The 57864-nt window shown below is 37.2% G+C and overlaps 5 protein-coding genes, 2 long non-coding RNA genes and 1 other non-coding gene across 15 annotated transcripts in view; 4 read left to right on the plus strand and 4 right to left on the minus strand.

Moving 5' to 3' along the window:
* Positions 1-1164: 1164 nt before the first annotated feature.
* On the plus strand, positions 1165-3940 carry LOC106442922. The gene is made up of 2 exons (XM_013884543.1): positions 1165-3316; positions 3369-3940. The coding sequence occupies exons 1-2, from the start codon at positions 1165-1167 to the stop codon at positions 3938-3940; spliced, it is 2724 nt and encodes a 907-aa protein (XP_013739997.1).
* Positions 3941-6465: 2525 nt separating this feature from the next.
* LOC106441227 (probable serine/threonine-protein kinase PBL7) lies at positions 6466-9028 on the plus strand. Its single transcript, XM_013883053.3, has 6 exons — positions 6466-7318; positions 7391-7648; positions 7741-7913; positions 7997-8076; positions 8158-8305; positions 8398-9028. Exons 1-6 carry the CDS (start codon positions 6730-6732, stop codon positions 8755-8757), a joined length of 1608 nt encoding a protein of 535 aa, XP_013738507.1. The 5' UTR covers positions 6466-6729; the 3' UTR covers positions 8758-9028.
* Positions 9029-12145: 3117 nt separating this feature from the next.
* On the minus strand, positions 12146-15007 carry LOC106436454. 8 transcript variants are annotated; one of them, XR_002662874.2, is made up of 7 exons: positions 14702-15002; positions 14514-14607; positions 13992-14399; positions 13273-13901; positions 13121-13171; positions 12464-13050; positions 12146-12361 (listed from the first exon to the last, which is right to left on the minus strand). It is a non-coding gene; the product is annotated as an uncharacterized LOC106436454 (long non-coding RNA). The 8 variants fall into 8 exon arrangements; XR_007322500.1 differs by having other exon boundaries at positions 13273-13432; positions 13527-14399; XR_002662870.2 differs by having other exon boundaries at positions 13273-13437; positions 13527-14399; positions 14702-15000.
* A 3943-nt stretch (positions 15008-18950) lies between these two features.
* LOC125586547 lies at positions 18951-19057 on the minus strand. Its single transcript, XR_007323084.1, has one exon. It is a non-coding gene; the product is annotated as a small nucleolar RNA R71 (small nucleolar RNA).
* An 8138-nt stretch (positions 19058-27195) lies between these two features.
* Positions 27196-29696, minus strand: LOC106436455 (protein C2-DOMAIN ABA-RELATED 1). The gene is made up of 3 exons (XM_013877422.3): positions 29453-29696; positions 27790-27885; positions 27196-27694 (listed from the first exon to the last, which is right to left on the minus strand). The coding sequence occupies exons 1-3, from the start codon at positions 29561-29563 to the stop codon at positions 27395-27397; spliced, it is 507 nt and encodes a 168-aa protein (XP_013732876.1). The 5' UTR covers positions 29564-29696; the 3' UTR covers positions 27196-27394.
* Positions 29697-35476: 5780 nt separating this feature from the next.
* Positions 35477-36875, minus strand: LOC106436450 (protein C2-DOMAIN ABA-RELATED 1). Its single transcript, XM_013877418.3, has 3 exons — positions 36629-36875; positions 36180-36275; positions 35477-36086 (listed from the first exon to the last, which is right to left on the minus strand). Exons 1-3 carry the CDS (start codon positions 36737-36739, stop codon positions 35787-35789), a joined length of 507 nt encoding a protein of 168 aa, XP_013732872.1. The 5' UTR covers positions 36740-36875; the 3' UTR covers positions 35477-35786.
* A 5117-nt stretch (positions 36876-41992) lies between these two features.
* LOC125586089 lies at positions 41993-48320 on the plus strand. Its single transcript, XM_048755893.1, has 10 exons — positions 41993-42280; positions 42430-42537; positions 42603-42736; positions 42827-45115; positions 45212-45803; positions 45894-46241; positions 46294-46441; positions 46574-46656; positions 46871-47092; positions 47415-48320. The coding sequence occupies exons 1-10, from the start codon at positions 41993-41995 to the stop codon at positions 48318-48320; spliced, it is 5118 nt and encodes a 1705-aa protein (XP_048611850.1).
* Positions 48321-55194: 6874 nt separating this feature from the next.
* Positions 55195-57864, plus strand: part of LOC111212155 — a 5556-nt gene continuing 2886 nt past the window's right edge. Inside the window, exon 1 of the long non-coding RNA XR_007322501.1 lies at positions 55195-57864. This exon is cut by the window's right edge and continues 561 nt beyond it. This is a non-coding gene — a long non-coding RNA (uncharacterized LOC111212155).

Genomic DNA, 57864 nt, shown 5'->3' on the forward strand with positions numbered 1-57864 from the left:
TCCCCTGACATCATGTTCCTTATGGAGACCAAGAATCAAGACGAAGCGGTCCTCAACTCATATAGAGGAACTGAATATTCCCTACACTTCACAGTTCCCCCCGAAGGCCTTAGTGGTGGACTCGCTCTGTCATGGAAACCAAGTGTTCAACTAGATGTGTTGTATTCAACTCCAAATATTATTGATACTTGTATCACCAGCCATAATAAGACTTTCTTTGTTTCCTACGTTTATGGTGCACCTCGTAAAGAGGATCGAGCAAACTTATGGAACAAGTTAGCAGAGATAGGGGATCAAAGACAAGATGCTTGGCTGATCACAGGAGATTTCAATGATCTCCTAAACAACTCTGAGAAACTTGGAGGCCCTCTCCGATGGGAAGGTTCCTTCCTCGCCTTTCGGAGCTTTGTTGCCCAGTATGGGATATGGGATCTTCAACATTCCGGCAACTCTCTCTCGTGGAGAGGTACCCGTTACAGTCACTTCATTCAGTCAAGACTCGATCGAGCAATGGCTAACTTGGAATGGAGTGAAATGTTCCCTATGGGCAGATGTGAATACCATCGTTTTGAAGGCTCCGACCATAGGCCGGTTGTTACCTTGTTCGACAGTAACCTGCTGAAGAAGAAAGGTGGTGTGTTTCGCTTTGATAGAAGACTCCGAGACAAGCCTGAAATCAGAGCCCTGGTGGAGGAGACATGGAAGGAGAGACCATCGGGCTCTGTGATGACCAAAATCAGCAGAGTTCGATCAAATATTGTGGCGTGGACCAAGCTCCAAAACCAGAACAATAAGCCCTCATCCTCTCCACTCAAACACAGCTGGAACTGGCGCTTTCTGATCCCTTTCCAAATCAGGAGCTCATCTTATCTCTACAAGAAACTCTCCACAAAGCCTATCTAGAGGAAGTTTTGGCGACAGCGAAGCCGCATCCAATGGCTCAATAGCGGTGATAGAAACTCAAGCTTCTTCCATGCAGTCACTCGTAGCCAGCGAGTACAAAACAAGTTTTCGGTTATAGAAGATGAGGATGGTACTGCCTTCTTTGAGGAGACTCAGATTGTCCATACCATCTCCAAATACTATCAAGACATCTTCTCCTCTAAGTCCACCGGTGACCTGAATGTGGTTCAGGAGGCTCTCGCACCTAAGGTGACCACGGAAATGAACCGGACCCTCACAGCCCTCCCAACTGATGCTGAAATTAAAGCTGCGGTCTTCTCAATCAGTGTGGATAAAGCTCCGGGTCCGGATGGTTTTTCCGCGGGCTTCTACCAATCTTTTTGGGATATTATTGGCCCCGACGTGACCCATGATATACGGTCCTTCTTTTCCTCGGGCGAGCTTCACCGTCAACAAAACGAGACACACGTCCGTCTGATCCCGAAGATCCCAGGGCCAAAACGTGTAGCAGACTATAGGCCAATTGCCTTGTGCACTACCCACTACAAGATTATCGCTAAGATCCTCACCAAACGGATCCAGCCTCTCCTCTCTCAGCTCATCTCGGTTCACCAGTCGGCCTTTGTTCCCGGAAGAGCTATCTCTGATAATGTCCTTATCACTCATGAGATCCTCCATTTCCTAAGAACATCGGCAGCTCGACAACGATGCACGATGGCAGTCAAGACCGACATGAGCAAGGCTTATGACCGGATCGAGTGGGACTTTATCCGAGAGGTTCTGGAGAGGTTTGGATTCGATAGTGTGTGGGTCTCTTGGATAATGGAGTGTGTCTCCTCGGTCTCTTATACCTTCCTCATCAACGGTGCACCACAGGGAGGGGTTCTACCATCACGAGGCCTCCGACAAGGAGATCCACTGTCGCCGTATCTCTTTATTCTCTGCACAGAAGTCTTATCCGGACTTTGCAACCAAGCGCGGGATCGAGGAACTTTAGCGGGCATCAAAGTTGCTCGTGGCTGCCCGGCAATTAATCATCTGTTGTTTGCCGACGACACGATGTTTTTCTGCAGATCGGATAGAGCTAGCTGCAAGGAGTTGACATCTATCCTCCACCGCTACGAGATGGCCTCCGACCAATGCATCAACCGTGCCAAGTCTGCTATCACCTTCTCATCAAAAACACTCCCGGCGACCAAAGAAAACGTGAAGACAGCGTTAGGCATTGCAAAAGAAGGTGGTATTGGGAAGTATCTTGGATTACCGGAGCATTTTGGTAGGAAGAAACGAGATATTTTCTCATCGATAGTGGACAGGATCCGGCAAAAATCCCATAGCTGGAGCTCTAAGCTACTGTCGGGTGCCGGGAAAATGGTCTTACTAAAGACGGTACTAGCTGTGATGCCCTCGTATGCTATGTCTTGCTTCAAGCTCCCGGTGTCCTTATGCAAACAAATTCAATCCGTCTTAACGCGGTTCTGGTGGGATCAAACGCCTGAGGTAAAACGCATGTGTTGGGTCCCTTGGGAGAAACTGACTCTCCCAAAGTCTGCGGGCGGACTTGGTTTCCGTGACATAGAACGTTTCAATGACGCTCTGTTGGCTAAGCTGACTTGGAGACTTCTGAAACATCCTGACTCCCTGCTGGGCCAGACTCTCTTGGGCAAGTATTGCCACCATAACAACCTCCTCTCTTGCTCCTCGACTGGTGCAATGTCACATGGTTGGAGGGGGCTCTTAGCGGGTAGAGAAGTCCTGAAGATGGGTCTAGGATGGGTAGTGGGGACGGGTAAGGACATCAATATCTGGAACGAAAACTGGCTGTCAACTGGCGAAACCCTGAGACCTTTCGGCCCTCCAAACCTCAATGAGCAAAATCTCACTGTCCAAGATCTCCTCCACCCGACAAAGGGAGACTGGAATGTGACTGCTATACGAGCCCATCTACCTCAGTATGAGGATACGATCAGACTTCTACAACCTAGCACCTTTAACATGAATGATGTCTTGGTTTGGTTGCCGGTGAAGTCTGGTGAGTATACCACGAAATCTGGTTATGCTCTGACAAAATTGCAAAACACTTGTCATGGAACAGAGCTTGTGCAGTCCAACTATAATTGGAGATCATGCGTTTGGAATATTGAGACCACCCCCAAGCTCTGTCTCTTTATGTGGAGGCTTTCGAACAAGGCGCTCTCGATTGGGGACGCTTTGGCACGACAGGGCATTAATATCAACACGGAATGTAAACGGTGCGGTAAACGAGAGACCGAGCTTCATGCCTTCTTCCAATGCCCTTTCGCTGCAAAGGTTTGGGATCTTATACCGGCTCTCCACAAACCGTCTACTGCAACTGCAACGATCCATCAGCTTCTCGAGGGCAGCAAAAAGATAATCAATCTTCCCCCTTCAGGTATTTATCAGCCTCTACATCCATGGATCTTATGGAACCTATGGACTAGCAGGAACCAACTTCTCTTTGAAGATAAAAAATACTCTGAAGGGGAGGTTATCAATAAAGCGATCAGGGACGCAAGAGAATGGAGCCAAGCACAAAACCTTTCCTCGCCAAAAGCCCCACGCTGTCCTCCCCCCCCAACAAACTAATATGACCAGCCCCTCGACTCTGATCTTCACCGATGGAGCTTGGGATGCAAAATCGAAGTATGGTGGCATGGGATGGATCTTTAAAGACTTGGGGGGATCGACCTTAGCGCAAGGTTCTGATGCAAGAAGCTTTGTCAGCTCGGCATTAATGGCTGAAGCTCTAGCTTTGAAGGCAGCAATCTCGTCGGCAATTCACTTGGGCTTCCTCAACTTGAGGTGCCTCTCAGACTCTCGTAATCTCATTTCCTTGCTCACCACGGATTCATCCGTAATCGAGCTCCAAGGGATCCTCCACGACATTCGCGTGTTGAGTAGTTCCCTTCTATCTATCTCTTTTGTTTTTACGCCTCGCTTGGCTAATGTATGTGCGGATGGCTTAGCCAAAACAGCTCTACGTTTGCTTGTAAGCTCTCCTCCTGTTATGGAGTAACTATCTCTTTAAATTAAGTAACGCAAGTTCGTTTGATCAAAAAAAAAAATATTAATATATACTATGTTATTTCGTTTGTTACTATTCTATTTTGATAATGCTTCATATTATGTACTATGTGAAAATTTGATATTTGGTGTAGGGTTTATATTTCTTTTTAGGGTTTAGTGATTAGGGTCTTGGGTTTTTTTTAGGGTTTAGTGATTAGTGTTTGGATTTAGTTTATTGAAGGTTTGGGTTAACTTTAGGGTAATCATTACTTTCTTTCCTATTTGGTTTGTTACTACTCTATTTTGATAATGATTCATATTATGTATTATGTGCAGATTTGATATTTGTGTTAAGGTTTATATTTCTTTTTGGGGTTTAGTGATTAGTGTTTTGGGTTTATATTTCCTTTTAAAGTTTAGTGACTAGTATTACTATTTCATTTGTTACTATGTACTCTGCTATTTCATTTGTTACTACTCTATTTTGACAATATTTCATATTGTGCACTATGTACAGATTTAATATTTAGATTAAAGTTTATATTTCTTTTTAGGATTTAGTGATTAGTGTTTTGGATTTAGTTTATGAAAGATTTGGGTAGACGTTTTGGTAAATATTACCTCCACTATTATTAAATTATTTTATAATTTCATTAATATGAACTATACTATTTAGAATGTTCTATTCTATTTACTGTTTATCTTTTTCTATAACATTATCTCTTTTTCCAATCATCGCAATCATAACATAACTTCTTTTGGATTTGACGAGCTCTGTTTCATCCTTATTACTTCTACTGTAGCCACCATGTTTGTAATCACCACCACCGCCAGCGGCGCGATAGCCACTATTGTCGCAATAACCATCAACGTCGTTTCATTCTAAGATAAATTGGGATGATTGGAGGAAGAAATAATTTTACTGGCAACCTGTTCAAAAAAGAACGAAACCGGGAAAATAGTGCCTAAATGCTATGAAATCTAATAACGTCAAAATCAACGCCATATTCTTAATTTGTTACCGAAATATGGCTGGTTGGAAAATAAACCCTTATTGTAATGATTATTTGTTTCAAATATAAATCAAGTACAAGTAGCAAAGCAAATCACTTGAATAATATAAACTAAATAGCAAGTATCTGGAAATTAAGTATTTGCCTCATGTTATCCCTGGATGATATATATTTTACATTTTTATATATAAAAATTGTGTTAAAAAGAGATTTTAATAATTTACTAAAAATATAACTAGATTTTAAATTTTGACCTAAGAATTCAAACTGTGCACTATTTTACTTTACTTTTAAGTAATATGACCCCAGGGAGGAATAATTAAAGGTTGAATGGTTAAAATGAGAGAAGTTGTATTGCATGAACCCCTGACAATTATCTAGAGTAGGTAAGATTAACATGATTTGCACACATTATTGACAGTGCATCATTCTGAAACCATACAGCCACTACAGTCTGATCCCTAGCCCCGAGAAAATTTAGCAATGACACATTTCATTTAGGTGGCATAACACCCCCAACACTTATGATTTTCTCATCATTCACTAAAAAGAATAAGTTTAACCCATGCCCATACCTCTTGCAATTAACAATCACACAATAAATTACTACTGAATGACAAGCCAAAAAGAATAGAAGAGCATCTCATGTACTTTGTCAAGGAGGCCCTGTATCTCCACTTCTCTTTATTATTCTAACAAAAGCACTGATATCATAAATTAGAAGGGCATATGTATATGTAGAAGGAAGACTCTCAGGGATAAATATATCTCAAGTGGGCCCAAATTCTGTTGCAAAGTGTGCCCAAACAAAGTTTTGTATGGAAAGCTCTCCAATTATGTTGCAAAGCTTGGCTAAACACGAAGTTCTTTAATCATGGCGATCAAATCCTTGTAATATGTCCCAAAAGTCTGGCATATCGAATTCTGAAGCATATTCTCTATCACCCATCGTATGTTTCTACTTCTGAATGTAAGGTAGACTCTCGTCGTAGGTAATTTTGTGTCTCCATAAGTTGAAGCATTCCTAAGCTGTCCATCCACAGCCGCTAAACTATGTTGTGGATGTCCAAAATCCATTTATCATACATATATTACCCAAACTTAAGATTTGGGGTTCATGCATAGTATGCTCTTGTGGAATATGTGACACCATTTTGTTTGCATCGAACCATTACTCTCTGAATAACTACTGAGAATAATTAGTTTTTATTAAAATTGAGAATATCACGAAATTTATATAATGAAGTTTCACTATATGTTTATTTATATTGATAGCAACACTTGTTGTTTTTTTTTGACATAATGTTTTTTAAATGTCACTCCCCTTCTTCATTATCCACAGAACCATAACCTTGTGGGCTCAGCTTTTGTCCCCCTTTGAGTATTAGTAAACAACTTTACCCATATGACCTAATCTTTAAAATATTACATTGTTATTCTATACATTTAATACTCACTCATTGATTTGTTTTGTAACGCTCCCAATTATTTTAAACTCAATTATTTAAAAATCCTCTAATCATGCCTAATAATTTCCCCCTCCCCTGTTTTTTCTTGCTCTAGATCACAACTACAACTTAACGGTATAGGGAAAAGAAAATGATTCCACCTTCCACCACTAATCATATATTAATTTAATCTTGCTCCGACTTATAAACCTAAACATTGCTAAGAAAAACAAAATTGGAGAGAAAAATATATATTCTCTTTCTCTTCCATCAAGCAAAGCTTCCCAGAATCAAACTCTTTTCTGGGTAAATTGTGCTCTTTTCTTAAGGAAAAAAGAATGGGAACGTCTGTTCATCCACGAAACCCAGAAACAAATCTTCAGGGCAGTTCCTTAAATGCTCCCATTCTCACTTCTTCATCTTCTCAAGATCTCGCCAATGAGAAAGGACTGAAGACCCGTTTGAAAAAGATGATCTTTGATCTGGGTCTCGCTTGTTTCCTTCCTCCTCCAGCCGGACCAAGCTCAATAGAAAACTCCGGCAACAACAGTGGAAGCGGCGGAGATAACAACAAGGCGTGGCTTTTGGCGGAGACAGCTCCGGAGAATATAAACCATGACCCTCACTCTGTTCATTCTTCGTTTAGATTCAGCCTCTGCTCACAAACTGAGCTTGAGAAGATGAAAGGAGGAGAAGCGCCTTCGCTGTCTGCTTCGTCTTCTTGTCGGAATTTATCAGTCTCCGGTGGCTCCGCGACGGTTCTGATGGTGAATCTGGAGAATGGAGTAAAGGAAACTGGGAAATCTACAGACGAATTGACGTGGACAAGAGCTCGATCGCTGGAGAAGAGTATCTCTCCGGTAGCTAACACTTTGGTTCGGTTCAGCTACGGCGAAATCGTCGCCGCCACTCGTAATTTCTCCAAAGGTACGTTCTTGAGTTTTAGTTCCATGGAATTTTTTTGGAGAAAGGTGTTTGACTTTTTGAATTTTTTTTTAGGGAGAGTGTTGGGAAGAGGAGCTTGTAGCTATGTGTTCAGGGGTAAAATCGGAATTTGGAAAACGGCTTTAGCGATCAAAAGGCTTGATAAAGAAGACAAAGAGTCTCCAAAATCTTTTTGTAGAGAGTTGATGATTGCAAGCTCTCTTCATAGCTCAAACATTGTGCCTCTTCTTGGTTTCTGTATAGATCCTGAAGAGGGTTTATTCTTGGTTTACAAGTACGTCTCAGGTGGTAGCCTTGAACACTATTTACACTGTAAGAGAAAAGTTTTACCATCTCCTTTGCTGCTTTATAGATCAAAGCTAATCTTAAAGACTGACGCTAGTTTTTCGTTTTTTTTTAAATAGATAAGAAGAAGAAGAAAGGCATGAAAGCCGCTTTGCCTTGGTCAGCAAGGTACAAGGTAGCACTAGGGATCGCTGATGCGATTGCTTATTTGCATAATGGAACAGAGCAGTGTGTTGTTCATAGAGATATCAAACCCTCCAATATACTCCTTTCCTCAAAGAAGATACCAAAGGTAAAGACAGTCTTTCTTTAGGGAATGAATGATCTATTAGATTATTGAAATAATAATTGTTTCGTGCGGATTTTTCGTTACAGTTGTGTGACTTCGGGTTAGCTACTTGGACCGCTGCACCTTCTGTTCCTTTCCTTTGCAAGACCGTGAAAGGCACATTCGGGTATAGATCGAAACCTACGATGCACGAGTTTTGTTCTTTCTCATTTATAGCCACTTCTTAATGATCTAATCCGCTATGCAGATATCTAGCTCCAGAGTATTTCCAACATGGTAAGATATCTGACAAGACCGATGTTTACGCCTTTGGTGTTGTGTTGCTTGAGCTGTTAACCGGTAGAAAACCAATCGAACCAAGAAGATCATCTGGTGAAGGAAATTTAGTTGTTTGGGTATGTCACACCATTTCTTTATCACACTAATAATATTGTCCTGAAACTTTGATTGGAAAAAGACTTTGATTATTTTATTTTTTTGTATATAGGCGAAACCGTTGTTGGATAGAGGGATTGAAGCTGTAGAAGAGCTACTTGATCCGAGATTGAGATGTACAAGAAAAAACTCGGTTTACATGGAGCGGATGATCCGTGCTGCAGCGGCATGTGTGATCAATGAAGAGTCTCGAAGGCCTGGTATGGAAGAGATAGTCACAATCTTGAGAGGTGGAGAAGGAGGACTAGAGACGAGAACATACTCAAGCAGGAAAACTAATACGAGTCTTTCGAGTATGATTGACACTTACACACAGTTGCAACAGACCAAATCCGAGATGAAATGTCATCTTGATCTGGCGATGCTTGGAGTAACTGATTTGGAAGACGATGGTCATTTATATGAACGGTAAAAAAATTTGAAAGGAATTAATAAAAAGTGTGTAAATAGGTAATTAATGGACTGTTTGGAAGTTTGGAACTAATCAGTGAATTTGCCATGCATTTCGTTTTTTTTTTTTTGGTTTCCACTGGAGAAAACCGGTTTAGTCTTTTTATTTTCCGGTTTGGTTGGTGAGAGAATGTCATATTCTTTTTGTTTTGGGAAATGTATTGAAAAAGAGTGTTGAAATTGTTGTTTATTTGATATCTAAAGGAAAAATGTGTTGTGATGGTTGACTTTTTTTTTACTCGTGTACGTTTGTATCTTAGCTATATTGTTAAGCTATCTTCCAACAATAAAGTTTTTAGTAAATACTAGATTCTTTTTCCTATGTATTTTAAATTACTATAATTATATAATATTTCAATTATTTTTAATTTATTTTATATTTAATTTATTTTTTTTCTTTTTTCATGTCTCATTTTCTCAATATTAACTTAATAAGTTATTATTTCCTTAAGTTTCTGGATGTTCCTTTTTTTATATTTTCGTAAAAAATTTCAATAATTTTATTGATGTTTATTTTTAATATTTTTACATAATTTAGAACTAATAAAGTAGAAAATGTCTACAACATTAAAGCAGATAAAGATAGTTTAGATTTTTTTTATTGTTGTGTGGTTAAATTTAAGTTTGGTATTTTATATTCTTGTATAATTTTAATAATGCTTCAAAATGGTTTGATTTGTATTAGTTTGTTCTTCTAAAGCTGCAAATAACATCAATAGTGGTGTTATAGCAAATTTTTGTTTCAAATATTGAAACGAGTAATAATTTTCACATATTTTCATGGTAAATTGCATTTTAAATTTAATCATATTTTTCATATGTAAATTATTGCATTAAATTGGGGTGATTGTGTTTGTTTGACCAGTTAAAATTAATATTTTCATTGTTTCGTGCATAGTTTATTTATATAAAATGGGGAATTTATTTTTTTAAATGTCTCTACTGTTACAGAGTTTGTTTATTGTAAAATATGTTATATTATGTGAAACGAAGAAATAATAATACTTATCACTACAAAATGAGTTTATTTTCTATTATATTTTGTAAATTTAATAATATTACTTGTATATATAACTTCCAACATAGTTTAAAATGATCAAAATTTCATCATAAGTAAATGCATCGGAACAATTCAAAGTATTACTATAGGTTTATGAATTTTCTTTGAAGTCGATTCTTGAATAGTAGTTTTAGACTGAGACTATTTTAACTCGTTTTAATATTAAGTTTAATAAAAGATAATAATTTATAACATACAACGAACAAAAACATAATTTATATAATAATGTTCAATATTTTTAAACATAGATAAATTATGTATATGTTCAAGAAACTAAAAACCCTATGCCACTTCTTAAATTTTACATATGTTTTGAAATACAACAGCCGATCTGTTTTTTTTTTCTATTCAATTTTTTTTTATGAAACACTTTCCTTCTTCAATTAGTATAATCCAAATATAGTAATAAATAGCATTATGGAGGATAGCGTCCATATCATTCTTCCGACTGGTTTTATGTTTGGTTGCCTTGCTTACAACTTTTTGCTTTTGTTTAGTCTGCTCTCACAAACCTTTACCGTTATCACATTCAGTGTGTATAATTGAATGTATGAATGAAGTTTAAGAATCAAATCATTAAACATAACTAGATCGTTTTCCGCGCTACGCGCAGATAATTTGTTTTTTAAATATTACAATGAGTTTCGTAGTGTGAATATTAAATATTGCAGAATTATCATATGTATATAAACTATGTATTATGTAAGATATAATATATGAAAGAAGACATGGTCTGTGTTTTTTGTTTGAATGTTGCATATAGATTTTAACATTTTTCTAGTAAATTATTTTAATTAGTTTGCAAAAATTCAAAACTTGAGTTTAGAATAAAAACAGTCTGGATTATGTTGGAAGTTGCTCTTAGATGTTTTTCCTCGATTGTTATCTTCTGAACTAAGGTGTAGCTTAACTCATGTATTGAACCTCATTCTCTTTTTTTTCTTTGAAGTCGTTGACGATTTTTATTGTCTTGTTAAAGTAAAAATGTGTGTGCCTATCATGAGAAAAGAATTATCTTTCTTGTTAATAAGGTTTTTAATCAGTATGTTTAGACATTCAAGTGTGTATTTGTTTTTACCTTTATATATTGTGGGATAGTGTTTGCCACCACAACAACTTTATATTTTCGATTATTTATGCTTTACAGCTCCCTCGATAGAAATGCTTGGTTGTTCCGTAATGTATACATTTTTAATATTTAAGAGTTATATATATATATATATATATATATATATATATATAATTAGATAATTATTTTAAAGTAGATGGCATGCCTCTCCATTCATTTTTTCACAAAAATAAAGGTATTTAATTTAAACTAATTAAATATTTTATATTTAAATATATAATGTATGTTGACTATATAAATTAAATTAAATTATATGATGAAGTTATAAATATTGAAATTCAAGATTGATTGTTAATATAAGAAGTAAATTTGGAATAGTAAGTACTAAGCTATATATATATATATATATATATAAAGTTAACTAAACGTAGTTATGATTCAACTATTCTTTTATATTTGGAATATTTTGAAGCTTATCCATCTTTTTCTTTTTAATTTCTACACAACTATTTCTTTGGACAATTTACACATTTTCTCTCTATATGATATATTATAATTAAAACCAAAATATTATTATTATTTTGACTAAAGGCTTTCAAATTAAAACATAAACAAATGATTATATGAAAAGACGATAGTAAAGTTTGCATACATATATACTATAATTGTTAACTGGAAAAATATGATATACACCAAAAGTTTATTTCTCGAGCATAAACCCAAATCTTTTTAAAATTCAAAATATGTATTTTTCTTGTTTTCTTTCTTTCTTTATTTGCATCATGAAACAAATGAGTAAGTGTTTATTTTTTTATCAATGCAATTATTCTTTTGAGAAGTTTATAATTAAAAACTTATCATTTTTTGTTCTGATTTTAAAAATGTTAGATGTAATGATTATTCTTCAGTACTGCTTTAAGATGTATAATCTTAAAGCTTGTTGATAAATCAAAATGGAACTGTTACAAATGTTGAAAGCAAACTCCATTTTCACATTTTTAATGATGTTCTAATATCTTTGCAAGCGAAGCCATGATTTATCATCGATAATTTTTGTTGCGAGATTGAAAACGCCGGTAAAAGAAGCTTTGAAAACGCCAATAAAAGAGGCTTTGTATTCGTTGTGATTGTGACTAATCTTCTCATGTCTACTGATTCTTGTAATATTTGAATGGTTTTTGGTAGAAGATAGAGGAAAATTATTTATAAGCAACCAAAACCTGATGTAGAGTATCTCTTAATATATTAAAAGTTAACTCCATTACAACTAAGAATAATAGTGTGTCGTATGGTTTTCTAAAATCAGAGGATTCTTTTTCTTAATTTGGTTCTTTTTCTGTTGCATTATCTTCCAACCTCCCCACCCTTACAATGTCTACCACCAGAACTATTCCCTCTGTTGAGAAACCGGGTACAATACAACAGCCTCAGGAAGCTCTACATAATGTGTTTATATCAAAAAAAAAAGAGTCTCAAATAGGAATCAAAGAAATTAATTTGCATAGTCAGTCTTGGAAAACATAGACTCATTTTACTTACATAAGCCGAAGCCTGGCTAAGTTTTCAAAGATCATATTGATGTTCAAGAATTCCAGCTCTGGCCTACTCTATTCTTCTACAAATTCAAGAAAAGCACAAAAAAAAATAGCAGTAAAAAGAGAAACAAAACACATGGAAACGCAAGAATTTTAAGATCATAAATTGGGTCTTAGAACATAGTAAAAGGCCTTTGATTATATGTGGCAGTGGCGCCATTGTGCTTCATATTTAAAAATATTTAGAAGAAGTAATCTTCAATCTTTTCAAGTTGATTCAGGTCAAACAGTAACTAAAGCATCCATCATAGCAGCCATCTTAAGGGAAGTATTGATTTTGCAACCAATAAGCATGCAAAAATCATGATAGCAGATAGCTTGAAACACCATGATTCTTTTTGACAATAGCTTGTTTCAAGTATCTCTCAGTTGGTGTGAAAAGGGTTTCGTCTATTATTCAGCAGAGGAATCTACACCTAACATAAGTGTTAGGATTTCGCTACTAAGGCAAATTACGGACAACGAACCTCAGCTCTTGGAGACAATTTCTTCAAGATCAAGTAGAGCATTCTCCCAAACCATTGTCTTAGACTGGAACATATAAACGTTCATCAGGTTTTCAGATGAATGAAACTGGAATGCATGTAACCATAAAAACAACCTTGGTGAATGACTCCCCTTGGTTAAGTAAATAGAAAAGTTTCTTGATGACCTACCAAATTTCATTTGGAAACATCTAGTAAGCTGCCACAGAAAGAAAGAGAGAATAAAAACAACAACAAAGAATACACAATAGTAAGCTTTAGTGTTTACCTGGAGCACCTTGTAGTGTCAAGTATGATTCGCTGCAGTTTCCAGGATGGCCTTCAGTCGCCATGTTCATCTCCCCATTTTTTGGCTGTGAAGATATGATGTCGTTGGAATCTGTAGTTGTTTATCGACAGTAGAATAAGGCCACTGATCACCGTGGCGACTGTTCTATAAGACCGTTGGAAAATACGGATTTAGGTATTTAAATGCATGCCGGTAAAAACAGTTAGTTAGCAAAGAAAGGAATTTAAAAATACCATGTAAATGTGAGGTTGATTAAACCCACCCATTGAAAAAAAAAACAATGTGAGACACATAATCTTCAGAACACCAGTTTAAAAAAAAATAAAAGAGTTTAGAAGAGGCAAGACGTTAGAACACTCACTGAGTTCTATCCAACAAATGAACTCTGAAGGCCATCAAAAGCTGCAGTGAAAATAAATAAAAACAAAGCAATGTATGTACACCATTGAAAATAAACAGCCAAAGTTTCACGGCACATAAACTCGAGGGGATGAATCAGTTTTCTCCGCTTGTTACTCTGTTGAGTCCTCGATAGAATCCAAAATGACAACTTTCATCTTCTTCTTCTTGGTTGGGTCAAAGGGTGCGAGCTAACAGTGAGAAAACAACTAAAACCACAAAATCAGACAAAGCATAAAAAAGACCATAGTCTAACTTGAGCTATGTCGAAATAATTAAGAAATGAAAGAACCTCTTACATAGCAATAACAGAACAAAACTTAAGAACTGGAAGGAAAGTGAAACAGAAACCCCGGCGTCCAATCTATGGGATGAACGATTGATGCACTATTTGCGTCCAATCCACATCCTTTGGAAGATACAGACAAAAACATTTGCAGAGAGCAGGGGCGATTCAGCAGTTGCAGCAAATGTGGTTTCATCTGTGGGACTGTCAGAGGTGGTAGAAAGAGACAACTTCTGTAACAGTTATAGACCAAAAAAAAACGCATCCTGCGTTCGTCCACGACCAGGTGATATACGTAGTTAGGCATGTTGATTTGAGTGGCATATCTACAGCTCAAGTTCAACCTTGGCGGATCCTTTGTCTCAGCCTTAGTTACCTCCTCCTCATTCACCAGCTTAGCAATCTCTGGATTACAATCCAACTTGCAACAATAAGCAAAATAAATATGATCAAGAGTGTCACTGAAGATTCCTTTGGCATCTTTCCATATACAGAGCAAAAAGAGAGAACGAAAACATAGCTCCGAATCACTCACCAGTTCATCTAGTCGTTGAAATTCTGAAGGCTGTAATTAGCTCCTGGTTTGAGTTGAGGCTCGTATCGTGGAGCACGATTAGATGAGATGAAGCCTTGCATCACGGAAGAAAAAAACGAAACTGGTTAAGGAGATTACAGTGGAGACAGATGGAAGGAAACATGAAAAAGTAGCGAGAGGACACATACCGATGAGGGCAACTTGAGACTTCCCGGAAGCATGAGCGGATATCATAGCTGTCGATCAATGTTGTCTTATGGAGGATGTAGACTATGGTTCGAAGTGAACTGATACAAAAGGATTTATATATGTGAAGAAACAAAGGGAGGTGGAAGGATGCATCTAACTCAGATGGGATTGAAGAATGTTATAGAATGAATGGGAGTGGATGATGATTAATATACGAGAAACAGCGATTTGCAGTCAAATTGATTCCGATGAATTGGAAGAGTCGAAGACGACCTTGCTCTTTAACGTTGGGCCAAGTGAAATAGATGAGCAGCCCACAGAAGTTGACCCATTATTAATCTGTTATCGATAGGGTGTGACATGGCAGATTAAAGCTTTTTGATTGGTGATTTTTTTTAATCGATGTGGACACTCTAGGTGATGACCTTTTTTTTTTTTTTTTTTTTTTTGTTCACTGGGTTGCTCTCTGGAACCCCGGAGGAGTCGAACCCGGATGCCTTGGGATCCAGTTCATTCTAGTGTTACCACTAGGCTATTCTGTCCCGGCACTCTAGCTGATGACTATTATCAACTTTTAGTATTGTAAAATTTGGTCATTTTCTTTTGGTTTCTCAAATGTTCATAGCTTTTTCTTCTTTCTTTTTATCTAATTTGGCTGGCATTTTCAGCAAGAAATAGACCTTACAGGCAGTCGTGGATGTAGCAGACAATTTTGGAGGGGGCAAATCACACATTTATAAAAAATAAAGTTAAAATGTAACTTTTAGTAAGAGAAAACAACTAAAACTTAGGTACATTACAAAAAATTTGAAATTATCTGCCGACAAAAAAAAAAATTTGAAATTATCATGGGGGCAAGTGCCACATCTTGCTATACGTAGATTCGGCACTACTTACAGACTTTTCTTTCTGTTAATTTCTTTGAAACTCATCGTTTTAGAAGCACAAAAATGATAACCTAAAACAATTGCATATCTTAGGACATCTTCAACTCCACTCTATTCTCCACTTTAAAATAGAATTTAGAGTAAAAATGTTTCAATAGTACTCTATTTTTCATTCTATAATAGAATAAAAAAATAAGTTTACTCTATATATAAAGTAAGTTGTTGTTTTTTTTGTTTATCACTATATTTTTATTCTAAAATATAGTACCTTTACAGTATATCACAACTCTATTATAAAATTACTCTATTTTATAATTAAAAATAGGATGAACTATTGGAAATGGTTCACCATATAACAAAACATAGGGATAGGGTGAACCATCAATGAAGTCTCAATAATGAAGTCTTCTAACAGCATCATTAATCGTAAAAATACTAAAGAAGTAAATTAAAAACATATTTTATTTTTCTTATTATATCACGTAGAAACTAATAACGAATAACCATCAAGTTGACGTAGTCAGTATTTTTACATTTTTACACGTGAGCTACGTTGCATGGAAGCTTCGTCGGACGTCTGTTTTCCGCGTCAGAACCGGAATCGAAACCTTGTGGAAGCTTACGGAATCTCGATTCCAAAACGTTTCCAAAATATTCTCTTTAAAAACATGTTGGAAGCTTATGATTCCATTTTGGAATCACGCTTCCGTTCTTTAAAAAAAATACAATATCATATATCAATAAAAAAATATAATCATAGTTTTTAATTTATATAAAATCCAAATTTTAATAGTAATGAATATAGAGAATATAAATATATAAATATATAAATACTAAAATTAATACTATAAATTATCTTTATGTATTGAGGTTTTTATTAAACATATATCATATATTAAAATATATTGTGTCAATTATTTATGAAGTATTAAAAACAATTAATATAATAATTTCTTTTAAACTTAATTTATGTGTATCTTCATAGTTTTAATATGAAATCATTTCAAAATTATTATAAATGAATAAATATTTTATTTTAAATTTATATTACATAATTCTTAGTCTTAATTTTGTTAAAAATTCTTATATTTTAATATGTACATATATGTATATATATATATACATATGGATATACGCTTCCAACACGTACCTACTTTCTAATTTTTTTTTTAAATCTCGCTTCTGCGCTTCCATACGCTTCCGCTTCCACGCTTCCATACGCTTCCGCTTCCACGTATGATATCTTGCATATTTCCATTATCTTATCCATTCATCCATGTGCATTTTGATCATATAGACTAGGATTTAGACATGTTTAGGTTATATTTTGCATACATGAGTCTCTATCAGGTGTTGGAGTGCCACATGGAGTTCTTGGGGCTATTTGGATGCATTTGGAGCTCAAAGGAGGTGAAATATATGATCATTGGACGAGCAGAGCAGGGGAGCGAGGTTCCGCAGCGACGTCATGAGGTCGCTCCAAAGCACCTCTCAGAGCGACCTAGCTGGAGCGACCCCGTGAAGTCGCTCGCCATATTCACCCAGTGAAGCGACTTGCCCAGAACGACGCGCCGAGGTCGCTCGCATCTCACACCCCTCTCGGAGCGACCTCCCAAAGCGACACCCCGAGGTCGCTCGCGTCTCTATGGCGAAACGACACGAAGCGAAGCCCGGAGCGACCTCTCAGAGCGACCCACTGAGGTCGCTTCCGAAGGCCAGAGCGACCTCTCGGAGCGACATGCCGAGGTCGCTCCGCGTCTGTTGTTGGGTCGATTTTCTATTTTACTTAAGGGCCTTTTGGTCATTTCATGATGCACGTTTTTATTTTCTAAACCTATGTTTTAATACTCTGTAAGCCACCAGGAGGCAGATTATCTTTTGATCTATTGAGAAATACACAAAAACTCTCTGGAGAAGTTCATCTCTTGGATTTTGATTGTTATGTTCTTGTGTTATTGTTGATTTCTTATCTATTTCTCTACATGATTAATCTGAAATCCAATATGGGTTTAAGAGGAATCATGGAGATTAGTGAGTAATCACCTTTTGAATTCATGGGTTAGGGAGATTAAGGGTGATTAGGTTAGTTCTAGGATGTTTTAGTGTAGGTCATTCTTGTTCCTTGCTAGTAGAGTATTCCTAATGCATCTTCTAAGTTGGCCACTCAAAAGTTGATCAATAGGCATTTCCCACCCGAAAGGTGTTTGATGAAATGCCTGAGACAACTCTCCTAGGCTTTTAGTATACTTTGCCAAAGACATTTGTTGTTAAAGGTGCTAAGATAGCTAATAGACTTGTTAGTAATGATTACTTTCATATTATTCAACCAAAGACATTTGATGTTTGAGATATGTTAGCAAATGAGCATTTATCTAGACATAGAGCTTGCTTAGAATTGTGTCTAGGCTTAAGGTTGATAGTTTGATTGATCATTTGCCATCCTTAGTTCGATACTTGATCACCCAAGGTCTAATCCCTATGCCCATGAGTTCTCTTTTCCCTTAGTCAAGAAAGTATCATTTTGTTATTGCTTTCTAGTATTAGTAGTAGTTTAAAACCCATCTAAATCATTGGTTGCACTTAGATTAAGTGAGTACTTGCATTCTCAGTGCTTTGATATCCCTCAGAACTGGTTCGACAATCTTTTATACTACAACATTTGTCTTAGGAGCCTTGAAAACTCCTAATATCAAATTGGCGCCGTTGCCAAATTCTGAGTAGATTTAAACATTGAGATTTAGTCACTTGCTTTAGGCTAAGTCATTTTAATTTTGTTTTGTTACTGATTCTTCTTCTTCACCTACCTTTCACTTTCAGGTGTATGAACTTGAGGAGCAGAGGTCCATCAAACCTAGTTCCAATAGTAGCAGACATCAGAGCTTTCGAGAGGGAGTGTGCTAGAGCTAGAAGAGAAGAAGAACAACAAGCCCACTTGCAGAGATTGGATATTGATATGGCAGATCCACCGCAAGGGGCAGAACACCAACCGCGGGTAGCTCGACCCATTGGTACTTATGACCGGCCCAACATTCTTGGTCATAGACTAGGAATCCGAGCACCGGCTGTGGCAGCCAACAACTTTGAGGTCAAGTCAGGACTCCTCAACGTGATCGAGAACAACAAATATCATGGCTTGGCTTTAGAGGACCCATTCGATCACTTGGACAGGTTCGACAGCTACTGTGGGTTGTCAAAAACCAATGGTGTGTCAGAGGATGCCTTAAAGCTGAAGTTATTCCCTTTCTCTTTGGGGGATAAGGCACGTCAGTGGGAGAAGTCTCTACCCAGCGACTCTATCACTACTTGGGATGAGTGCAAGAGAGCATTATTGGAGAAATTCTTCTCATCCTCAAGAACTGCTAAGCTGAGAAATGAGATCTCCAGTTTCCAACAGAAGAACTTGGAAGGCTTCAGTGAAGCCTGGGAGAGATTCAAGGGCTACCAAGCTCAATGCCCACACCATGGTTTCTCTAAGGAGAGCTTACTGAGCACATTCTACCGTGGTGCTCTTCCTAAGTACAGGGCCAGACTGGATACAGCTAGCAATGGGTTCTTCTTGGGGAGAACTGAGGAAGATGCAGACGAGCTTGTTGACAACATGGTAAAGAGTGATGCAGTCTACAGTGGAGACCACGACAGAAACAGTCGAACAGATGATAAGCAGACGAGGAAGGAGTTGAAAGCTCTACAGGATAAGATAGACATCCTCCTTGCTGATAAAGCCACACAAGAGCAGCTGCACTTTGTTGGTAACCCAAGCCAAGAGACACCACCTGTTGTCCATGAGGTTGAGGGTTTGGAAGGTCAGGAAGAGTTGTGTTTCATCAACAACAATGGTAGCTGGTACAAAAAAGAGCCTAACTTTCAGTACAACAACTACCAGCAGAAATCCTATCCCAACAACCAACAAAGTGGTTATCCGCCTCGAAACAACCAGCAAGGCAGCTATCAACCTCAGCAAAACCCCTCATCTGGTTCCTCTGCTCCTCAAGAGAGCAGCACTGACACCCTCCTGAAACAAATCTTGGAGTCTCAGACTAGAAGTGAGAAGCATGTTGGTTATGAGTTGAAGAACCTTCATTCCAAGATTGATGGGAGCTACAATGAGCTCAACAACAAGTTCTCACATCTTGCTTCTACAGTCAAGAATTTAGAGAATCAGTTTGCTTCCATGAACACTCACCAGACTCGCCAGCAAGGATCTCTACCTGGAAAATCTGACCAAAACCCCAAGGAGGCCAAAGCTATCACCCTTAGGAGTGGTAAGCAGTTACCTCCTACAACCCTCACCAGGGATGCTGAGAAACTAGGTGAGGAGGTGGCCATCAACTTAGATGATGAAGTGGTGATTGTTGATGAGAAAATCAATGATGAAATCTTGGAGAAGATTGTGGAAGCCAAGGGTAAAGGAAAGGTTGGGGAAGAGAAGAAAACAGTGAAGGATGGTGAAGTTCTTGCTCCAGCAAGTGAAAATTCTTTTGTTCCTCCTCCCTATGAACCCAAACTACCATTCCCTGGTAGATTCAAGAGGCACCTGCTAGAGAAGTACAAGGCTTTGTTTGACAAGCAAATGAGTGAAGCTCAGGTTGCAATGCCCATCATTGATGCTTTCATGTTGATTCCTCAATACAACAAGTTCCTGAAAGATGTTGTAGCTGCAAAGAAAAAGGAAATGGAAAGCATGATGATTCTTACCCATGAGTGTAGTGCCATCATCCAAAGGCTCGATGTTCCAGAGAAGTTAGAGGATCCAGGATGCTTCACACTACCTTGTGCTCTTGGACCTATGATATTTGAGAAATGTCTCTGCGATTTGGGAGCTAGTGTCAGCGTGATGCCTTTGTCTGTTGCAAAGAAACTTGGATTCACTCAGTACAAGAAGTGTAAACTCTCTCTGGTGTTAGCTGATCGTTCAGTGAAGTACCTTGTGGGCATCTTAAAGGACCTACCTGTGAAGATTAGAAAATATGAGGTACCTACAGATTTTGTGGTGCTTGAGATGGGTGAGGAGGCTCAAGACCCATTGATTCTTGGAAGGCCATTCTTAGCTATAGCAGGAGCAATTGTTAAGGTGAAAGAGGGCACGATTGATCTCCATTTGGGTAAAGGGCATGTTCTCCACTTTGACATCAAGGAGAAAATGAAGAAACCAACTGTGTTCGGGCAAGCCTTCTACATTGAAGAGACGGGCACTCTTACTGATGAGTACCTTGAAGAGTTACCACCTGAGGACGACGAGGAGGGAGCATCTCCCTCTACTCATTCTCCATAGAAGGTAACCCACTACTTTCCCTTGTATATACCATTTCGTTTTTGCATATTAGTTTTCTCTTTTTGGGTATCTCTCTCTCCTTGACAACACAGAGACTGTATCATTTAAGTTTGGGGGAGGTACTAAGTATTTGATCACGTTTGCTTTGATGATTTTGAGTCTCATGCATTGCATTATACATATATATTTGCATTAAAAAAAAAAATTCATTTACTTTGCATCATTGGCATTTCTAGGAGAGTCTAGAGCATATAGGTTGCATTTACTTGCATTGGGAGCAATGATTTGAAATGCCTTGTAAAGAACATTACTTTGCACCTGAATAGCTTATGCACCTCTCAAAAACACTTGTATGCTTCGAGCCTTGAAGACTCTTCCTGAAACTTGTTGATTGCTGAAACTCAGTCTTTGAAGCCAACTACAACCTTATTTGAACTGAACGAATTTAATGCTTCTTGCTCATGGTCCCTTGTGTACTGAGTCATGGCTATACACACTTGAGTTGTCACATCCTTTATGCCAATCTTATTTTGACAAACTCTAGTGGTAGACCACTCCCAAAACCTTTTCCTTCTTTTAAGCTTTCATTGTTTGATGAGTGAGGCCTTCTTCGGAAAGTCTTACATGTGCATAATGTTGAGAGTATCGGGAACGACAATGCTTTATCTTCATTCTTGCTAGATTGGACACTCTATTGTCTAGCTATAGGTGGGGGGTGAGAGTTGTGATTATGATTTGGGAGCAATGAAAAAGGAAAAGAAATGACTCTTTGTGTTTAAGTGAATTGTCTTATTGGAATAAGTAGAAAAACCTCTAGCTCAAGTTATGAAAAGTCTTGGCCCCCATCTAAAAAAAAAAAAAAAAAAAAAGAAATAAAATATAAAAAGAAAAGAAGAAGAAAGAAAAAGGGGGCTAGCAAAGTTGTTAGGAGCTAAGTAATGTTTTGAGGTTGTGGAAAATCCCTTGTAGATTTCAAAGAAAAGGAGTTAAAGTTCTTAGGATCTTTTGGTGAGAGATGTGAGTTGAGTTTGACATTTGGGAATGATTGTGTAATTGTATGATTGGGAAAAGGGTAGAACAATGGAGATTGAGCATTGTATGCATGAGTTGATCCCTTTCTTAGATATATTATGTGCAATGTCAAGGCTACTTGTTTCGAGAGTAAACCACCTTAAAGATTTTATGTTTCGAACCTCTTGAATCACTGAATAAAAGCCTTCCCTCACCCAACCAAATGACTTGGACCAACTTACCATTTGCAAGAATTCACCTGATGTTTTGTGCTTAATGAATGTGAGAGTTGGTTGATTTGAATGTGCGGATGCTTGATGATGAGTGTAAGGGCAAAAAGAGTTGAGATAGGCCTAGAGAAGCTAGAGTGTAATAAGAGAGTGTGCTCATGCTGGATTAGATGTTGAATCGAGTACTAGTTGTGTTTCTTTTGGCTATGAGCTCCCACCTTCAAACCTCTCTCCCTATGAGTTCTAGAAAATTCACTTGTGGACAAGTAAAAGAACAAATTTGGGGGAGTTGATATCTTGCATATTTCCATTATCTTATCCATTCATCCATGTGCATTTTGATCATATAGACTAGGATTTAGCCATGTTTAGGTTACATTTTGTATACATGAGTCTCTATCAGGTGTTGGAGTGCCACATGGAGTTCTTGGGGCTATTTGGATGCATTTGGAGCTCAAAGGAGGTGAAATATGTGATCATTGGACGAGCAGAGCAGGGGAGCGAGGTTCCGCAGCGACGTCATGAGGTCGCTCCAAAGCACCTCTCAGAGCGACCTAGCTGGAGCGACCCCGTGAAGTCGCTCGCCATATTCACCCAGTGAAGCGACTTGCCCAGAGCGACGCGCCGAGGTCGCTCGCATCTCACACCCCTCTCGGAGCGACCTCCCAAAGCGACACCCCGAGGTCGCTCGCGTCTCTATGGCGAGACGACACGAAGCGATGCCCGGAGCGACCTCTCAGAGCGACCCACTGAGGTCGCTCCCGAAGGCCAGAGCGACCTCTCGGAGCGACATGCCGAGGTCGCTCCGCGTCTGTTGTTGGGTCGATTTTCTATTTTACTTAAGGGCCTTTTGGTCATTTCATGATGCACGTTTTTATTTTCTAAACCTATGTTTTAATACTCTGTAAGCCACCAGGAGGCAGATTATCTTTTGATCTATTGAGAAATACACAAAAACTCTCTGGAGAAGTTCATCTCTTGGATTTTGATTGTTATGTTCTTGTGTTATTGTTGATTTCTTATCTATTTCTCTACATGATTAATCTGAAATCCAATATGGGTTTAAGAGGAATCATGGAGATTAGTGAGTAATCACCTTTTGAATTCATGGGTTAGGGAGATTAAGGGTGATTAGGTTAGTTCTAGGATGTTTTAGTGTAGGTCATTCTTGTTCCTTTTCCTAATGCATCTTCTGAGTTGGCCACTCAAAAGTTGATCAATAGGCATTTCCCACCCGAAAGGTGTTTGATGAAATGCCTGAGACAACTCTCCTAGGCTTTTAGTATACTTTGCCAAAGACATTTGTTGTTAAAGGTGCTAAGATAGCTAAAAGACTTGTTAGTAATGATTACTTTCATATTATTCAACCAAAGACATTTGATGTTTGAGATATGTTAGCAAATGAACATTTATCTAGACATAGAGCTTGATTAGAATTGTGTCTAGGCTGAAGGTTGATAGTTTGATTGATCATTTGCCATCCTTAGTTTGATCACCCAAGGTCTAATCCCTATGCCCATGAGTTCTCTTTTCCCTTAGACAAGAAAGTATCATTTTGTTATTGCTTTCTAGTATTAGTAGTAGTTTAAAACTCATCTAAATCATTGGTTGCACTTAGATTAAGTGAGTACTTGCATTCTCAGTGCTTTGATATCCCTCAGAACTGGTTCGACAATCTTTTATACTACAACATTTGTCTTAAGAGCCTTGAAAACTCCTAATATCAACGTACCCGCTTTTGTTTCCATGTAACATAGCACGTGAGCAGTATATCATAAGACAAATAGAATAACGAATTAAAAAAATATGTGGCTGCTTAATTAACCAAGTAGAAACTAAGTGCTGAAAAGCCAATTAATATTCTCCGAAAATTTAGTCAAAAATGTTTTTTGTAAATCAAATAAAAAAAACTGAATATGTGGGAGGATTTACATATAATTTAAACATATATTGTTTCTAAATTTTCGGATATGTGAATTTTCGGATACAGCTGTGTAGGCCAAGCCCCCCAAAACACATTATATGTATCATTTCAAAGTCTGCGTCAAATTAAATACACTTCTCAAAATAGAGACGATCTAAAATGTATTACTCTCTTGGTTGTGGTTTACGCAGGTTGCATCACTACCAAAGAGCTGGTAACTGTTATGCTTTCTCTAGAACAAAACCCAAGACATGATCAACGAGGTTGACGCAGATGGAAATAGTACCATCGATTTTCTTGAGTTCCTGAACCTAATGGCTAAGAAGATGAAGGACACTGTGGTACGACCAGGGAAGACCAACTGACGAATGAGAAGCTGATGGAGAGCTCAGGAAGTGAGATGGAGACTGAACTAGATGAATCAGATGAGGATGGGCGTATTGAACCTATACCAGGTGATAGAGGTGAATCCGAACAGGAGATCCACAGTTCAGAGACAACCAGCAACGAACCAGATCAGCTATTCAACTTCTGGACAGGACCAACGACCAGAGCCAGAACTAAAGCCCATCAGAAGGCTATTCAGCACTTAGTTCATGTCGTGAGGCAGAAGGAAGAGATGAAGGCCGAGAGAGAAGGCCGAGAGAGAAGATAAACCAGCCTGTTGGTTTAATGTGTTTTTAACTTGGAATTGATTTAAACCAATTTTGGGTAGGATTAGGATTTTAAATACCGATTTCAATTAGGATTAGGATTTTAAACCAATTTCAATTAGGATGAGGATTTAACCGAACCATTCTGGTTAGGTTAGGGTAGTTAGGTTGGCGCTTCTTCGCCTTATATTAATTATTGTTGCCGCTTTTGGTTAAAGAACACATAACTTTTATCAAAGAAACCTTAAGCAGATTGCTTGTCTCGTTCCAGTGCTATTTCTGTTCAGCCTAAGAACATTGAACTTTCACATAAGGTAGAGTGATCTATCGTGATCCATCTCAGACACTACACAGGGTTATCCTGCGTCTAGAGAGTAGCTAAGCATCTTTAGAGTCTTTCCATAACTCTGAAGAGAAGTTCCATCGATCAGGAGTGTTCATAACCTCGCTGATCAACCCTCTAACTATACCATCCAAGAGATCCTAGCAGAATAGCTTATCAGGGACGCACCAAGTGGTATCAGAACCAGGTTCCAAGAGGTTGCTGAGGAATGGAAAAGGATTGCAATACTGGGTATTTGATCCAGGAGATGATCATGGTTCTATCATCTTACAAGACTTGGATTTGAGGACAAATCCTTTTAAAGGGAGAGACTATGGTGCGATCCTGATCAGGTTCAAACTTAAGGGATGGGATCCAATGAATGGGCTAGCAAATACACTGATCAAATCTTGGCTGAATGGGCAGTTTCAAGGTCTCATTCGAATGATTTATGAAGTTGTGGATAGAGAGAGAATGAGAACTCTTGATACAGCCTTGCAACAACTTGAACAAGAAGGATTAAACCATTAGATCAAACCAGGAGCAGAGAAGCTGATTAAACTAGGAGCAGAGAAGCTGATCATTGTTTCAGATGGAGCCTGTTTGGTGAGCAACAAAGAAGAGATGAAAAGCAATGCACCTGAACTCAAGCTGAGCTTTAGAGACCTCAATTATCTTCCTAATATGCATGGAAAACAAGGAAAACACGTCAGGAAGGAGATGGATTGGGTTAGATTTGAAGTTGGCGAAATAAAGCTTTTTCGGCCTATAAAGAGAGTTGCAACCAGAAGCTTGATCCACTTTATCTCTTGCTGGACCAACAGGACATGGAGGATCTAAAGAACTTTAGGAGACACTCCAAGATCAAGTCGTGGCCAAGAAGAAACCAAAGAAGAACCAGCTTGTTGGTTAATTTCTTATTTGTAACTCAAAACCGATGTAAACCAAGTTTTAATAGGATTAGGATTAGACCAAGTAATAAACCAATTTCGAATTGGATTAGGATTATAATTAAACTAAACCATTCTGGTTTAGGATTAGGGTATGTTAGTCGTTTTCTATTTATCATTGTATACAGCTGAGAAATCAATCAATAGACATTTTTTTATCATCTTCTTTGTTTTGAGTTTTCTCTCAATTCTGCTGGTGTGTAATATCCAGCTTGGGTTCTCTGATTTGGTGTGTCATATCCGGACCAGAAGCCTTGAAGTATCAGGAGGCAAGACATCTCTCTTGTGTCCCACATCAATCCACACGCCTTGATACAGATAGAGTCTTCGATTCTCTGTTTGCAAGGATTATCAAAGCATTTACCCACCTGCAAGATATCCATGGAGTTACAGCCTATCCAGGGCCGTACCACACTGACTCATAGTAAGAGCTTAAGCATTTAGGGTTTTCGACAAAGACCAGAACAGTTTCATCTCCGCTGCTGTGCTACGCCATGTGATGACTAATTGGTGAGAAGCCAACTGATGATGAAGTGGAAGAGATGATCTGTGAAGCTGATGGAGATGGAGATGGTCAGATAAACTATGAAGAGTTTGTCAAGATTATTGTAGCTAAGTGATGGATGATGATGATCTTTATTATCTGCTTACTGCTTCTAGAAGCTTAACCAAGATACATTTGCATGACTGGTTTAGAAATGGGTTTTAAAAAAGACTGAGATTATTTGTGTAATCTCCTCTTTTGTTCATTGTTCTGACACAATCTATCTATCTCCTCTTTTGTTCATTGTTTGTGTAAGTCTACATATAGACAACTCTTGTTTTTTTTTTTTTTTTTTTTTTTGATCAAATAGACAACTCTTGTAAACATATTAAGATTAAGGAGAATAAAACTTCCCTCTTCGATTCTCTTCTCTCTTTAAATTCTCTCTCTCTATCTCATCTCAGATGTTGCATTTTATCTAAATTAGTTACTCTATTCTTCATCTTAAACTCCTAATACTCAAATTCTAACAATTATCTCTAATACAGTGGAACTCGTCATAAACTTAATAATAAAAATATTCTATTGATCATTATCACAATAGGATCCCTAAACTTTGTATGCACAAGAACACATAGAAACTTGAGAGGGTAAGAAATAATGTTGCAAGATTCTTTGTCCGATATAAACTTTGCCATGTTTAAGTTCCAATGATAAATTTAACAGCTCACAGAGGTTTGATTAGTTGAATCGTAGCCAATTCAAGCAAACGAGAGAGGAATATAACTAAGTATCCAAATGTTACACTTACTAAGTCAGTCCTCATGGACTTGCACACTTTTTGGACTCAAAAAGAACAAAAGAAAAGAGAGCTTATTGCATAACCAGTTATTCTTCAATGGCTAATTAAACCATATATGCCAAGGGATAAGGATCGGATTGGAATGACATGAAGTGACTTAAACACCCCTTGAACCGGGGACATCGATCCACTCGAGCTGTAGCTCAACCTCTCCGGTTTCTACGTTCTGGAGCCTGATGAACATATTCTGAACAAGCTTGCCTTGGTTCCACACAATGTGGCTCTCTTCAGACAGACAGTTTTGTCTGTTAGGCTGTATCTTCATTATTATGGTTCCATGGGGAAGTCCTCCTTGGATCTTATGGCGAAACTTAATGGCTTCAAGATATGGAGCAATGCTAAACTCTGCTTCTCCCATCTTATCATCCGCAGAGAGCAAGTCCTTATCGTAAACCGTCTGCGTCATAAGCAAGAATGTTTGATTTCTCTAGTGAAACTAGCTTATCCGATTTAACGGTCAATCGAAATAAAACGTAAATAAGGATCACTTACAAGTTTAACAGGGAGATTTGGATCAGTCACAGAAAGAGTCAAATCATCGTTCCACTCTGGGTTTACACTTTGTTTGACCACGTGGGTTTTCAGCTTCTGTGTCAAGTGAGCAAAGTTTAAAAATATTTGCAATTAACTCATGAAGTAAAAAAGAATCAAGAACTATCAAAAGGCTTTATCAGGAAAACATATTTAAAAGAATACATATCACACATTATCATTCAAATATTTCGTCGTGGAAACAGAGCATTGATGTTGACAGAAAGAAGAGAGATTGATGGAGTCAAGAGTAAAAGAGTACCAATATTCCAATTTATCACATGGTAAAAGGACCACAAATATGAACACAGTCTTAACTTTTTCTTTTTGCACAGAAAAAGTAAAGAAAAAAAAGATAAAAATAGCACTAAATCAAGTTTTTGTTCTCAGACTAGCACTCAAGGTCAAAAGTTACAAAAATAGCACTTAATGTTTTATCAAAAGTCACAAACTTAGAGTTTAGAGTTAAAGGGTGGGGTTTAAGATTTAGGGTTTAGGGTTTAGAGTTTAGGGTTTAGGGTTTAGAGTTTATGGTTTAGGGTTTAGGGTTTATAGTTTAAGGTTTAGAGTTTATGGTTTAGAGTTGAGAAATGAGGTTTTGGGATAAGATTTCAAATTTTGAAAAATAAAAAAATTAAAATTTTCAAAAAATAAAATGCTATTTTGGTCATTTTAGTTTTTGAGTGCTATTTTTGTGATATAAACTTAGAAATGTGCTATTTTGGAGATTTACCCAAAAGAAAATCACATGCGTCCTTCTCCATTTAACTCATCAATTTTTAATTAATCAACACTAGCAAAGAAGAAAGATATCCAAATGTTTAACCACTAATTTAGATTAGGTTAAGACAATAAACACCATTAATTCACAACTCTTCGAACATATACTTAAAAGGTAAAACTTCAAGAATCAAAAAGACTTCTCGTCAAGATCATGGCTTCAAGACCGACATCATTATTCTAGAGAGACTCCAAGTCCCTTAAAAATAAAATTTTCTTTTTTAATAAAACAAACCACTAAATATGAATCTTCTGTCTTTTAAATTTCTTAGAGCATCTCCAACCCAAGACTTCATTTTAAGAGAGTAAAACTTCAAAATGAGAATCTGAAGGAACCATGAATTTTCAAAAAAATCTTTAAAAATTTATTTATTTGCATTATAATCTCTCATATTAACAAAAATTACTAATATTTATGAAAGAAATTTGAAATTTTACTATTCATAACCTCAAAATTTGAAGATCTGAAATTGGATTGGAATGACACAAAACCTCAAAATTTGAGGATTTGAGATTGGGTTGGAGATGCTCTTAGAGTCGTGCATATATCTGTCGACGAAGAAACAGTGTCTACTCTATTCTTTATTTTCAATTTTTATTAACTAGGGGCTCAGTGCAGAGACCCCATGAAATGGCCTTTAACACCTTAAATCTCTGTTCTTGGTGAGATTATGTTGAAGATATATAACATCAAGAATAAGTGATCCGCTGTCAAATATCGAAAGACCCAGTTGAGTTTTCACTACACAGATTTTTTAGTAATAAACACTTCTGCTTCGAAACAGATTCAGACAAAGATACTAAAAGTGAAATACAAAGAGGCAAAAAATAGATTCTTTTTTACCTTGTTTCCGAAGTGAAAAACGATGTAAGGATCGCTGCTTGCGATATCTCTGATGGCGAGGTTCACACCTCTCTTCACATGAATTCTGAGAAGACCCAATAGATTCTCCATTCTTTCTTCTTTCTTCTTTCTTCTTTCTTCTTTCTTGAACTCTCGAGTGAGTACGAAACTGTGATGAGGTTTTGTATTTTATATAAAGGCTGAGAGACAGAGAGACTAGTCTCATTTGGCATGCGAATCAATAAGATTATTATATTATTTATTATTGACGTAAACAAAAGTAACAAGAAATTGAGCATAAATTTTCAACATGTTCCATATCATATATGCCCAAATGTCATTTGTTATTTTTTATTATTATTATAGTTTCGTAGAAATTTTCTACAATTTTATTTTACCCCGTTTTGTATTATTTGTCTTCTGTTTTATTAAAAGGCAAACATTTAATCTCAAAACATATTATTTTCATAAAAATTTCACATCATCTATTGAATTTTGGAAAACAAACATATATACTTTAGTGCATTAGTTTTTGTAAATAAAATCTCAAAAATACGTACTTTTAAAAAAAATTAGGATGAAAAATAGAATATAAAAAAATCATTATAATTTTTTATAATATAACTGAAATATGTTTTACTTTTTCAGTTTATATTCATATAAATTTACATAATTTAGTTTAATAATACAAAATAATATAATATTTTCAAATTTTTATGATAACTAGTTTAATCTAAAGTTATATATTTATTTTTAAGTATTATAAATATATACCTTTAGATTAGATTTTAATGATAACTAGATTAAACTTTTTTAAAAATTTTAAAAAATTCATAATTTTGTGTTGATGACATGGTATACTATCTTTTTTTATGAGTAGAATAGCATATTTTTATTATCGATAGTATAAAATTTTGAAAAAAACTTGTTAAGATAGATATATGTATACCTACATAAGTTAGCTAAAGCCTAAAGTTAATCTCTTATAAATGTAAAAAACATTTTGAGTCATATTTTTAGAATGTGGGATAACATTCACTCACGGGCGGAAACTAAGGAACAAAAAAGTGGTTAATATTATCACGTTTTTGTAAATATTATCCCTTGCATTGTCCATTTATGCATGATATATATATTTATCACAAAAGTAGATATAGCAAATGAATCGAATGTAACTCTGTAGTTAATAATATCGTTAAACGTAAAAATAGAATGAGCTTAATATCCTGATTCGCTGGTGGCTAGAGTTTTGAAGGGAATATACTACGGAATGAGTTCGCCTTTATGAACAATCTCTGTAAACAGTCCATCATATGTGTGGACTAATATCTCAGCAGCACGGAAAGTATTATTATTGGTAATTAGACATAAAGTACATTCAGGATATGAGGTTAAGTTGTGGGAGGATCCTTGGATCCCGACAACACTAGCTAGACCAGTACGCCCCTTGGCCCCAGCGCTCCATCCAAACATGAGAGTCAGTGATCTCATTGACCAAGATACGAAGGAATGGAATGTTCGCTTATTGGAGAACTATGTTGACCTTGCTGATATACCTTACATAAGGAGTCAAGCCATAAGCACCACTCACCGTCGGGATATATTTTGCTGGAACTATACTAAAAATGGACAGTATACAGTCAAATCAGGATATTGGGTAGCTCGGAACTTACTAAAGGTTGATGAAGAGAAGGAGGTTCTGGAACCTAGTATATCAAAGCTTCACGCCTTTGATTGGAAGGCAAAAGCTCCTCAAAAGATTTGTCATCTTATTTGGCAATTGATAACTGGTTATGTGGCAATAACGAGGAATCTGGTACGACGTAACATGAGATGCGATAATTACTGTCCACGATGTGGAGAGCCAAAAGAATCTGTAACTCATGCAATCTTTGAATGCCCACCAGCTTTACAAGCTTGGTCTCTCTCAGCAACACCAACAAGTCAAGATGTCTTTTCTCTTCCGAGCATATATGCTATTATGGATTATCTCTTCTGGAGGAAGAACAATATTGTTGAACCAGAATTAGACAGGGATCCATATCCATGGATAATTTGGTACCTTTGTAAGGTCAGAAATGATAAACTCTTTAGGGGAATTGACAGGGATCCTTTGCAGCTAGTCCGCTATGCAGAGAGTGAGTGTCAAGCCTGGTTTAATGCAAATGAGACAATACATGCAGCTCCACAAGCCTTCAGTACTGAAGAATATCAAGTCTTTAAGCTTGGGTAATATATGTATGGTAGATGGGTCTTAGACATCTACTGCACAGTTTAGTGGATATGGATGGGTCAGGCTTGATAGCTTGGGAAATGTTCAACTTATGGGGACACAGAATTATATTCGTAGAGAGTCTGCCTTACATTCGGAGATGGAAGCACTAAGATGGGCGATGGAAAGTATGCTCCAGCATTCGAATTGTCAAAGTTTTGGAACAGACTGCAAGGATTTGATTGCAATGATCAATGACCCCCATGCTTGGCCGAGCTTTGCGACAGAACTGGAGAAGATATAGACTCTCAAGACATGCTTTCCGGATTTTACGATTGCTCATATTCCGCGAGCGCGGAACCATATTTCAGATTTCTTAGCTAGGACTGCGAGATCTTTCCATAGGTCTCTCTATTTCATTGGTTGTTCTATACCGGTCTGGTTACCTAGACAACCTCAAGTTTGAGTAATAGAATAGCATTTCGATGAAAAAAAATGTAAAAACAGACTGAAATTGTATTTCTACACTAAAAAGTATTATTTGATATACAAATGAATAAAATTAGAGAAATGGCCTCAAATAGCCATATATCAAACCTATAACAAAATAGGTTTCATTTAATATGATCAATTACCATGTTACTCCCCCAAATACTTTAATTACATAATTTTAAAAAATTAAAATTAGAGAAATGGCCTCTCTCGACGCCGTCATCTTTCACGGCGTAGTCTCTACACCCTCGTCATCTTCGACGATCTCTGTCAGCTCCGTCTTCAATTACACCATCATCAGATCCAACATTGTCCATCATCTTCGACGAAACAAGTTTCATGTATCTTTTTCTTGTCATTGTTATCGTCAAACGTAACTCTAATCCATCGATGATTGCTTTCAATTTTCAGTTATTACTATATTATTGATTACTTTTCAGTTCAAAGTTATATATTAATGATCCATAGACAATCCTTTTCTTAAAAGTTTATCACGATCATTACTATATCGGTGCTTAATTTGATGGAACTTTGTGATTTAAGGATCAGTTAGATTTGATTGTGTTGTTTTGATTGTTTTTCAAATTGATTTGGAAACTTTAGTCCATGGTTTATGATATTGATCATGAACAGTCCCTGATTCTATCATGATCATGAACAGTCTATGAGTTTGAGTTAGGGGCGTTGTCTTTGAAATTTTTGCGGAAATGATCTCAATCATAGGCTCTGCTTGATTTGGATTGTCTGTTTTATTGATTTGGAAGCTTTCATTCATGTTTTATCATGACCTTTGTTTGTTGTAGATTAACGTTTTTTCATTATACATAGAAGTGAAGCTCATCAAGGTGAAAAGCTTATACCTTTCACCTTCTAAACTCGCAACCATCCTCTGTTTGGAACATAGTATCTCTGAAACAAAAGTGTTTTTGCTATTTGTTAGTCTGATGATTTATCTATGTTTCCCATGAAAAGCTCTTTGCTTTTTAAGCTCTCGAGAATCAACAGTCCATGTTTCTAACAATTGCAATTTACTTTGGCTTCCTAAATTATTAAGTTATTGTTTTACGTGTTGGCCTTTTTGCTTTGACAGTTTTGGAAGATTTACCTCAAATTTAGGATATCCATCCAGAAAAATCCTTACACGCTTTTCGAATTGTTTTGGAAGATTTAGTTCAATCTCTAATTCACAGTTAGTTGATGTTTTTGAGATTTGGTTTTGATCTTTTTAATAGGTTTTCAGAAGATGGTTTAGATTTATTGTGATGTGTAGAATGAAGTTCAAAAGAAACTTTTCAACGAGAAATCTATATGGATAAGAATATGACTGCATCGTTTATTCATTTATAAAAATAACTTCAAATTGAAGATTTGCTCAAGATTGCTTCTAAAGATTTCCATATTCAAAAGGAAGATATAACTTTAGCTATGGAATTTCTTTGGAGGTGAGAAGAATGGTTAAAAATGTTCTCTCAATCTCCATAGGAAGCAACATTCTCGTTTCTTCTGTTCATTTTGGAAGTGACATTCATCCAAGCAACATTTGTGTTGACGATGCTTGTGAGATATATAATAGTCAAAGCAGATATTTTACAAAATTTGTGTGGAAAATAATAGGTAAATCTTTTATCTGCATTTTCTCTTTTTGAACTATCATGATAGATCTCCTAAATATGTACAAACCCTTCCAAATCAGTCTGAAATTAGCTAGCATACAAAGAAAGATGAAAACCATTTTTTTGCCTTCTTTTTTTATACTAGTCTAGAATTTATCTCGTTACAAAAAATCACGTGAAGTGTTTGCATATTTTAACCGTTATGTTGAACTTATAGTATAATTTTAGTAACTTGGTTTAATTTTGTTATGTATCACTGTTGTGATATTATCTTTGAATCCACAAGAGAAGATAGGTTCAGTGGATGTAATTAATCACTTGATGTGCAAAAAAGAGCCAAACCCCATTGGAAGGAAGAAGTGAGAGTAAAGCTCGGGCAAGAAATGGATGTAAAACTCATCTTTTTCAGTCCTTTTTAGGACAATTGCTACACAAATACAAATCTAAGTTTATACAAGTTGTAAAGAATATAGCATATTATCAATGATCTTGGTGCATGAATAAAGATAGTTACTTTAGTCTCAAAGGTAAAAACGAAGCGCGTTAACCATACACGCCCCCAACTTTTCCTCTCTAACCCTAAGGCTCGTGACTCTGCCGATTCAGCTCCGCTAGCCACTCCGGTGCCTCTCGGCGCTGCGAGAGGGCTATTTCCGACCCCGTCATACACGCCCCTAACTTTTCCTCTCTAACCCTAAGGCTCGTGACTCCGCCGATTCAGCTTCGCTAGCCACTCCGGTGCCTCTCGGCGCTGCGAGAGGGCCATTTCCGACCCCGTCATATCCAAGCTACCTCTCCTGTGTGGGTTCTGTTGGTAAAAGGTATCCGCTGCTGGCCGTCGTACACGTTTCTGCAGATTCGTTTACAGCTAGTGTACAATGTGAGTTTGATTTGAGTCTTGGCTCCTTTAGCGACTAGGCCGGCTCTCTGAATTCTCTTTCTGGTGAGCATGTCTCCTCTCCCGACATCTAGGTCATCCTGACGGCTTGGTTACCAAACGTCGCTTTAGGCCATATCACTCCAAGGTTATCCGGGTGTGCTCCGCCTAAGCTAGAAGTCTCGGGACTTCAGACTTTGATGTGGATTTGTTTCCACTGAGTCAAGATTAGGCATTCTTTGCTAGTGAGTGATGCTTTAGTTAGCTCATCTTCCTCCTTGGGTGATTGATTAGGTGTTGCTTATGAGTCATTGTTCGATTAGGTTTTATCGAGTATAGCAGAGGACATTTTTAGATTCTTGTAGTTTTGGGTTGTACTTTGCGGCTGGAGAAGGTAGTAAGACCCGGGAGGTGGTGATGCTGCCCCTTTCTCTTAACCGGCTTAGAGGATGAGTGCGGTTAGGTTAGTTGAGCGTTATTAAGCACCTGTGGTTAGTGTTGTCCTAACTTTGCTCGAATTTGGTTTCGGTTCTTGCCCAGCTCAGATTTTGAGGTGGGTTCTTGAGCGGGCTTGTCTATGTTTCTATGAGGAAGTTAATTATTCAGGCAGCCAGATGAAACAGCTTCCTGCTCGTGTCGTGCTCTTGATCTCTAGTCTTCTGGTCTCTTCATCCTTGCCTATTTCGGTTTGATCTCCCACCTGGCTTATCAAGATTATATTGTTCTCTGTTATCTTGTTTGCTTCCAAGCAGAATGGCTTCAGTTTCTATCGTGTTTAATTACATATTTTAAAAAACTTTTGCCGTGTAATCAAGTCTAGAAGTTATACAGTTTGTTTTAAACATCTTATAAACTTTAACATTCATTTTCGTAATGATATTTACAATTTAGCAAAAAACAAAGCTAAGAAAATATATCAGAAATGATAAAAACTATTTTGAGATCCTTCACAGACCAGTTGTAGACCAAACCGGAGTTCTATGGCCCTCTGCTGCCCAAATTCTTTAAATCAAATTTTGGGTCTATAAAAACTTTTTCTTACAAAGAATCAATTAAGACTTAAAATAGGAAGAAAAACTAATAAAAATGTGGGGTTCTGTGCATTTGCACTATCAGCACACGTCCTAAGCGGGGTCTGACTTAAATACCCCTTGAACCGGGGATATCGATCCACTCGAGCTGTATCTCGACTTCTCCACATTCCACGTGCTGAAGCCTAAGGAACATATTCTGAACAAGTTTGCCTTGGTTCCACACAATATGACTCTCTTCAGACAAACAATTTTGTCTGCTCGGTTGTATCTTCATTATTATCGTCCCATCGGGAAGTCCTCCTTCGAGCGTATGGCGGAATTTAATGGCTTCAAGATATTGAGCAATGTTAAACTCAGCTTCACCCATCTTGTCATCAGCCGAGAGCACGTCATAGTCATAAACCATCTGTGTGAATAATTAACAACCAAGAATGCTTAATTTCTAGTAAAGTCCGGTAATTTAACCTTCATGCTAACCAAAAATGTAAGAATCACTTACAAGTTTAACAGGGAGATTTGGATCGGTCACAGAAAGCGTTAAATGGTCGTTCCACTCGGGGTTAAGACTGTGTTTCACCACGCGTGTTTTAAGCTTCTGCATCAAATCAGAAGGACAAAATTAAGAATGCTTTTGATTGATCATAAGGCGAGGTCATGATTTTCAACCGTATTATGGTGGAACCAGAAGATTTGTGATGGAGGAAACGAAGAAAGAAAAATTGGTGACTTAGAGTAAAAGATTACGAAAATACCAATAAATCATTGTTTCAAAAAAAAAAAAAAAAAAAAAACCAATAAATCATATGGTACAAGAACCAACAAATATGAACATGAACTTAATTAAGTCTTCTTGTCCAATTACTTTTATGCAGCTATCTTTACAAGTTATGTTGGAACAGATGCATCACAAGATTTATTTAGAAATGGCATCATAATCGAGTATTTTACCTGTTTTCCTGAGTGAACGACGACGTAAGGATCACTGCTTGAGATATCTCTAATGGCGAGATTCACACCTCTTTTCACATGAATTCTGAGAAGTCCCAATAGATTCTCCATTGTTTTTTTCTGTTCAACAGCAAACTTTTTTTTTCTGTGATTAAACTTGTCTCTCGAGTTGGTATATATAGCGGCTTCAGAAGAGCGACGGAAGTATCGTCTGGTTTACACATCAATAAGAGACAAATTATTCTATTAATTATTCATTGTCGTAAGGAATATGGAAACTATTTTATTAGTCAGCCTTTCGCCACCTCTGACTTTGTCTATATTGACGGTCTATGTTGGACAAAAAGACAATATTATTATTATTATTATAATCATATACTATGACAATAGCCATTAATCGTTTTATTAATGTGATAGGGGCGGAATTTAGCGACGCGTAATGCCCGATTACAATTACTAAAATTTGGTTTAATTACCATAAATATCTCTAAATGCACTTGGGCAAATACTTTTTTTATGCTACATATTATTTGGTCAACCTTACCCAAAATAATTTTGTATCTCCTTCTTTTGTGTAAATCAATTCATTCATGAGATCAAAACACAATCCTGAATCTTGGATAGTATATTCTTCTTTTGGTTATTACACACCGTATGTCGGATTTTACTTGTGTACTTTACTAGAACTGCAAATTTTGTTTAAAAATTTACCCTTGTCACACATATCTCTTGTTGTATAAATTATAAATAAAAGTACAACATTTTGTTTGTACAATAAATTTGTAATTATAAATAACAGTACAACATTTTGTTTGTATAATAAATTTGTAATATATTTTATAACTCATCAAAAGTACAAAAACAAATAATGATTTATAAACTATATCTCTATAAATATATATGTATACTAGGTGATAACCTGCGCCCTGCGCGATTTAAAAGTATTATAACTTTTAATATGTAGACATAATAAAAGTTAAAGTCATAGTAAGAAAAATATATGTAAGAAAGTACGGGTTATACCTAAAAATTTTAGTATGTCAATATAAATTTATATGCGATGGACTTTAAAATTAAATTGTATATTTGTTTGCATAAAGATAAATTATAAATATAAGATTAAATGAAACATAAGCAAAAGTCTAATAAAATATAAAAGAAACAATGTATCAAAAAATAAAAGAAAATGAAAAATAGAGACAAAATAACTGCTGTCAATAATGTCTTCAGAAGTCTTCGTTTGCAATCCTATTATGAGCAATAGCAAAAAGATCATCTTGAGAAATTAAAAACATTATTTAACAAAATATGTGAATGCATGTATTACATCAATCGTAAAGCATCAATTTCTGGAACACCAGTGGGATCGAAGACAATTTTGGAAAACCCATCAATGTAAGTAACCTTCTTAAGTCGGCCTTATTATGAAAGATAAAAAATATTAGCAAGATATACATATAATATCAGCTCCAAAAGATTTATTATATACAATAAATACAATAGATTACCTTGTCTCCAATTTATTTGCCAACACTGTAAAACACATAATACTATGTCTGCATCTATAGAATTCCATAAATCATTGAAAACATGAGCAAGTGCACCATGAGCGACACACTTAATGACGATGTTACGGTAAAAAAAAAGGGGATCAAACCATGTGATACTATACAAGTTCTGGTCACGCAAACTTTATTTCACAAATATTTTCCGATCGATTAAGGTAAGTATTTCAATTCTTCAAATTTTGTTTCCTTGAATACGTTAACATTCTCATTTTTCTTTTCTATAATATATTCGATTCCGTGATTAATTCAATTGTGTTTCCTTTTAAATTTGAAGCATTAAGTTTTGGGAATAAAAAAGGGATTTTCGATGACTTGAATCTAAAAGATCATAAAACGATTTGAAGCTCATATTAGTTTTTCAAAACATTATGATAAACATGGATTACTTGTTGCAAGATTAGATATGAACATCAATACATGCTATGATATTTTATTACAAATCGGCATATCAAACTAAAATAACCAATTCAAACCGTAAAGAACTTAGTTGTACGAAGTTTAAAGAATCAATTATTTACTCAAGCGTAAATGACTTAAAACACACGTATATTTTATTGCCTTATTTAAATAAACTACTTCCAAGTTTTCGAACAAACAATAAAGTCTCTCTTTGAATGGTAATAATATGTTGCCTTAGTTAAATCCCCGTTTTTTTTAAATCCGAGTGTAATGTTGATCGAAAATCTTATAGTATAATGTAATGACCAGTGGCATTTGTTTGTAATTATTCTAGTTGAGAAAGGACTTTTAAAAAAATGAGGTGAGAGTGCATGTGGTGATGACACCTAGAAAATGGCACACATGTAATAAACACATGAAGCCAAAGTTATTTTTTATCAATGCTCCTCAAATAATAAAAAAAGGATATATACTCGTTATTTTATCTTTTACTTTCTCGTTGACTGATATATGGTTGACAAGTCAATGAATAAACTAAGAATATTTCAAGACTAAGGCAACAATATAGCATACTAGGAGGGTGTCTGCGATTCACGCGGAATATTATTTTATTATTTTAAAGATGATTTTTGGATGATGTGATTATGTGGTCAGTATTTATTGTGAATATCATTATTTGATATTTTATTATGTTATGTAATAGTAGTAGCTAATAAGTTAATATATTATGTGTTTGTCTTTACAATAATGTGTTGTTGTATGTATAATGCTCAATAACTTTGTCTTTAACCATTTGTTGATTCTAAGATCAACAGCGACAAATTGTATTTTAGTTTTTTCACATATTTAAACATTACTCTTTTAAAATGTTTTTTACACTTTTCCCCATATTTTGACCTTGAGCCGTCACCATCTATGTATTTCGTTTACCTCTCCGGTGTGCAGTGCTTCTCACCATCACTGGAAAAAGACTCACCTCCGTGCTCTTCTTTTCCTCACCTTTTTTTTGGGGAGATTATTTGGTATTTGTTATAGATCAGGCATATTAGTTCCATGTTGTGTGGTTATTTCTTACGGCGTTGTATGTTATTTCGGTCAATATTGGTCATTTTTTTCTTTCGATTTTGGCTAAGATTAGAAACTACATCTCGTTGGGTTGGGTCAGAGTTTAGTTGTCATTGATGTTGTTTTCCTCGTCGCTGGTTTGTCATCGATAGTCTCTGCTTGTCTTGGTTTTCAAGATCTGGTTTTTGGTGATCTGATTTCTATGTTCTTTTTTCATAGCTCGAGGATGGCTCCACGGTTCGTTGATTTAATTTTGTCTCTTTTTATCTCTTTGTTCTCTCATCGCGTTGCACCTTTCATCGCTGATCACGTCTCTGGTGGCTCTCCCTTTCGCCAAATTTGCTACTCCAGGTCTGGATAGTGTGTTTCTTTGTGTATGCTTTGTGCGCTTGGAAGGTTGTTTATGGTCTCAATTTTAAGCTTTGGTTTCTCGGTGGTTGGCTTTCATTCTCCCACACTCAGATTGTTTATATTCTTCTCATGCATCCATTGGTGTAGGTGTGCAGAGCTAGTCTTTTGGAGCTTTGGTTTCTTCTATTCAGAATTTTGTGGTTCTGCGCTATCATGGGCGCCTTGTATGTACTTGTTTAGTTTGTGAAGTGCTTCTTATCTATTAGCTGGTAGTTGTGCAGCCAGTGCTTTAGACATGCGTCTTTTTGTTTTGTGGTGACTTTGTTCTTCCGATGATTTTTCTTTTTCTGACCAATTTTTTTGGTTTTTTGTGCTGGTGCTTAATCGTGATCTTTTGTGTTTTGGGGATTGCTTTATCTCATATTTTATCTTTTTACATTTATCTGACATTTTCTTGTTCTAGCCAAGACATTCTATGCTAAGATGAGATAGATTAGTCTTTTTCGTTGATCTTTTTTCAACTCTAAACTTTTATTGAGTTAGTATTACTATGATATTTTGTTTTTTCTTTGTGATTTTGGAAGTTTTATGTTTAGATTATGTATTTCACTCTAATTTCTTTTTATTAGTTTGGTCATTTTATATTTTTAATAGTTAAATAAATATATAATTTGTAAATTAAATAATAGAAAATGGTAAAAAAATAATAAAATAACAAAAATTATGTTATTTTTAGTTATTAATAAATTAAATATGTACAATTTATTTATATTGTTTTATTTATTTATTTATTCATATTGAATTTTAGTAAACAATAAAATAAACTTCATACGATAATAATTAGTGCAAAAAAGGTTAGATAGTACACAATTAGAAAGTAATTGGCCAAATTGCAATAATCGCAAAAGTCCCCTGCCACTTGTCAGAAAAAAGAAAAAAACTAACTTTATATATATAGATAGGACAAGTTATTGACTATATACCAAATAATAAGACATTATATTATGAAATACGTAGTATTATATAGATAACTTCTTGAAGAAAAAAATTGTTATTAATTTTATTTTGTATATAATTAAAGTTTTATTACATATTTTGTTTCAAAAAGGTGTTAAAAGTATTTGTTAAAGTAGTTCAATAAAGGGATCCTTACAAAAAGTGACTGCATACAAAGCAATGAAATTTATGTGATGGATTATCTTAGAGTTAATCTTTAATCGAAAAATTAGGATATATGCTTTTCATTCTTAGAGATATTATTATTTAATTTAAAATTTATGTAATTAATTAAGTTGTTTATATTGTTGGGTAAATTAAGTTAAGAGTAAATTTGATGAGAATTAGAAAGCTTGGGTATTTAAGAAAGTTTTGACGATTTTAAACATTTAAATAATATGTAATAAATGTAAGCTCAAGAAAAGGAGCTTGTCGGATCGTGAAATAGAGGATGTGTTACACACGTTGATGGATGTGTAACTTGCTGTTACAAGTTAGTTATGAGACGATGACGTGTCGGTGTCTCATTGGTTCCAGGATATTACTTTGGCGTGAAGCAAAGAAGATCTGGAAGATTTGGGCTTATCATAATATTAGGAAAATAAGATATTGTGTTAAGGGTATTTAACCTGGTTACTTTGGGTAGATCTAGGTTAGCGGTTTTAAGATTGAAAAAGCTAAAGCAAGAGGTTTGTTCTTGATAGCTGAAGAAAGACGAGTGACCTTGGGTGCAGCTCGTGTTTCTATTTTGGGAGATTAGAAATTGGTCCGTCTCTAGTTGTGTGTGACTAAGAGTAATTCAGATTAAACATATCTAGGAAGATTGTTTAACATATTTCTAATATACAAGAAATCGTTCTTGGTATCTCGTGTTTTTGTTCCCATAACTGGTAGTCTCTGAACTTTCATTTGGAATCAGAGCGGAAAACCTCTGTGGTATCATATACTACTAACAGGTTGAGATCCTGCGGATTTCATGGACACCATGAAGGAACTATTCGAAATTCATAAACCTATCATGCTGGACAGTTGCAACTTCGGTCATTGGAAGGCAAGGATGCGACAGTTAATCAGAGGAATTGATGAGGATGCGTGGACTGCAGTAGAAGAAGGTTGGTCTGTTCCTACAATGATGACCGATGACAAAACCTTGGCCCCAAAGCCAAAAGATAGGTGGACTGATCAAGAGAAGGCAGCATCGAAGTTCAACTCTAAAGCCCTCACTGCGATCTTCTCTTCGGTAGATCTGGACCAGTTCAAAATATTCAGGGCTGTGAGTCTGCTAAAGAGGCATGGGATAATTTGACCAATCACTTTGAAGGAAATAATAGCGTGCGGAGAACAAGGATCGATCACTTAGCTTCAAAGTTTGAAAATCTTCGCATGACTGATGATGAACCAATTGACTGATTCATTTCAAAGATCAGTGAACTTGCTAGCAAAGCTTTAGTTCTTGGAAAGAAATATGATGAGAAGGATTTGGTGAAAAAGCTGTTAAGATGCCTACCTCCACGATTTGAAGCATACAAGGTTGTATTGGATATAGCCGTTAATACTGATGAGATAAATTTGATCAACTGTCTGGTATCTTGAAGGTTCATGATCTGGAGAAAGCTAATCGAACTGCAAATTCTCAAAAGAGCATCGCATTTGTAGCTGACTCTAAAGAGCAGGATCGAGTCATAAAGATCGAAGAGAACTTGGGACTAATGGCTCGAAACTTCAACAAGTTCATCAAGCGAATGGAGAAAGGAGGAAATTGATCCAACTCACGATTTCAGAGGAATGACTCAGATCGATACAGCTCTCAATACACTAGGCAAGACTCGAAGAACTCTAGGAAGAAGGAGTTGCAGTGCCATGAGTGTGAAGGCTATGGGCATTTTCGCAATGAGTGTCCGCTAGCTAAACGAAAAGAGCTGAAGTGCATCGACTGCAAGGGCTTTGGTCACACTCGAAGTGAATGTCCTAATAATTTGAAAAAGGACAAGTCACTCATGTGTTTCAGTGATACAGACTCAGAGAGTGACAGCGATGGAGATGAGCTACATGTAAACTTTATGGCACTTGTCTGTAAGGAAGAAGAACCAAAACTGGATTCAGCCGTGGAAGAGGATGGAGATGATCTCAACAACGATCTTGAAACAAAATACAAGTCTCTGTTCGACAAATTTGCTGAACTCAGCCATGAGAACCTGCAACTACTGAAAGATATGGTCATGCTAAAAGCTCAGGTGAATATCTTGGAATTGGAGAAACCCTCGAATCAAGTTGCTGAATTATCAATCCTAAAGAGAGCGATGACAGAACATGAGAGGGTGCAGAAGCAGGTTGAACTGAAGGTAAGTCATATGAATGATCTAATAACCAAGGAGATGGACAGGAGCAAATTACTTGAAAATCAACTCGCTGACAATCTCAAGAGAGTAAGAATGCTCACTACTGGTACTACAACTCTGGATCATCTTCTCACCATTGGTCAGTGTCCCAGCAGCAGTTTAGGATTAGGTTTTCAATGCTCTACATCCAAATCTGCTGAAGAAACTGTATTTGTGAAAGGAAGTTCGAAAGAAAAAGAAATCCAAGTCTCGACAAAGGTTCAGACTGATAATCAGAAAAGTGGGAACCTGAAGAAGACTACTACTACGCAACGAGGAAATGGATGCCACTTCTGTGGAAAGCGTGTTCATAACGTCAGATTCTGCTACTTCTGGAAAAATAAGTATCAACGAGCCTGGAGAATGAATCTTTGTTTTATGAAACCATCCTTGTATGGTCATGTTTGGATAGCTAAGTTGTACCCGAACTACAAGCAGAGAGTCTCGACTGTCGCACACAGTGAGAAGAATGAAATACGCACTGACGCAGAGCAACCTATCATTTGTAACCTTGCGAGCCTATCCACTGAAACTGAGTTAGTGAGCAACATCGCATACACAAGTTCTGATTCCAGCCCACAGTTTCATACTCCCTGGTACTTTGACAGTGGTTGCTCAAAACATATGACGGGAAATCAAGATTTCTTTGAGAAGCTCGAGTTTATCAAAGGAGGCAAAGTGACCTTCGGTGATGGTGGTCAAGGAAAGATACGAGGAGTGGGGGAACTGGATAAGACAGTTTTACCTAGGCTCATTAATTTCTTCTATGTGGATGGTCTTAAGGCAAACCTCATCAGTGTCAGCCAACTGTGTTATGAGGGATTAGAAGTTATCTTCAACATCAAAGTATGTCGAGCTGTCGATACTAAAGGAAATGTGGTTCTATGCGGTGTGCGATCTGGAAACAACTGTTATATGTGGAAGCCATCACATTTGTGTTACTCGGCTAAAGAGTCTAAGTTGGATCTGTGGCACAAGAGGCTCAGACATATGAATACTAATGGTCTTACCCGGCTGGTCAATGCTGAGGTTGTCAGGGGAGTTCCAGAACTAGAGAAACAAACTGACACTGTGTGTGGAGGTTGTTGTCAGCGAAAACAGGTTAAAGTTCAATACAAGGAGATATCTGAGATCAGATCCAAGGGGATGCTGGAGCTGGTGCATATGGATCTTATGGGACCAATCATGCCAAACAACATTGCGGGAAAAAGATACATCTTTGTTCTTGTAGATGACTTTTCCAGATACATTTGGGTAAACTTCCTAAGGAACAAATCTGACGCATTGGAGAGTTTTTGCATTCTGGCCCTGCAACTTAAACAGGAGAAGGGCGGCATAGTGCAGATCAAGAGTGATCATGGAGGGGAGTTTCAAAATGAAGAATTTGATAAATTCTGTCACAGTCAAGGAATCCAACATAATTATGCAGCTCCCAGAACTCCTCAACAGAATGAAGTAGTGGAAAGGAAAAATAGGACACTGCAGGAATTGGCTAGAGCTATGCTTTGTGGAAATAGTGTACCATCCGGTTTTTGGGCAGAGGCTATGGCTACTGCATGTTATGTTATAAATTGTGTGTATGTCAAGCCTAACACAAAAACTACTCCATATGAAGTGTTCAAGGGAAAGACGCCAAACCTTAGTCATATGCATGTCTTTGGTTGTCTATGCTACATCTTGAATGATAAAGATCATCTCGGGAAGTTTGATGCAAAAAGTGATGTTGGGATGTTTCTAGGATATTGAACAAATAGCTCAGCATACAGAGTGTTCAATCAACGTACAAAGTTCATTGGAGATAGTGTAAATGTTGTGTTTGATGATAGTATCGGATTCTATCAAGCACGAGTAACTCAGAAAATTGAGTGTGTCACACAGCCGACTTCATCATCCTCTGAGGTAAAAATCAAAGACGAGTTAGAAGGAGAGGATGACCCGACCAGGGAACAGCGTGTTGATCTGGATCAAGCCAAAGTGCATAAAAATCATTCGTCTGCTCCTGTGATTGGTGGAGTGTTTGACGAGAGAGTCACAAGGAATAAGCAGATTGACTTCAAGGAAATGGTCAAGCTTGCATGCTTCATAGTTGAGTTGAACGAACTCGAGTGCTTTGTATCCTTGATTAAACCTAAAACACTTCATGAAGCACTGAATGATGAGTTTTGGACCGAGTCTATGCATCAAGAGCTTGAGCAGTTTGATCGATTACAAGTATGGGAACTCGTTTCACGCCCTGACGGTGTCAACATCATTGGCACTAAATGGATTCACAAGAATAAGACTGATGAAAGTGGGAACGTTGTCAGAAACAAATCCAGACTTGTGGGACAAGGCTACACACAAATCAAAGGTGTGGACTTTGATGAGACATTTGCTCCGGTTGCACGACTAGAGTCGATCAGACTATTATTCGGGATGGCATGCAATCTGAAGATCAAACTGTATCAAATGGATGTGAAAAGTGCATTCCTGAATGGTGTGTTACAGGAATAAGTCTATGTCACACAGCCTAAGGGGTTCGAGGATCCTCACTTCCCTGATCATGTCTACAAACTAAAGAAGGCACTGTATGGGCTTAAACCGGCTCCCCAAGCATGGTATGACCGATTGAAAGAGTTCCTGACTCAGGCTGGGTTTCAAAGAGGAGGAGTTGATAAAACTTTGTTTATTGGTGAGAATGGAAGAGACATACTTGTCGTCCAAGTCTATGTTGATGATATCATATTCGGAGGAACCTCTCAGTCCATGGTTGATGAGTTTGTAAGAACAATGACCAAGGAGTTCGAAATGAGTATGGTGGGTGACCTAAGCTATTTTCTTGGACTGCAAGTCAAGCAGCTTGATGATGGGATCACGGTATCACAAAGCACATATGCAAAAAAATCTTATTAAGAGATTTGGGATGCAGACGAGTAAGACAGCCAATACTCCTATGAGCACAACTACAAAGCTGTCACGAGATGATGATGGGAAACCTGTCGATGAGAAGCTCTATAGAGCCATAGGCAGTCTGCTATACCTTACTCCGAGTCGACCTGATCTATGTCTGAGCGTAGGTATTTGTGCTCGATGACAAGCCTGTCCAAAGGAATCACATATGAATGCAGTTAAACGCATTATCAAATATGTAAAAGGTACGCTGGATTTCGGTCTACATTATTCCTTTGAAACTAACGTGAATTTTGCAGGTTTCTGTGATGCTGACTGGGCAGGGTGCTTGGATGACAGACATAGCACATCTGGTGGATGTTTCTTCGTTGGAAACAACTTGGTAGCTTGGCATAGCAAGAAGCAAAACTGTGTCTCTCTCTCAACCGCCAAGGCTGAGTATATCGCCCTAGGGAGTTGTTGCACTCAATTACTATGGATGCGCCAAATGCTCGTGGATTATGGTATCATATACTACTAACAGGTTGAGATCATGTGGATTTCATGGACACCATGATGGAACTATTCGAAATTCATAAACCTATCATGCTGGACAGTTGCAACTTCGGTCATTGATCAGAGGAATTGATGAGGATGCGTGGACTGCAGTAGAAGAAGGTTGGTCTGTTCCTACAATGATGACCGATGACAAAACCTTGGCCCCAAAGCCAAAAGATAGGTGGACTGATCAAGAGAAGGCAGCATCGAAGTTCAACTCTAAAGCCCTCACTGCGATCTTCCCTTCGGTGGATCTGGACCAATTCAAAATATTCAGGGCTGTGAGTCTGCTATAGAGGCATGGGATAATTTGACCAATCACTTTGAAGGAAATACTAGCATGCGGAGAACAAGGATCGATCACTTAGCTTCAAAGTTTGAAAATCTTCGCATGACTGATGATGAACCAATTGACTGATTCATTTCAAAGATCAGTGAACTTGCTAGCGAAGCTTCAGTTCTTGAAAAGAAATATGATGAGAGGGATTTGGTGAAAAAGCTGTTAAGATGTCTACCTCCACGATTTGAAGCATACAAGATTGTATTGGATATAGTCGTTAATACTGATGAGATAAATTTGATCAATTGTCTGGTATCTTGAAGGTTCATGATCTGGAGAAAGCTAATCGAACTGCAATTTCTCAAAAGAGCATCGCATTTGTAGCTGACTCTAAAGAGCAGGATCGAGTCATAAAGATCGAAGAGAACTTGGGACTAATGGCTCGAAACTTCAACAAGTTCATCAAGCGAATGGAGAAAGGAGGAAATCGATCCAACTCACGATTTCAGAGGAATTACTCAGATCGAAACAGCTCTCAATACACTAGGCAAGACTCGAAGAACTCTAAGAAGAAGGAGTTGCAGTGCCATGAGTGTGAAGGCTATGGGCATTTTCGCAATGGGTGTCCGCTAGCTAAACGAAAAGAGCTGAAGTGCATCGACTGCAAGGGCTTTGGTCACACTCGAAGTGAATGTCCTAATAATTTGAAAAAGGACAAGTCACTCATGTGTTTCAGTGATACAGACTCAGAGAGTGACAGCGATGGAGATGAGCTACATGTAAACTTTATAGCACTTGTCTGTAAGGAAGAAGAACCAAAACTGGATTCAGCGGTGGAAGAGGATGGAGATGATCTCAACAACGATCTTGAAACAGAATACAAGTCTCTGTTCGACAAATTTGCTGAACTCAGCCATGAGAACCTGCAACTACTGAAAGATATAGTCATGCTAAAAGCTCAGGTGAATATCTTGGAATTGGAGAAACCCTCGAATCAAGTTGCTGAATTATCAATCCTAAAGAGAGCGATGACAGAACATGAGAGGGTGCAGAAGCAGTTTGAACTGAAGGTAAGTCATATGAATGATCTAATAACCAAGGAGATGGACAAGAGCAAATTACTTGAAAATCAACTCGCTGACAATCTCAAGAGAGTAAGAATGCTCACTACTGGTACAACAACTCTGGATCATCTTCTCACTATTGGTCAGTGTCCTAGCAGCAGTTGAGGATTAGGTTTTCAAGGCTCTGCATCCAAATCTGCTGAAGAAACTGTATTTGTGAAAGGAAGTTCGAAAGAAAAAGAAATCCAAGTCTCGACAAAGGTTCAGACTGATAATTAGAAAAGTGGGAACCTGAAGAAGACTACTACTACACAACGAGGAAATGGATGCCACTTCTGTGGAAAGCGTGTTCATAACGTCAGATTCTGCTACTTCTGGAAAAATCAGTAACAACGAGCCTGGAGAAATCTTTGTTTTATGGAACCATCCTTGTATGGTCATGTTTGGATAGCTAAGTTGTACCCGAACTACAAGCAGAGAGTCTCGACTGTCGCACACAGTGAGAAGAATGAAATACGCACTGACGTAGAGCAACCTATCATTTGCAAACTTGCGAGCCTATCCACTGAAACTGAGTTAGTGAGCAACATCGCATACACAAGTTCTGATTCCAGCGCACAGTTTGATACTCCCTGGTACTTTGACAGTGGCTGCTAAAAACATATGACGGGAAATCAAGATTTCTTTGAGAAGCTCGAGTTTATCAAAGGAGGCAAAGTGACCTTCGGTGATGGTGGTCAGGGAAAGATACGAGGAGTGGGGGAACTGGATAAGACAGTTTTAATTTAGGCTCATTAATTTCTTCTATGTGGATGGTCTTAAGGCAAACCTCATCAGTGTCAGCCAACTGTGTGATGATGGATTAGAAGTTATCTTCAACATCAAAGTATGTCGAGCTGTCGATACTAAAGGAAATGTGGTTCTATGCGGTGTGCGATCTGGAAACAACTGTTATATGTGGAAACCATCACATTTGTGTTACTCGGCTAAAGAGTCTATGTTGGATCTGTGGCACAAGAGGCTCAGACATATGAATACTAATGGTCTTACCCGGCTGGTCAATGCTGAGGTTGTCAGGGGAGTTCCAGAACTAGAGAAACAAACTGACACTGTGTGTGGAGGTTGCTGTCAGGGAAAACAGGCTAAAGTTCAGCACAAGGAGATATCTGAGATCAGATCCAAGGGGATACTGGAGCTGATGCATATGGATCTTATGGGACCAATCACGCCAAACAACATTGCAGGAAAAAGATACATCTTTGTTCTTGTAGATGATTTTTCCAGATACATTTGGGTAGACTTCCTAAGGAAAAAATCTGACGCATTGGAGAGTTTCCGCATTCTGGCCCTGCAACTTAAACAGGAGAAGGGCGGCATAGTGCAGATCAAGAGTGATCATAGAGGGGAGTTTCAAAATGAATAATTTGATAAATTCTGTCATAGTCAAGGAATCCAACATAAGTATGCAGCTCCCAGAACTCCTCAACAGAATGAAGTAGTGGAAAGGAAAAATAGGACACTGCAGGAAATGGCTAGAGCTATGCTTTGTGGAAACAGTGTACCATCCGGTTTTTGGGCAGAGGCTATGGCTATTGCATGTTATGTTATAAATTGTGTGTATGTCAAGCCTAACACAAAAACTACTCCATATGAAGTGTTCAAGGGAAAGACGCCAAACCTCAGTAATATGCATGTCTTTGGTTGTGTATGCTACATCTTGAATGATAAAGACCATCTCGGGAAGTTTGATGCAAAAAGTGATGTTGGGATGTTTCTAGGATATTGAACAAATATCTCAGCATACAAAGTGTTCAATCAACGTACAAAGTTCATTGGAGATAGTATAAATGTTGTGTTTGATGATAGTATCGGATTCTATCAAGCACGAGTAACTCAGAAAATTGAGTGTGTCACACAGCCGACTTCATCATCCTCTGAGGTAAAAATCAAAGACGAGTTAGAAGGAGAGGATGACCCGACCAGGGTACAGCGTGTTGATCTGGATCAAGCTAAAGTGCATAAGAATCATTCGTCTGCTGATGTGATTGGTGGAGTGTTTGACGAGAGAGTCACAAGGAATAAGCAGATTGACTTCAAGGAAATGGTCAAGCTTGCATGCTTCATAGTTGAGTTGAACGAACTCGAGTGCTTTGTATCCTTGATTGAACCTAAAACACTTCATGAAGCACTGAATGATGAGTTTTGGACCGAGTCTATGCATCAAGAGCTTGAGCAGTTTGATCGATTACAAGTATGGGAACTCGTTTCACGCCCTGACGGTGTCAACATCATTGGCACTAAATGGATTCACAAGAATAAGACTGATGAAAGTGGGAACGTTGTCAGAAACAAATCCAGACTTGTGGGACAAGGCTACACACAAATCGAAGGTGTGGACTTTGATGAGACATTTGCTCCGGTTGCACGACTAGAGTCGATCAGACTATTATTCGGGATGGCATGCAATCTGAAGTTCAAACTGTATCAAATGGATGTGAAAAGTGCATTCATGAATGGTGTGTTACGGGAAGAAGTCTATGTCACACAGCCTAAGGGGTTCGAGGATCCTCACTTCCCTGATCATGTCTACAAAATAAAGAAGGCACTGTATGGGCTTAAACCGGCTCCCCAAGCATGGTATGACCGATTGACAGAGTTCCTGACTCAGGCTGGGTTTCAAAGAGGAGGAGTTGATAAAACTTTGTTTATTGGTGAGAATGGAAGAGACATACTTGTCGTCCAAGTCTATGTTGATGATATCATATTCGGAGGAACCTCTCAGTCCATGGTTGATGAGTTTGTAAGAACAATGACCAAGGAGTTCGAAATGAGTATGGTGGGTAACCTAAGCTATTTTCTTGGACTGCAAGTCAAGCAGCTTGATGATGGGATCACGGTATCACAAAGCACATATGCAAAAAATCTTATTAAGAGATTTGGGATGCAGACGAGTAAGACAGCCAATACTCCTATGAGCACAACTACAAAGCTGTCACGAGATGATGATGGGAAACCTGTCGATGAGAAGCTCTATAGAGCCATAGGCAGTCTGCTATACCTTACTCCGAGTTGACCTGATCTATGTCTGAGCGTAGGTATTTGTGCTCGATGACAAGCCTGTCCAAAGGAATCACATATGAATGCAGTTAAACGCATTATCAAATATGTAAAAGGTACACTGGATTTCGGTCTACATTATTCCTTTGAAACTAACGTGAATCTTGCAGGTTTCTGTGATGCTGACTGGGCAGGGTGCTTGGATGACAGACATAGCACATCTGGTGGATGTTTCTTCGTTGGAAACAACTTGGTAGCTTGGCATAGCAAGAAGCAAAACTGTGTCTCTCTCTCAACCGCCGAGGCTGAGTATATCGCCCTAGGGAGTTGTTGCACTCAATTACTATGGATGCGCCAAATGCTCGTGGATTATGGTATCATTTCCGACCCTATGCTAGTTCATTGTGATAATATGAGTGCAATAAACTTGTCTAAAAATTCGATTCAGCATTCACGTACCAAACATGTAGACATTCGACATCACTTTGTGAGAGAGTTGGTTGAGATGAAAATCGTGATCTTGGAGCATGTATCAACTGAAAGACAACTGGCTGATCTATTCACCAAACCTCTGGACTATAACACGTTCCTAGGCCTTCGGAAGGCCTTAGGGATTGTGAATCTCTGAATAAGTCATGTCAAAAGAGGAGAGCTGCTGTATATATGTGTTACTACATGTCAATATGTTACCACAACCCCAAAATCTTGAGCCAACAAGTTCGCCTATGTAGCTTTCTCCACCTATCTTTTCAATAGTACAGTCATTTGATTCGCTGGTGAAAGGCACTCATCTTGCACCAGGATGCTACAACATTTTCGGTCTGAGCATTGATCACTGTCTGGATTGAATGAGGAAACACAGCAGAGACTGAGTGAAATAGGCATAAGGAGAATATCATGTCTCACATGGCATAGAATAATGCAATGGAAAAAAAACTGAAAAGAAATAAAGGCCCGGAATGATGGATACTCGTTTTGGAGCTGGATGACACAACATTCAGATTCTGATTTCGATCACTGTCCGGACTGGGCAGGGTTGATGTCAACTCTTCGAGATAGCTCAGCCTGGAGCGAGGTGTAGCCCCACTTCGTCTCTAGTATTGACAACTATCTCACTCACCTGAGTTGATAAACAGACTCTTGAAGAAGTAAAAAAAAAAAGAGGATTACTGTGTATGTCGAGTTGGAGAGACGGACTCACAAGATGTCTACACTGTGTTTCCAGACCATACAAACGACTGTGCTGTAGGAGCTAAAGTGTGAGTGAGGTGTGCGGAAGAATCTTGTCTGTGCCAGCTACTCGGCTGAGAAATAGCTACAGACTTGGGTTGGTCTCACTAATTTCTATTAAAACTTCTTGGTGACCTAGCATGAGTGGGAAGCCATCTCTGTAGCTCTCTTCTGGACGCTAAAGGCATCCTTGAGTATATCATCTAGCGAGTTGGTCATGATACAGTTTCTTTTGCTTGATGTATTGCTCACGAGGACCTGATTATCAGACTAACAAACTCTCTCTCTCACAAACGTAAGTGATGTTGTTACCTGGTTGTTTAAAAAAAAATGCAACGGATTGAATTTGATTTCTTCCTTCATTGTTTCTGGGTCGTACAAGTTGGGCATGTTTCTTTGTAATCTAACGGGCCTTGTGAGTGTGCTTAGGGTTGGTACTTGTGGCTTGAATGATTCAGCCGATCTCAAGTGTCTCACTCTTCTCTCTTGGCCGGCGCACTCGATCTCTCTCACCAGCAACATGCAACCAGCAAGAAGAAGCTCGCGGCTCTTGAAGTTGAAGAACGTTGAATCCGATCCGCCATGTGTCTCTGCGACAGCTCCGATGAACACTTCCGTCATCCCTTCGGGATCGTGCCCATCCTCGCGGAAGCGACTTCGCCGTCGTGTTTCAGCTGGTGATACTGCGCCTCCTCCTGAGCACGTTGAGCCAGAAGTTGAGTCTCTCTCGGATGAGGACTCCTCCGACGACAACCCCGATGAAGCTCCGGTTGCAGCTGATACTCCTGAAAATTACTCCAAAGAACATAGATATGAGGAGAGTCAGAATGTTTATCAAACTAAAGCTTAGTTCTATCAAGAGCTCATGCGATCAAAAAGAATGTCGATGACTGGAAAGTTCTTCTGAATGTCGGCGACTGAGTGTTTCAAAGACCTCTGAGGCCGGAAGTTCATTCCTCAGCAGTGTATCTCGTTCACGGACAACAATGTCTCTGATGTCAGAAGAATTGTGACTGGAGCAGGTTTGATTCATACTCTCACTGATATCGATCCATATCAGCCGAATGTAATAAGAGAATTCATCGCTAATCTCCCTGAGGCTGAGGAACGAGACGATGGTGTAGCTGTGTATGTCAGAGGATCTCTAGTTGATTTCTCTCCAAGTCTGATTAATTCTTTGTATTGTATTCCGGGGTTTGAAGAAGATCCCAACTGGATGGATGAAAGCATTGATGAAGTTTGTGTTTTTCTCACTAATGGTAGAATAAGACGATGGGAGAATATGAGTTCGAAGTATCTCACTGCTACAAATCAGGTTCTGTACAAACTCGTCTGCTCGAACTGGATTCCCACCATGAACTACACATCTATGAATCAGAAGCATCTCAGGTTTGTCTACATGCTTCATCATCATGATGGATTCGACTTTGGGAAACTAGTCTACGATCAGATTATGGCAATGGCGGAGAACACTAAGACAGAGAAGACTCGTTGCATCATGTTCCCTACCTTGATTCAGCAGGTTATTCTCTTTCAGCGTACTATACCTCTTGACACGCTCAAAGATGAATTCACGGGAACACCAAAGTTGGTCGTCAAGGACATTAAGGCTGGTCGAGGTTCTGGAGCAGATTCAAGTGCTGCCAGTCTTGAAGAAGACATCAATCGCACCATTGCTGGTCTCAAAGCCATTCGAGTCCACCTGAGGAGTAAGGGAGTTGTACAGTTTTTGTATCGTTACCTACTGCTTGTCTAACAAATATTTTTTATCTTAATGTGCACCTAAGCAGGGGGAGATTATGTGCAATATGTTCCTCATCATGGGTTTGATGAAGACGAAGAGGAGGATGGAGATGATGAAGACGAGGAGGAGGATTAAGTTGATACTGAATGACGACTGTGTCATATCTGAATTTCATTTACAAGTTTAATGTTGATGTGATCTATCTTGTGGCATCTAAGACTTAGACTATGTGTATCGGTTGTGCTTTTTATGAACCTTATTTGCAACTTATTTAAGAATGTGTTTTCAGGTCATGATTAGTGGTTTGAGTATTCTAGTTATCTCCATGGTCTTGGATACTCGTGATGTGTGGTTGTTTCCAGTGCAGGGTGCTTAGGTTGTCACATTCAGATAAAAAGGGGGAGAATGTAAGCTCAAGAAAAGGAGCTTGTCGGATCGTGAAACAGAGGATGTGTTACACACGTTGATGGATGTGTAACTTGCTGTTACAAGTTAGTTATGAGACGATGACGTGTTGGTGTCTCATTGGTTACAGGATATTACTTTGGCGTGAAGCAAAGAAGATCTGGAAGATTTGGGCTTATCATAATATTAGGAAAATAAGATATTGTGTTAAGGGTATTTAACCTGATTACTTTGGGTAGATCTAGGTTAGCGGTTTTAAGATTGAAAAAGCTAGAGCAAGAGGTTTGTTCTTGATAGCTGAAGAAAGACGAGTGACCTTGGGTGCAGCTCGTGTTTCTGTTTTAGGAGATTATAAATTGGTTTGTCTCTAGTCGTGTGTGATTAAGAGTAATTCGGATTAAACAGATCTAGAAAAATTGTTTAACAGATTTCTAATATATAAGAAAACGTTCTTGGTATCTCGTGTTTTTGTTCTGTAACTGGTAGTCTCTAAACTTTCGATAAATGGGTTTGAATCTTTTTTTTTTGTCAACAAATGGGTTTGAATCTAAATGAGAATATAAAGGCAATAACAATAAGTTTTAGATAATTGGGCTATATATTAGGATTTTTAACGTTAAAACCCCTCAACTATGTTTATTTTGGGTAAAAAACCCCAAACTAAGTATTTAACGTAAAAGCCCCCAAACTAACTTTATTTAATTAAGTAAACCCTAGCAGGTCATAATTACCAATACTACCGGTAAATCTTTAATTTAGGGATTTCTACATTAAGTAAACATAGTTGAGGGGTTTTACCATTAAAAATCAAGAAAATCAAAATTTTATAATATTATCTAAAAATTAGTAACTTAAATTTTTAAAATTAGCATTTTTAATTTTTTTTTTGTAAATATATGAATTTGATGTGTTCTTAACATCAACATTATATATGTATAAATTAAAAATGTAAAAACCGAGAAAATATAAAAAAATTTATATAAAGAATTTAGACGCAATAAGACTTTCTTCTCTAACTTCCGGATCAGACATATTCCAAGAGCACAAAATACTATGGCGGACAAGTTTGCAAGTGGTGCGAGGAGTTCTCCTTCAGCTATGTTATATGTCGATTCAATACTTTCGGTTTGGCTTTCTGAATCGCGCGGTCCAGTTACTTAGTTCTCGCTTATGTTGTCAAAAAAAAGTTACTAATTTTTAAATAATATTATAAAATTTTGATTTTTTTTGTTTTTTAAATTTTTAATGGTAAAACCCCTCAACTATGTTTACTTAATGTAGAAACCCCTAAATTAAAGATTTACCGGTAGTAATGGTAATTATGATCTGGTAGGGTTTAATTCATTAAATAACGTTAGTTCAAGGGTTTTTTCATTAAATACTTAGTTTGGGTTTTTTTACCCAAAACAAACTTAGTTGAGGGGTTTTAACGTTAAAAATCCTATATATTATTATATTTTGGTCAAACGTTAGTTTGCAATTAGAAAAACCTTACACTTATCCGGGGTTAGTGATAGATAGGTTAGTCAATATTTATGGGTATCCTAGTTGCACTATTTTAAAAACTATTTCGTACTTGATTGACTCAATTACTGTCTTGGTGGTGAGACTAATTAGAGCATCTTCGACTTATCTCTATGTTTTTGTTTTAAAATACAAAGTTATTTTTTCACTTTTATTTTTCTTTTACATAGATATTATTATTTTCTCTACGTGTGGAAGAAAAAATAATATTCTTCTATTTTATTTTATTTTTAGAGATCAATATTTCTAAAGAATACCTTCTATATTTTTAACAGTTGTTCTATATTTTATAAAAGTACTAAAATGCATTGTGGTATTACAAAGTTATTTAATTACGTTACTGGCACACCAAATTAAGATGGTAGCATGATTCATATGCACATGACTATGATCTAATGCGGTTAACTTTTCTGTTGCTTCAGAAATTAAATATCAAATTTATAAACAAGTATAGTTGAAGAACTGCATTTATTTTGTGAAACAAAAAGAAAATTAGAAAACAAAGAAATTCGTTGATTAATATATAAAAATTAACTCTACAAGAATATAGAAAGAGTGAACGGTAATTTAGAGAAAGCAGAAAACGTAAAAATTCGTTATACAGTAAATCGGTTAACAAAAAAGAACTCATCTTTTCTCATTTTCTCTTTTTGTTTTTACTAGTTTGAAGTACCATCTAATTTTAATTTTGATATTTACTTAACAAAAAAAGAATTTTTGGTTGGTGTTTAACTTTTATTTGAGTGTTATTATATTTCGGTTATATTGTCTTTTCTTTTTTCGAGCAACTCGGTTATATTGTCTATATTGTATTTTACTTTGATCAATTTTTATTTGAGGTTATCATTTTGAGTTTTATAATACTAATATTATTTCAAAACTCATACTATTTAATTTGGATTACCGCCATTTTTTTTGTTTTTAGTCTTGTTATGTGTCTTCTCCTAGATCTCGTATGTTATTACGTAAGATTGAATTTATTTAAATTTGAGAAAGCAGATGCCTAGTAAGAGTGTAAGACACATGCATGTGTGTACTTGTTGTCAAAAAAAACATGTTACCAATTTCTGTTGATGCTTATTTTATAGGTATTATTAACTTGCAGTTCAGTTTACAAAGGACGATAGTATTATATAAGCACAGTTTATCAAATACATACTGTCAAGAAAACAAGATTGTTAATTTTCGTGAACTCATATCACCCGATTTGGTTAACCAAATCTCTTAATGAATTTAGTAATGATGCTGACATAAAACATAATATTCATAGACTAATCAATTTACAGGATTAAAAATGAAATAGTCCTGCAATCCTCCACAAAGTTGTCCACTGTAACCATCATACATTAATTATAATAGTACCGTGCACCGCAATTAAGTTGATACCTCACCTCATTTTCCAGTAGTATACTTCACTGGAGCATTAAACTTCCTAATTGTGAGGACCATCCATTTACTCATTTTCCCAATTTCCACCCCATTATTTGGCTACAGACCTAATTAACCCAAGCTACTATAGTGAAGCAATATTTGTCTTATGTATGACTTTGTCAACCGGTCAACTATTTTCTCTACACCTCGACTTGCAAAGGAGAATAAATAGTACATCGATTCTTTCACTGAGTTCTCTGTCACATTAGTTGTCTAAACCATATATATCAAAAATGTTCTCGTGGTCGAATAGTTTCACAAGAGAATCCACTACTCTCTGCATCAGCACCATAGGTTAATGAATCCACATTTGAGCCA

The sequence above is a fragment of the Brassica napus genome, chromosome C4 (genome assembly GCF_020379485.1).
Source record: "Brassica napus cultivar Da-Ae chromosome C4, Da-Ae, whole genome shotgun sequence".
In the NCBI taxonomy this organism is placed as follows: Eukaryota; Viridiplantae; Streptophyta; class Magnoliopsida; order Brassicales; family Brassicaceae; genus Brassica; species Brassica napus.

Coding starts and splice junctions, on each gene's coding strand:
- LOC106442922 (XM_013884543.1), top strand. CDS start 1,165: ATGAACCGGACCCTCACAGCCCTCCCAACTGATGCTGAAATTAAAGCT. Junction 3,317..3,368: donor AATCAATCTTCCCCCTTCAG/GTATTTATCAGC, acceptor ATGGACTAGCAG/GAACCAACTTCTCTTTGAAG.
- LOC106441227 (XM_013883053.3), top strand. CDS start 6,730: ATGGGAACGTCTGTTCATCCACGAAACCCAGAAACAAATCTTCAGGGC. Junction 7,914..7,996: donor CCTCAAAGAAGATACCAAAG/GTAAAGACAGTC, acceptor TTTTCGTTACAG/TTGTGTGACTTCGGGTTAGC. Junction 8,077..8,157: donor ACCGTGAAAGGCACATTCGG/GTATAGATCGAA, acceptor TCCGCTATGCAG/ATATCTAGCTCCAGAGTATT.
- LOC106436455 (XM_013877422.3), bottom strand. CDS start 29,563: ATGGAGAATCTATTGGGTCTTCTCAGAATTCATGTGAAGAGAGGTGTG. Junction 27,886..29,452: donor TTTTTCACTTCGGAAACAAG/GTAAAAAAGAAT, acceptor CACTTGACACAG/AAGCTGAAAACCCACGTGGT. Junction 27,695..27,789: donor CAAATCTCCCTGTTAAACTT/GTAAGTGATCCT, acceptor CTTATGACGCAG/ACGGTTTACGATAAGGACTT.
- LOC106436450 (XM_013877418.3), bottom strand. CDS start 36,739: ATGGAGAATCTATTGGGACTTCTCAGAATTCATGTGAAAAGAGGTGTG. Junction 36,276..36,628: donor TCGTTCACTCAGGAAAACAG/GTAAAATACTCG, acceptor GATTTGATGCAG/AAGCTTAAAACACGCGTGGT. Junction 36,087..36,179: donor CAAATCTCCCTGTTAAACTT/GTAAGTGATTCT, acceptor TTATTCACACAG/ATGGTTTATGACTATGACGT.
- LOC125586089 (XM_048755893.1), top strand. CDS start 41,993: ATGAAGGAACTATTCGAAATTCATAAACCTATCATGCTGGACAGTTGC. Junction 46,657..46,870: donor TCTTCGTTGGAAACAACTTG/GTAGCTTGGCAT, acceptor CATGCTGGACAG/TTGCAACTTCGGTCATTGAT. Junction 47,093..47,414: donor AATTCAAAATATTCAGGGCT/GTGAGTCTGCTA, acceptor GGTATCTTGAAG/GTTCATGATCTGGAGAAAGC.